This window comes from Coffea arabica, chromosome 8c (genome assembly GCF_036785885.1).
Source record: "Coffea arabica cultivar ET-39 chromosome 8c, Coffea Arabica ET-39 HiFi, whole genome shotgun sequence".
Lineage (NCBI taxonomy): Eukaryota > Viridiplantae > Streptophyta > Magnoliopsida > Gentianales > Rubiaceae > Coffea > Coffea arabica.
In genome coordinates this window covers 38,792,993-38,865,081 of record NC_092325.1, presented here as the reverse complement: position 1 = coordinate 38,865,081, position 72,089 = coordinate 38,792,993, and the positions used below count along the sequence as shown (strand labels likewise).

Below are 72,089 nucleotides of genomic sequence, written 5' to 3'. Positions count from 1 at the left end.
TAAGCAAGTAACTCATATAGTCAATAAAATACTTATTAAACTCATGATCATCTTTTTATTCTATTTAAAAAGGTATTTATTCATATAACATATCTAAATATTACTTAAGACGTGAAAGTGCCTTTCGATGCGAGGATCGACATTTTTAAATAAAGATCACCGGTTACTTAACATTTCACATGCTCAAATTGCTTTGCATACTCTTAATTCAAGTACCGTTTTACGCGAAAGTCGACATTTGTAAATGAAGACTCTCGGTTACTAAGTACAAGAATCATTGGAGTAGAACAAATCTTATTTTCTTTTTTCTTCTTTTTTATCATTTTTTCTTTTATTTTTTTTCTTTTTTTAACAGCGAAGATAATAAAAAATAATAATTTTCTCAAAAGAATAATCATGAGAAGAGTATTGCACTTATTGACCATATTTATCACTTAACTTATAAAATCAAATAAAGAGAAGAAATTTCATTAAATATGCAAAAAAAAAAATAGGCATAATTCTCTCCACTTTAAAAGATATACTTTCCTACAAATGCAAAATTATAATCACATAATAGTCATTTCCAAGTTAAAGGAGAAAAGAAGTTTCCAAATAACATATATTTATCTCAAATGTAGAAGGAATTTGAACTACTAATGGTATGGAACTTATTGTCCTTTGGATAAAATTGAAAAAACTTGAAATTTTTTGAGGCAATTTTGCAATTTTGGACAAGATTTTGAAAAAAATTTAGAATTTTAACACAAGTCCAATATTTGCAACCAATAAGTCAATCACATACAATGTATATAATCTCAATTCTCCCCCACACTTAATATGCACATTGTCCTCAATGTGTAAAAAGGGAAATCAAGACAAAGAAAGTAATACTCCCCTATTATTGTGATTGAAGTGTCACAGCATGAAGTTCAAGAGCTATTGATCCATTTATCTCCACACCCTTTCTAACGGATCCAAAACACCTTTAATGCAAATCGAGGGGTTGAGTTCCTTGATCAAAATTCGCCGTTTTCACCTCATTTGGTCACTTTTGCTTCTATTTCCGATACCTACAAGTGAAAAATACCAAAATAACTCAAACACATAATTTAAATATAAGATCATACCAAAATAACATAAATAACCAAAACATTGGGTTGCCTTCCAACAAGCGCTTTTATTTATAGTCGTTGGCTCGACTATTTTTGCCTTATTTCTCAAGGAGGCTTTGTCAATGAATAATTCACCAATTTAGAGCGTGGTGGATCATTAAAATGTGACTTTATAGAAAAAATCACATGTTTTAATGATGTGAGAGATGGAAGTGACTTACCTATCTCAAGTGTTTCATAGATATTACCTTGAATATGCACCACTTGAGAACTTACCAAAGGAGATGACATGAGAATATCTTGGGCAGCAATACCCTTAGAACCTATACTTTCAATGCACTCCTCAAGAGAGGTAAAAAATGAGTCATTAAAACTCACCTCTTGAGGTTCAAGATTAGTTCCAAAGATATTATCATGTGAAATGGACATTTGCTCATCGAAACACAATTGAGATTCATCATTTTCATCAACATGCAATCCATTTTCACATACAACATTTTCACCATTCATGCTAGGATCATTTTGCAAATTATTAGAAGAAATAACTCCATACAATGCATTCAATTGCTCATTTATTCTACCAAAGTGAGAAGTTAATTCATCTATTCTTTCATCAATCCTATCAAAACGGTCGGAAGTCACATTAGTTAATTTTTCTATAGCTAACTCCCAAGATGGTTTTGATTCATATTGGACATTTTCAGGTTAGTAATGATAAAAATATGAAGAATCACTACAAGTACCTTGATTATCCCAACCATAAGCATAAGAATTGCTCCAATTAGCACCATATTGATTAAAACAAAGATTGTAATGATCTAATTCATTATAGTAATTCACATTTTGTACTTGTCTACATGTATTAGTAGCATGATAACCTCCACACAAGTCACAAATCACATAATAAGAATTAAAATCATTAACATTCCTCTCTTGCTCGATTTCATGCATAATTACGTCCATCTGAACTTGTAACATAATTACATTAAATTTTGCCTTTAAGCACCTTAAACCATCTTCAAAAGACATACCTTCGATAATTTCTTAGTTACCTCTATTAAAGGAGTTTTGCACTTGGTAACCATCCCTTGCCAATCTTTCACTTCTCAAGCATTGTCCTCCAAATTAATCTACCTTTTTCATCACCTAAAATTGCTTTTAAACAATCTCAAAAGCAAAATTAGTAAGAAAAATAGGTAATAAAACACATACACATATAAAACACAAAAATAAAAGAAAATGACATTCAGGACTGATTCAACAAACTAGACACGATTAACACACACTAGATAACTAATAAAATGTCCAAACTAATAAAGTTGCTCTTCACGCAACGGCGCCAAAAACTTGACGGGCTTTTGATATACGTACAAGTTAAAAATTCGAATTACTCCCGTTTCATTGCAAATATACAGGTCAAATTAGTAGTTTAGGGCGTGTATCAGGTCGATTCCATGAGGAAGATTAAACAATTACCGGTGTTACTCAAGTTTCTCTATTATTTACACTATCAATGAAATATAAGAAATGAAACCTACTAAACTTATGCAAAATAACAAATGAAAGCACCTTAGATTATGGTATCCCTAACTACTCATGCAAATGCTATATTTGGATCATTGAATACTACTATCTAGGATAGTTATGATGTAATTTCCTTATGCATATAAATCCTACTTTCGTAGTAAATCAACTATACTTATAACTAATCCATACTTATTCTCATGGTTATGAAATTAGTTACAAGTTCATTCTTCAATGAAATTAATCACTAAAACCACACAGATACACCTCTACTCTCGTGAGTGTACTCCCTATGTTTAGCACTTTTTGAACTAGTATTAAATCTCAATTTTCATTGCAGAAACAACACCTTAGATAATCACAATTAATGGTACTAGATTAATTATGATTTAAAGAGTTAAAGTGCTAAATAACTTGCTCAAATAATAACATCAAATAACCAAATAATAAACACTAACAATCATAGAAAGTTCAACCAAACCCAAGGCATAAACTTTAAAAACACATAATAGACACAAAATCCAGAACTTGCATATTAACCATATTTAAGAATTCAATGCAAAAGATAAAGAGTTGGAAAAGAGATAACACATGTCACTTGAGTTTCAATTCCTCATTCTTCATCTCCATCTTCATCCTAATCTAGCCAATATACAAGAGTGGATGAGTTAACTAGCTAAAGTATCCTACACTAAGAAAATGGAAGAACTACATTTCCGCACTCCTCAAGCTTCTACAAAAATTGCTAGCTCAAGAGAATATGACCAGCCTCAGTTTTTATCCTCAAATTCTGATATTCTCCATTCACCTACCGTATTTTTCTTCTCCCCTTTAATTCTCTAAATCTGGTGTTAACCAAGTCAACAGAACAAAGTTCCAACCTCTTGATTCTACTGTATATTTTTGACTTGACAATAAGCTATTTTTCTTCCTTTGTGCATCAGAAACATATGCAGCCTACGTTTTCTCTCCAACTCTAGCTGGAAAGTAGTGTGAATATGAGAAAAATGGCTAAGTAAATTGCAGAAATTCGGTTGCCATACGCATTTTCACTTTTGACGTCATTTCAACTACAATTTTCTCTATTATAGCCATCGAACTGGCTGTTGTGTAAAACACAAAAGTTGTAACCCTTTGAATTAGCATTCCAATGCTTCAAGAATCATCTAATTTGGAGATCGGTGAATGGCGATATCGTCAAAATACCATAAACTGGTCAATTCTGGGCTTCAGCTTTCGACCATCCAGATAAGTTTATGTTTTTCGACTTTTTAACTAGGAAAATGGCTGAATTGGACTTTGATGTCTCATACCAAATGTAGATATATCTCTTAGCTTAAAAATGGTATCAAGATCACCTCGATCCGATCATTGTAGCTCGAGATATAGCCGAAATACCAAGATACTGTCGAAACTGTGTCGAGATATAGCTCGAGATGTGTCGAAACTGTCTTTACTTGAATTCCCTCAATTGAATGTTTTGTACTTCATGCCTTCTTTAAACCACTTCAATTCATCAATTATCATCCAATTTTCTTCTCAATTCACTGCAACTGATGATTGAGTCTTTAAACCTACAAAAATATGAAGTTCTTTCCGTTAAAATTTATATAAATGTAATTTTTGCCAATTAAACCGCAACATAGATATTTTGACCAAAACCCTAGTTAATTAACTATAAAACTATATAAAACACACCAAAACTAACTGGTAAAACATACTAAAAATACATAAAATATCCACTTATCAATTATTAAGAAGAAAGAGATTAACAATTTGATTTTTTTTCTTGATACTAAAAAGGAGAAGAGTTATTCTAAATTTTTTATTATTTTTATTATACAAAGAAAAGAGTACTTTCTTCTAGAATTCTTTAATTAGCTAAGTTGATTTAATGGTGCAATAAATTGGCTAAAAAATAACTATAGGGGGTAAATTGATAATGAGGGTATAGTTTATGAGGATAAAGTGATAATAATTTTAAGGGTTAAACGTATCTTTTCACTTTAATTAACAAAATCCGTTAAGTTTGACCATTAGTCTTGGGAGTAAAGTGACTAAAAGGTAACGTTAAGGGAGAAATTGATAGTGACACCGAATGTTAAGAGGTAAAGTGATAATACTATTAATAAATAACTAATGCATATTTCGATTCGGTAATGAATATGCAGCTTCATTGTTGTGTTTCATGTCACTAAATTTATTATCATTTTTTTGTTAAAAAAAGACAATGATAAAAAAATTTTGAGCTGCAATCAGATATCAAGATTGAATAGCTAAGAGTTAGAAGAGAAAAAAAAAACATACAAGCCATAATCATAGAATTATGCTCAAAACTGATAATATACGGGTGAAAGAGAAAGATTTTTAATGAAATTTCCTAAAATTTCCTAGGAGCTAAAAGAAAACTCTCAAAAACTTGGGGATGGCGGTTGCCCCTGCATACTATGCCGATTCTAAAGATCGGTGCATACCATGCATGAGAAGGCTAGCCATTAAATTGCTCAAATATTAAGTCTTAACAAAATGATGAAGCGCCTGACACATCACTGTGTTGGGGATCCCATACAATCTGAATGCCGATAAGAAGGCATGGACTTGGTCTTCATGATCACCTTTTCAATCATAGAATGGAACATTTGGGAATTTGAAGTTTGCTGGAAAAACTTCTTAGGTAATGTTAGGGGTGAAAGGACCATGTTATCTCCATAGAGGGCCGATCTGTATCTAGACCATTCACTTGTGTCCTTCCTCTTGAACGGGTTCTTGAGCAGTGCTCTCGAAAATGGAGGAAACTTTAGAATGCACTTTGCCTTTCAATTTAGAAAGGTCCTTTTCCTTTTTCCTCTTGGAGTGATGGTCATTCGAGTCACCCTCAAAAGAAGACAAAGAAGACTCTTCGGGCTATCTTTGAGAAGATTTGCCTCTATCCTAACCTTTCATATGCCTGACAATCTCTTCCAAAAACCCTAGACTGGAGGCCACAAACTCGGCCACTCGAGCTATGACCTCTCCATGAGGATGTGAATTCTCTGGTATGTCCTGATCTCTTGGATCGGCTATACGGCTCCCAAAAGTTAAGGGGTTCTGGTTTCCACGATTAGAGCAAGTCTTAGTCATGAGAGAGTAGAGCAATTGTATTCACTTCACTTCCCACAGACAGTGCCAATTGTAGAGTCACGATCGAAACTCCTGAGAAAACTGGAGATCGACAAACTCTAGTTCGGATTTCCTGTATGATATCAAAAGCACAGGTAGAGTATTCCCCCAATTTGGCTTCGATGCTTAAGTTAGCAAGAGTTAACAACTCAGACATAAGTTACCGAGTATGAGAGTTAAGAAACAGTTATCTCTAGGGTCTAAGAAAAGAGGGGTATTTATAGTGAAACATGAGAGGTGTCCTTGGGGTTCGGGCCGCATTGATGGGATAGGATACAGCTATAGGTAGGCTCTAGATCTGCTGGAGCAAGAGCATAGGCCTACAAAAGCTTGTAAGGTGTCGCGTCAATCACTTCTTGTTGTAAGTGTCCTCGGCTCACTGGACATCTAGACTACAAAGTGACTCCTCATATCAAAAATTGTCCGGGAGAGATGATCATCTCGAGGAAGATGATCCTGGGTACTACACTAAGCATATGATGAAAATGTCCTTTGGTATTTTGCACGCTGAGGTCGAATTCGTCCTAGTTCAGGATGATGGATGCAATCTTAAGAATGTAAAACTCTGTTCAGGACAAGTATATCCATGCTCCACCCCTTATCAAAGCCATTCTGTACAATGACGAAGTCAAGGTGGGCTGAGGGGGGTTTTGAAAATTTTAATTCATAATATGTAAATATATGTATAAGACAAAGTTGACCCCTCCTAATTTTTTACAATTTTAGTTTATATTATGAGAGTTTATATATATATATATATATATATATATATATATATATATATATATATATATATATATATGTATATATATATCCGTTTTTCTTCAAAAAAAATTTATTTATTTTTTATTGTGCTAATTATTTAACGTTCAAAAAATTAAACATATAATTTGATGATCCATAGTAAATTGACCCATTTCTATATATTATAATAAAAGACTCAATTCATAATTATCAATGGGTTAAAACAAAATAATTACTTTATTGGTCCATATACAAATATACAACTTAGCCTAATTGATAAAAAATTTAAAATTTGTGATCTATCGTCTTGTTAACCCATATACAAATATACTGAAGGTTTGGTGAAGACAAGAAATTGAGTGATCTATCCTGTTGTTGATATATTGATATATTTGTCCTCACTCTTCCCGTGTCAATTGCAACTATAGAACGGGTATTTTTAATTATGAATATAATCAAAACAGAGCCCCAAAACAAGATAAAAGATAATTTTTTGAATGATTGTCTAACACTATACATTAGAAAAACAGAAGTTGTTCAAAAATTTAGCACTGATTCAATTATAGTTGAATTTAGTTCTATAAAAGAACGTAAATCTCAATTTACTTTTAAAACAAAAGGTTGAAATTTCAAGGTATGCTAACATAACTTTTATCTTTTATTAATTAAAAATAGTTATATTTATATTGCATAGCTATATTTTTGTTTTTACACAAGTGACATATTGGAGCATCTTCTCATAATGTACAATTTGGGTAGTTTGTGATGTTATAAAATATTTAATCAAATGTTATTTCTTGTCTTAATTTTAGTTATAACTATGCTGCATATTTATGACATAGACATACCTTTATAATTAAAGTTAATATTTGATATTTTAAGATGTCATGTATTTAAATAGATGAAAATTATTTTGAACATAACATATTAATATAATTTTGTTCAGAAAAATTTTGGTCCCCCTCCAAAGGAAAAAATCCTGGCTTTGTTCTATAGTCTATAGGATAGACAATTTCAATTATGAAGATAATCAAAATAAAGCTCCAAAACAAGATAAAAGATAATTTCGTGAATGATTGCCTAACAATGTACATAAAAAAAGGAAGTTGTTCAAAAATTTAGCATTGATTCAATTATACAGGAATTTAGTTTTGTGAGAGAATGTAATGCTCAATTTACTTTCAATAAAAGAGGATGAGATTTCAAGGTATGTTAACATAACTTTTATCTTTTTTTAATTGAAAATAGTTATATTTATATTGCATAGTTATATTTTTGTCTTTGCACAAGTGACACATTAGAGCATCTTCTCATAATGTGCATTTTAGGTGGTTTGTGATGTTATAAAATATTTAATCAAATGTTATTTCTTGTCTTAATTTTAGTTATGACTATGCTACATATTTATGAAATAGACATACCTTTATAATTAAAGTTAATATTTGATATTTTAAGAAGTCATATATTTAAATAAATAAAAATTATTTTGAACATAACATATTAAGATAATTTTATTCGAAAAAATTTTGGCCCCCAAGGAAAAAATTCTGGCTGCGTCACTTGTTATGTAGGTAGTGACCGCTCTAATTTGGTATAATCAAAAGATTATTAAAACATTTTGGACTTTTTTTAGCGAGGGACAATGCAGTTTTGACCCTCAATCTTTGGCATTTGCGCGATTTTAATTTTTGAAGTTTAAAAAAAAAAAAAAACAAATTTAGCCCCAAATATTTGGTACATGCTCGATTTTAGTCCCTAAAATGCCGGCAAGAGTAAATCCAATCCACAATGTTATTAATTTGAAGTAAATTTAGGATAATTTATGAATTTTTAATTACCAACAAAATCTAGTCGCATTCACATATGTGTTCGTAAAATTATATTAAAAAAAAAAAGAAACAAAACTGGAGTTAAATTTAAACAATAAGAATTACTCACATGATAACACGTAAGTAACTAATTAAACAAAAAAATAAGGACAAGAAATTTGTTAAGCTATATGATTTCTTCAAGCTAGCGAACGAGTGCTCTAGCCGGCGTTGGAGCATCTGGAGGACTCATCTAATGAGGAATTATTTTAATAACCCTTGGTCCGTCATTCCATTTGCGGCGGCCCTTGTGTTGCTTTATCTCGCTTTTGTGCAACGTTTTTTTTTGAAAGTTAAGGACTGTCCTTAAATCCTACATGAAGTGGTGGCCCATCTTCTGACACCCTAAAACAGATAAATTCAAGGGATTTTTCCTACAAAAATGAAATCTTGATCTTGTGCCTGTTTCTATCTTGTTTAATCAGCTCTTTTTTTTTTTTTTTGGTACCAAGATGGACTTCGTGCCTATTTAAAACTCATAAAATGTGAATGCAAAGTGAAACTCATAAAAATGTTACAGGGGAGTTTTTGTGCATTTATTCTATGTGCGTAAGAATGTTTTGGTTGAGCTTGGACTAACCAAAGTCTAGCTCAAAAATCCCAGTTGACACAGCTAATCATGAAACCGTTCAAGTGCTATTGATTGTTAAAATTGACTTCATGCCTTAGTTCTGGTTTAATTTAACACTACTTTCGCGAGAGCAGAGACAAAAAGAAAAAGAAGAGAATAAATTTCTTTTCAAAAGTAAAATATTAAAAAAAATTTATTTTTCTACATAATTTCTTTAGAGTTTCTCAAAGTCTTTTCACTTCCTTTTGCGACTATATCGAGTTGAATTATTTAATTTTTTGCTCAACTCGACTACATAAAAAATGCAATCTGTTTTTTGTTTTAAAATATTTTAAGAGAGGAATGGTGAAATTTAAGAAATGAAGGAGAAAAAGATTTTCAACTTTAACTATTAGATAAAGATCTCATCAGCAACACAATTTGTCGTTACTTATAAGACATTTATTATTACTTTTAGTTATTTTCATTTCCTTTTCTTTTAGAGTACGGCGGCTGAGGTAGCACCGTCATGGTGGCAAATTGAAGCACGGCAGTGGCACCATCAACTATCCCACCAAATGCTGACCCCGGCCACCACCATCCGTCGCGATTACGCATTCAAAAAGAAAGAAAAAATTATATCACTTCATAAGCAGCCGTATAGCATGATGTTAAATGCATTACGGGCACTAGTACTCTACCATGTTCAATTTAAGCCACAAATAAAGAGGGGACCGATTGATAATCTTTCCTGATAACTGAAAGTTCCGCTTGGAGTTAATTCCATGCTGCATCATTTAATTATACTTAAATTCCGAGTTTGGCACCTAAACGAAATGGAAATCGGGTTTTCCGTTTTTGAAATATATTAATTTGGTTCCAATTCGGTAATGAATTTTTTGAATTCGAAATCAGAAATCGAATACCTATTTCGATTTCAAATTCATATGTTATTTATATATACATATATAGTATATGTAACATAAATTTTATATTATATAATAATACATTTAACTAATAATTATATTATATAACAACACGATAATAAGTCTTATTAAGTTAGTTGTATATTATCTTATAATTATAAACATATATTATACAAAAGTTAGCATTTAGTTTAGCAAAACTTATATATAATTATAATAAAAAAATTAGAAATACAAAACAAAACTCCAAAAAGTTCCTCATGAATTCGGTGAACCGAATTCCGAATTCAATTCGGATTCGATATTTGTGAAATCAAAATCGAAATTGGTTGAAATTCTTAATGTCCGAATTTCAAAAGATTCCGAATTCAAAATTTCAAATTACCGAATTCGATTTCGATGAACACCCCTATTTGTTATACGTTAGTATTTCCTACTTATGTAGAAAATTTTGTCTTACTTTCTTTCTTAAAATATAAAATATATCTCACTTAAGTGTAAAATATGTCCTATTTCCGACAATCATTTCACTTAAGTAGACAAAAAAAATTTTCTTAAGGACTAAAGGATCCCACTTTAGAACTTAGAAATTAAAGTGAAAATTCAAATATAGTTGAAGAGTGGGAATTGGAATTAACCGTTGCTCTAGTGATTTGAAATGTCTAGTCTTGACGTATCATAGTCAATTGATAGAAACCTTAAGCTATGCTCCCAACATAAGTCCGAATGATCAGTGTGCTAATACCCATTGCTCTAACCCATTCATCACATGTTGAAATTGTAAGAGATATCCCATAGGGGTTACTTTTTTTGCAAGATAATCATCTGCGCGCAGGGTCCTTACTGACGGTTTCTGGAACCTTGTAACAGATATTTGTTCCTATATTCACCTTCTAATTATACTTTTTTGTTATCCCAACTTCAACCCCAAATGCACATCAAGTTCATAACCAATGGAGCAATTAATATATGACATGAGAGCTATAGAATCCAAGAGACACACACTGGAAATCATGGGAACAAACTTCATTGTTTGTGACCTTACTATGAGTACGGTTATGGGAATAACTTCATTTCTTTGTTCGCCATTCCAAGGGAAGAAAATTCATCAGTTTTATTTTTCGTTTGATATGCATATCTACTAAAGAGATACTGTTAGTCTTGCATCCTAGAAGATTTGATGGGGGAGATGATGAAACAACTAAGAGGTAGAATTTGTCTCAAAAAGAAGGAAGGGGAGGAGAATCTTCTGGAGGACAAGGAGTTTTCAGATTGGGAGAGTTGCAGGAAGTGTCAGTGGAGGAACAAAGGAAAGGGATGAGAGTAATGGAGTTGGGTGGGATGGAAGAGGTAAGGAGGCGGTGTTCATAATGGTGGTGGTAATTGGATGGATTGAGGAGAGGAGACGGAGAGGTGTTAATTGCAATTTATTCGCTCAAGTATGCCTTGATTTTCACTTTACTATTTAACCTTTATTTTGTGTCATTTAACCCCCCGAAAGACAAAAGTATCCCTCAACTATGTAAGTTTTTTTTTTCATTTTTTCTCCCCATTTTTTTATTCCAAATTTGATTTCTTTTATCAAATTTTTACTTATAAGAAAATAATAAATTTCTCCAATAGAAAAAATTTAGGATGTCCATTCTCTAATTTACAAAAAAAAAAAAAAATACCAATCAATTTCATCTATTTTTCAATTTAAGAAATTAAGAAAAAATTTTTATTCTGTTTCCTTATAGTTACATTATTCAAAGTCAATTACCCATTTTTATACTCACACCTTCACATGTCAGCATTGGACATTTTTTTGTTGTTTTTCCTCTAATGAGTTTTTGCTTATTAGGATCCTTTTTTGTTTTTTTTTTAAATAATCATTATTAGTGTTTTCCCTAATATATGTACTCTTCTCATGCGAAACTTTATCATCACCATCAATTAGAGTAGTCAAAACCAAATCACAGGTTAAAGTTCAATGATTATAGGAAGTAGAAAATTTAAAAATAAAAACTTAGCATAATAGAGGGGTATTTTTGTCTCTTAGGGGTGAAATGACAGAAAATAAAGATTAATGGATAAAGTGAAAGTCAAGATATATTTTAAAGGGATAAATTGTCACTAACCCGGAAAACCTTGAAGCATCCTGTCATTGATAGATTTTATGAGGAAGAAAGAAGCTAAGAATGAAAAGAGAACGTGGCACATTATGGGTCATTCAGTCTACAAGTGGCGTTGTCGATCTTTGTCGACCCGAGTTTTTGCTAATCCTCAAAAAGCCACCATCACGTCAGCACAATTTTTTCAACTAATGTAGGCAATATTATGACTATTATATATGTATGAAGATGATGAAAGTAAGGGTCAATTTTGTAGGATATAAATTATTTTTATTGGGAAAAAAATTTCATTGGAAGTCATTTTCTAGGAAAAAAATTCTTGTCTTCTTTGAAATTTTCATGTGTTTGGTTAGTTCTGAAAAATACCTGTCCTGATGAATAATTAATTCAGTTTGTCGCCATAACAACCACTCTCTCCCCCAGCGTCCTCCACCTATTCCACCCCTACAATCATTCTCCAATCAAGAAGAGAATAAAGCAATAGGCACATGATTGATCTAAAATTATTGAGATCTAAAGATCTCATCATGGATTGAGATTTCCAAAGCAAAAGCATTGCTATTGCCGATTCATGTTGTTGGTGAATCCCGTCAGAACAATTTCCTATAGGCCTTCGACTTCTTACGTTGATAAAGGCCCCAGGGTGGAAAATAACTTGGGTAAGTTTGTAACTGAAATTATTTACACACACCTATGCAAGAGGTTTTATCAAGAGAAACCATTTTCTCGGGGTTAAATATGAACTAAAAAGCGCAAATTAAGGAAAATATATTTTTTTTTTGAAAAAATTTTCAATCCAAACAAACAGTCCCTAAACTGCTCAAGTATTCAGTCTTAACCATGTCAAAACTTTCCTTCTCAAATAGTTAGCAAGCCAAGGTGGCTCTTGCACTATAAATACTGCTGCTAAGGTACTTGATCTATCTCACCACAACATTTTAGGTTTAGTACTCTCTTTACTCAGCCTTACATAGCAGAATTCTATTGTGGCATAAGCATTTTGGACTTGCTCAAGCTCCTCCACTTTCTCACACTTGTTTCTGTGAGTATCTGATGCATTATTCCAAAGTTACAGGCTATCTTAATTTTTAACTTCGTGGTAATTTTGGGCAGTAGGGAAACTTAATTGCTGATAACTTCGATCTATAAGAAAGTCATTACTCTTTTCTAGAAAAGCTTGCCTATTTTTTTTAACAAAAATTAACACCGGACTAGAAAAAACAACACCTAATAAATGCTAAAAGGTGATCATGATCCTATGCAATTCTTTTTGCAACCGAGTCAAGCTCATTAATTAATTGAGAAATTTAGTGTCCTCATTAAACTTTTTTTTTTTTTTGGATAGATAAAGATACAGAGCTAAATTTAACAATTGTGTATAGAAGGAGACAATTCGTGAGTCTAAATTGAACAATTATGTATAAAGTTTACAACGAGCAAAAAGTCTAATTCTTTTTTTTTTTTTCAATGCAAACCCCGTACACGAGGATAGGATTTTGACTCAAATTTTATTAATAAAACAAAAGAGATTATAAGGATGGGGATATGAACCTTAACTCCAAGAAATTACACGAGTAACTGACTAAAAGAACAAAATTAAAAGAAAAAAAAAAACTAGCATTTCTTAAGCAATGATGGTAAGCCTAATCTATCAACTCTAACTTCTCCTCTAACCAAACGTGGAAGTTCTGCTTCAAAGGAATAAATCTTTGGCAGCCCTTTGGAACACCCAATATTAGAAAGCAAGTCCGCAGGTTTATTAGCCTCTCTTTTAACAATGATATATCCCAGCAAAATTAATGAGCTGCAACTGACTAACTTCATGATGTAGAGTCCATGGGCAAGTAAACAACGACACTACGTTTCTATCCAGATTTAAGTTCAATCTATAAGTTCCTAATACAAAGTTGTGGAACAAGCTGCTGCAACCCAGATTCAAGCCCCAGCAAACAGCTAAGTCTGCTAAGACACTAGAAGAAGACACCACGTTTCTTTCCAGTGTCTTCAGTCTCTAATGATACCCTAAGCCCGGTACTGCGCTACTCAGGGGTGTTTGGTAAGAAAAAAGGGTTTCAAACCCCTGTACAGGATACCCATATTTTGTATTTGAGTAATGCCTATTAAAATGAGTTAATGGGAATAATCACCTTATCCTATGGGTTGTTCAATTCCCCACTGCTTCAGCTCATCCAGCGTTACTATATATTAATTAGTGAGTGCCAACTAACCATCTTCCTTCAAAATTCTGCAAAATTAACCCGTCCTCTAGTTCCATCTCAACACTTTGATTGCCTCGTATGATGTCTTTGCTGAAGTTATTTTCATTTCGATTGTATATGCCTATGGCCATCTGCTATCAATTTAAACCACATATAATTAAAGGAGGATGGGACCAATGGATAAGAGATTGCTCTTTCCTATTCCAAGATTCATCTTGGAGCCCAAAATGAAAATTCCACAGGTGATGTGAAATGTCTACGTCTCTAGCTAGGGCGTAATAGCCGTTTTCAAGAAAGCATCAAGCGTCGTTCGCGACAAAATTCGAATGGTGTGATTAATGTCCATTGTTCTGACCTGTTCGTCATATATATCTTGAAATTATGAGATATTTTGAAGGTTCCTGCAATCAAAATCTAGTGCTCTGGACATCACATTAGCGCACATATATGGAAAAGATGAAGTTCATCCTTAGGAGCGCACATATATTGGAAGTACAGATTGCAATTCTTGTGCATACAATACAACTGATTAAAACAGCAGTATTTTATATAATCTTTGCTATATTAACCTAATTCTAATTATACTTTTATGTAGATGCACATCAAGTACGAAACTGATGGAGCAATCAATACATGAGAGGTATTATAGAATTCAGGAGAAAGATATTCAAATCATGAAAAGAACTTAACCCATTAGCATAGGGCACCTTAACTAACAATGCACCCAGCAAGAGTCCGAATGGGTATGCTAATGCCCATTGTTCTAATTACCTATTCACCACATCTTGAAATGATAAGAGATATCCCCTTGGGGGGGGGGGGGGTTACTCTTTTTTTTTTTGCAAGATAATCATTTTCAGGGTCCTTTCTGAGGGTTCCTGCAGACTTGTAACAGATATCTGTTCCTAGATATATTCACCTTCTAATTATGCTTTTATTCACGCAACTCCAAGCCCAATTGAGCATTAAGTACACAACCAATGGAGCAATTAACATATGAGAGCTATGGAATCCAAGAGAAACACATTGGAAATAACTTAACCCTTTGTGACCCTAATATGAGAAGGGTTATCTGATCATCCAGAAAACATATTGTGTCGGCAGACTTAGGCTCTGTTTGCATAAACTTGGCCCAGATTAAAAGACAAAGGTAGGAAATAAGAAAATATATATATTTCAATCAAATTTTTAGAACCTCCCATGATATCACCTGCCAATCATTCATTTATGAGTGGGGTCATGGACTATGTAGTCCTCAAAAAGCCACCATCGCGTCAGCAAAAATTTGTCCACTGACGTGGGGAAGATGCTGACTATTATATATGTTGATACTCCAGTCGTGCATACCAGGAAAATTGAACAGTACAGGGTCTTTTTTTTTTTCTCACTTAGAAGTATTTCAAATTTTCGATCAGACTAAGTTTTTAAGAGTTTTTTTTTAATTTCACTAAGGATCTATTTGGTACAATGTAAATAGTTATATCTGAGAAAACAATTTCATCGGAAGTCATTTTCTGGAAAAATAATTCTTGTTTCCTTTCTAATTTTCTTGTGTTTGCTTACTTCTAGGAAATAGCTGTCGTGGCGAGTAAAGAGTAATTTGATTCAGCTCATCACCATATCAACCATTCCTCTCCAGCCTCCATCACCTCACCACCCCCAGCCATCATTTTCCGACCGAGAAGAGAATAAAACCATAGCCACATGAATGATCAATATTAGCTTTCCAAATCAACCATAATCAGTCACAATAAGAAATTGTAGATGACAATGCAAGAAAACCGAGTCTCACAAGAATATTTTGCTGCCAAAATTATTTTAAAGATTTAAAAGATCTCATCCAAAGCAAAAGCTGGACATTATTATTGTTGATATATAGAATTGTTCATCTCCCTCCTCCACAACCAATCTAAAAACACTCTCCCTCCTTTAGCACAAGGTACCTCATCTCGCCCATGATAGGGTGACTTGCTGCAGCCATTTTGTTACCACCAAAAAAAAAAAAAAAAAGAGTATAAAAGCTACTATTGCTAATATCTTGAGTTAATATTTTTACTTACTAATCCTTGAGAAGAGACAATATTCATTGTATTGTTTAAATGTAGATTACATAGCATCAGAGAGAATTAATGAAGCAAAGAAGACATGATCTTATTCAAGTTATTAGCTTAAAAGATTAATGTCTTTAGACATGTTTCGGTTGTAAAATGTATAAATTTGTATAGATTGTTGTCATATAATTTCTTACTAGATTTATTAGTTAGTTGTGACTTATTTTTATGGAGAAACTTTCATTTTCCTGAGTTGTAATTAATTACCAGGATCAATAAGGATAATTTGATTTTTAATTTCAAATTGTTTTTTTACTTTTCTTAATTTTTTAGTGGCATTTCAAAGTGACAGGAAAGTTTTAATATAGTGGCATTTAAAGTTGTATCGAAACTCAAATTGAGGGCATTTGCAAGTATCATAAAATAATGATGCAGTGGCACCTTGTGATGACACGTATTCCTGATATAATGGAACGCTAAAATGTTATCATAATAACCCAGTGGCACTTAAGGATGACAATGGAGGCGGATGCCTGCGGGGCTAATGGGGCGGGGGTATTATAATAAATTAGTTATAAATTTTAATCTAATGGCGTTTCCCCTGAGGTTTTTTTGATATTTTGTTTGGTGTACAAGAAATTAGTTTTAATTCAACCCTCCTGACATCAAGTCATGAATACTTGTAAATTGTAATACGGACCTATGCTGAAGGACAATCTCACATTAGATGTGGCCCTCCAATAGGACCAAAATGCTGGTAAGGTTTTTGTTTGCTCTTTAATAATTGGCAACACAAATATTACACTCCCGAGCTAGAGGGAAGGCTCGTTTAGATTAGATTACAACCCCCCCCCCCCCCCCAACACACCCGTGTTATATATGGGGCTAGAGGGAAGGTCCCTTTAGATTAGAAGGGTGTAGTGGCACACACTAAGTTTTTTAAATTCAAAGGTATCAAGACCTTCGACTTACAAATTACAACTCAGAGAGAAATTTTATATCCCTTCAGGAGGTCCAAGTTGGTTCCAAGCTGTTAGTATGACAGTCCAACAATACTCAGTTATGACTTAACCTTTTTAAACTAGTAGACAATATCAAATTGAAAACCATTTGAACATATAATCCCCCTCTAAGTAGACAATACCAACTCAGTTATGGCTTGGGAGTTCGACTGATTATCTCCCCATAAATAAGTAATTCTTGTTTAGCCTCTTCTCTGCCAATGGTAGTATCAATTATGTCGGTGTAATATTTCCTCAAACGTAAAGGTACTCGATGAGTATTATTGATGGTTGATGTACAAATTATGTGTACTATTTTACGTTGTATGATAATTGCAAAGTAGATCCTATAACAAAATATACCAAACTTTTGGATGAATCTACAACACATATATCAACCTTCTGGACCGAACCTGACCTCTACCTGTATCCATGTTTTTAAAAAAACATTTTCATCATCAGGGGAGAGATACGACTTAAGAAGCGCGAGGGGTAGAGGAATTTAAACACAAAATTTCTAATTTTTAGAGTTTCAATTTTAACCACTAGACCAAGGCCTCCTTGGCATTCTGTATCCATGTTCTTATATAAACTTTTTCTTTCTTATGCAAGTTAATCTACCATAATAACAGAAATCTTCTAACGGGCGAGCTTTTACCTACTCTATTATTAGGCCAAGTTAATATGGAATCTACATAGTGATAATTGTATGTGTGTTTCATTCCAAATTGAACATTTTATTTCATTTTCCCAACCTTGCAGCAAAATTTACACTAGATTAAAGCATCTTCATTTGGATTGGAAGCATGCACAAATGTTCTTAAAGTTATAATTATTTTATTTTAATTTTTATTTATTCTTCAAATATGTAGTCTCCGTACTTCTTAGAGCCGTTCTTTAATGTTGGTGTATGATTGATGATGTAACTTCTGTCATTAGTGCAAATTTTAATAAAATTATGATGAATGTGTTTGGATAGGAGATTATTTGAAATAATTACTATAACATTTTTTATGATGTGATGTATGTAAGATAAAAAAAAATTATTAGGAACATACAATGTTGATTGAAAATTATAATTGTTATGCAAGTAAAATAGTATTTGATAAAAAGAATTGCTATCCAAACACACATTATTTTTATTGTGAGTTGAGCTTGGCTTGTCAAAGTCTTGCTCAAACTTCTCAATTGACACGCCCAATCATGGGACCATTTAAGTGCTATTGATTGCTGAAACTGACTTGATGCGATGCTGGTTTAATTTAACACTACCTCCTCGAGAACAGAGGAAAAAGAAGAAAAGAAAAAGAAGAAAGTAAATTTCTTTTCAACAGTAAAATATTAAAAAAAAAGTCTATTTTTGCAACATAATTTTTCCGTAGTTTCAAAAAGTCTCCTCACTTCTTTTTGCGAGTATATCGAGCTAAGCTATTTAGTTTTTTGTTCAATTCAACTACACAAAAAACACAATTTGCTTTTCTTTTTCCTCAAAATATTTTAGCCGGAGATGAATGGGATCTAAGAAATATGAAAGAAAAAGGAGGATCTCAACTTAATTATTAGACCAAGGTCTCGTCAGCAATACAATTTGTTATTACTCATTAGACATCTATTATTTTTTTTTAGCTATTTTCATTTCCTTTTCTTTTAGGGTAGGGTGGCTGAGATGGCATCGTCACGGCGGCAAATTGAAGCACGCCAGTGGCACTATCAACTATCCCACCAAATGCCAACCCCGGCCGCCACCATTCGTCCGTATTAGCCATGATGTTAAATGCATTATGGGCCAATTAAAGCCACCAATAAGGAGGGGACTGACTTATAAAAGATTCCTCTTTCCTGATGCCTAAAAATTCCTCTTGGAGTCAATTCTATGTTGCACCGTTTAACTATAGTTGAATCCCTAGTTTGATACCTAAATTTGAAAATGAGACACTTTTATATCTAAAATATAAAATCTATTGAATTTAAGTGAAATTTGTCACACTTTAGTTCTCTCTCTCTCTCTCTATATATATATATATATAAAAGAAGTATCCTACTTATGAATAAAATTTGTTCTACTTCAGTTCTTAAAACATATGTATCTCACTTAAATATAAAATGTGTCCTATTTCCGTCAACCATTTTACTTAAGCACACAAATTTTATTTTTTAAGGAATAAAGTATTCCACTTTAAAATTTAGAAATTAAAGTGAAAATACAAATATAGTTGAAGAGTGAAAATTGGAATTAACCGTTGCTCTTGTGATTTGAAGTGTCTAGTCTTCACGTATCATAATCAATTGATAGAAACCTTAAACAATGCTCCCAACATAAGTCCAAATGATCAGTGTGCTAATGCCCATTGGTCTAACCTTATCATCACATCTTGAAATTATAAGAGATATCCCATAGGGGCTACTTTTTTTTTTTTTGCAAGATAATCATCTGCAGGGTCCTTCTGACGGTTTCTGCAACCTTGTAACAGATATCTGTTCCTATATTCACCTTCTAATTATACTTTTATTCGCCCAACTTATACCCCAAATGAACATCAAGCACAAAACCAACGGAGCAATTAATATTTGTGAGAGATAGAATCCAAGAGAAACACATTGAAATCATGGAAATGACTTGAACTTTGTGACCCTAATATGAGAAGAAGGGTTTTCTGATTATCCAAACCCCATTTAAATGGTGAGTTTTTTTATTGTTTGTATAAAATTTTATTGTAACTTACTGTAAAATTTGTGAAAAAAACTTTTGTATAGTTAGGTATTTAAGAAATGTGTAAAAAAACTTTCTTTTTTTTTTTCTTTTCCTTTTCTTTCTCCCCGGCTCCCCTCAAAATTCTCCCTCCTTCCTCTTCCCTCCTCCCTTCCTCCCCACTACCACCACTCTACTCCCTCCACTGTCAACTACTACCACCACTCCACTCCCTCCACCGTTGGCACCATCCAACTCCATCCCCACCTCCTTTTTTTTTCTCTTCTCCTTCTTCCTCTCTCTCCCTCCCTTTCTTTCTCCCTCTTTCCTCCTCCTCCTTCCCTTCCTTCACCTACCACCCCCTCTCCCTTCAAGGGGAGGGGAGGGGAGGGGTCTGGTGAAGGGGATGGTAGCGGAAAGGAGGAGAAGAGAGGAGGCAAAGGGAGTGAGATAGAGAGAAAGGAAAGAAAGAAAGAAAGAAAGAAGAAGAGAGGGAGAGAGATAGAGGCCCTAGCGGTGATGGAGGTGCCTGTCAGCACGGGCCAATGGCAGAGATGGTGATGGGTCTAGGTGTGAAGAGGAAGAAAAAGAAAGAAAAGAAGGGAAAAATTTTTTTTGTCTGTGTTTAGTTATTTTGAGCTATATTTTTTAAAAACTTTGAAAAGTTTTTTAAGGTTCCTATATATCTAAAATTTTTTAAAAATTTGTAGAGAAAAAACTACTTTAAAAACCTAGGTGCCAAACAGGTCCCATATTATGTGGATGCACTTATGCTCTGTTTGGTTAAACTTGGCATAGAAAAAAAGTTAGAAATAAAAAAATAATATGTTTTTTAATCAACTTTTTAGAATGTTGCATAATATCTTCTGCCAATCATTCATTTATGAGATCATATCAGCAAAGCTTTTCAACTGATGTAGGCACGATGATGACTATTATGAAAATACTCCATTGTTGCATATCATGAAAATTGAAAGGTACAGTGACTAAGGATCTATTCGGTACCATATAAATTATTTTCTCTGGGAAACTAATTTCATTGGAAGTCATCTTTTGGAAAAATTTTTCTTCTTTTATTTCTAATTTTCATGTGTTTGGTTACTTCTAGAAAATACCCGTCCTGATGAATAATTAATTCAGTTCGTCAACATATCAACCACTCCTGTCCAGTCCTCCACCACCTACACCACTCGCGCTATTGTTCTCCGACCAAGAAGAGAATACAGCAATAGCCACATGAATGATCAATATTAGTTTTCCAAATTAGCCATTATCTGCCACAAGAAATTGAGGATGATAATGCAATAAAGTCAAGACTCGCAAGAATATTTTACTATCAAAATTCTTTTAAAGATCTAAAAGATTTCATCGTGGATTGAAATTTCCAAAGCAAAGGCTGGACATTGTTATTGGTATACAGAATTGCCGACTGATGTTGGTGAATCAGGCCACTGTACAATTTCCAATAAGCCTTTGACTTCTTGTGTTGATAAAGGTAACTAAAGCCAAAAGAGACGAGATACGAGGGTGGAAAATAACTTCAGTAAGTTTGTAACTGGAATTATTTACGCACACTCATGCAAAACATTTTACCAGGAGATATCATTTTCTGGGGTTTAAAATGAGCTAAAAAGCACAAATTGAGGAAACATTTTCTTAAAAAATTTTTCAATCGAAACAAACAAACCCTTAAATGCTCAACTGTGCAGCATTAATCATGTCACAACTTTTCCCCTCTCAAATATTTAGCAAGCCACTGTGGCTCTTGCACTTGTATAAATACTGCTGCCAAGGTTCTTGAGCTATCTCACATCAACATTTTGGTTTTAGTATCTCTTCACTCAGCCTTACATAGCCGAATTCTACTGTGGCATAAGTATTATGGACTTGCTCAAGCTCCTCTACTTTCTCACACTTGTTTCTGTGAGTGTGTGTGTATATATATTTCAAAGTTACAGGCTATCAATTTTTAACTTCGTGATAATTTTGGGCTGCCTGGAAACTTAATTGCTGATATATTGTTTTTGGGTATCGTGAAATTTATACCAGACAGGAGTTGGAGCAAAGCATGCAGATCTCGAAGTTTATTGGAAATCCAAGCTTCCAAACAGTCCGATGCCCAAAGCTCTCAGAGATATCGTACGCAATGGTTTGTCCGAGAACTGCTCCTTTCCAATCTTTATTATTTATTCCGCTTCTTCTATTGCTCGCCCAATTTCCTGTTTGTTTCCCCAAGATTTCAAGGGTTTTAATAGATACTAAACCAATTTCAAAAGCTAAAGAATTTTGAGAAAATTTACACCACAAATTTCTAGTTTCACTAAAGGGAAAACCAAAAAAAAATCACAAAATTATGCTCACAAACACAATAAATCTGGTCTTTATATTTCAATTGTCCCATTCAAGGACCAATAATGAAATGGGTAAAAGAGTTAAGGGTTTGTCCAACGAGAGTGGACATTCATTAAGATTGAGTTAATCTCTTAACTTTTTTAAAAAATAAAGTTAAGTGTAGGGATGGGTTTAAATGTAAAAGAGTATAATAATTGTTAGCATAATAAATGGAGTGCTGATTAGGTATCTGTTAGAAAAATCTAATATTTAATTATAAAAAAAGGGCAAATTACATTTTACTCTCCTATGGTTTAGCGTTTTTTTTACATAACCCTCCTATGGTTTTAAAAGGTATGCATAACTCTCTCATGGTTTGAATTAAAGTGTCAAAGTGACGGAAATAGTCATTCGTAACGGAATCTAAAAATGTCAAAATTACCCTTATAAATACATGACACATGAACCCCGTATGATTTTTATATTTTACCATGTAACCCCCTTACGGTTTAATATTTTACCATATAACATTCATATGGTTTTTAAAATATACACATAACCCCCCTTGGTTAATAAATAATTTTCAACTTTACATAAGAGTATTTTTGACATTTTAGGTGACTCCGTTGAGAATGATCATTCCCGTCACTTTGATATTTTAATCCAAACCATAAGAGGGTTATGTGAAAATGTTAAACTACAGGGAGATAAAGTGGAATTTGCCCTAAAAAAAGGGATTTGGCTAAATGTTTTATAATTATTTCATATTCATGCACTGTGTAAAAGCTTTTACCGACAAAATGAGTAAAATATCTTGAATTTTACATAATCATGTACACTACATTTAGTTCACAAGATCATACAAATATAGTGGTCCAGCAGAATCCCAGTTATCAAACCCAAAGAAAGTGTCACAACTCACAACCGTTCCCAATATTCGCTACAATTAGAGGTTCAGCAAGAGGGTCTAAGCTGTAAAAAAATTTAGATATATTTTCTATAAATTTAAACTCTTACCCCACAAAACTGTGAAGCTTTTCTATGTTGGATATTACTATTAGTTTAAATATGTTAAATTTGGTCCCTCAAATATTTGGTATTTCACCTTGTTGCTCATCAATTAACTACAGGAAAGCCCCCGGGAGTTGGCAGTTTCAGCGTAAGACCAGACAGAATCCCGTTGAAAATATATAAATACATTGCGCATTATAGTCCTACCGAAGACCAACTCCATTATCACCAAAAAGTAACAGCTTTCTTCTTGAAAAAGGACCTCCATCGCGGCTCAAGCGTGAATATGCAGTTTATTGAATCAGTGAATGATACTCCGGCCTTCTTACCCCGCCAGGTGGCTGATTCCACTCCCTTCTCATCCAAATCTGTTCCTGAAATTTTGAATAAATTCTCAGTGAACCCACATTCAGCACAAGCCGAAGCTATCAAGAAAACCATAGCAGAATGCGAGGAGCCTGCAATTGAAGGGGAAGATAAGTACTGTGCGACATCTCTCGAGTCGATGGTCGATTTCACTACTTCAAAGCTCGGCAAAAATATTCTAGCATTTTCAAATGAAGCACCAAAAAATGCAGGAAAAATCCAAAAATATGGTATTGTGGATGTTTCCAAGCTGAACAATGATAAAGCAATCGTTGATGATGAATTGGTTGCATGTCACAAGCAAAACTATGTCTACGCAGGTTTTTTACTGCCACAGCTTCCAGAACATCGATGCTTATATGGTTAACTTGGTTGGTTCTGATGGAGCAAAAGTCAAGGCTGTGGTTGTTTGTCACAAGGACACGTCTTCATGGGACCCCAGGCATTTGGCTTTTCAACTGCTCAAGGTGAAGCCTGGAACTGTTCCAATCTGCCATTTCCTTCCCGGGGATCACATTGTGTGGGTTCCAAAGCACTAAATATTCCGCAGCAGCAGCTTGTTGATATCGCACGAGTGATCAATATTTGTCGCTTTGATGTTTTGTGTGTGGTCTTCTGCAGCCTGGGACTTCTATTAATTATCTTCCCATAATTGAATAAATCCTTGTTTAGTCTCGTTTCTTCTGGTTGTATTAATTATCAATTATGTCAGTGTAATATTCTCCAAATGTAAAGGTACTAGGGGAATCGAGTATTTTTATTGGTTCAGTTGTATGCAATGTTTTTAAACCCGGACAGAGGAGTGAAACGAAAAATCTTTCGATTTACGGTTCAATCGGTTCGATTTCGGTTTAAAGGTTTAATAATTTTTTATTCATTTTAGTATTAAACATTTTGAATAAAACTAAAATATTTATTTTAAAAAATAAATACTTAATAAAATCGGTTAAACCTCCCCGGTTTTGACCGGTTCAATTAATTCTTTGAATTTTTAAGTAAATCGGACCGGAGACATGATCGGTTTGCAGTTCAATCGATCGAACCAACCGATCCAATCCAATTTTCAAAATATTGGTTGTATGTAGTTGATCTGTATATCTACTATTTTACGTTGTGTACGATCATCAACATATCAAACTTCTGATGAATCTACGTCAAATACATCAACTCTTCCAGACCAACCCTGAACTCACCTACCGGTTTTCAGATCATGTAAGTACCAGTCAGGTTGTGCTAAATTCATACTGGCAAGTGTATCTGTGTTTTTTTCAGGTGAACTTTTATCTTTTTGCAGAAAGTTGACTTACCTCGTATTAACGAAACTTACCACCGAACTAACAAAAACAAAACGCTTCAGAAGTGGTTCCCGACATGAATACTACAAGATGATCGTGAACCCATGAAATTCTTGTCAAGCTTATCATTGAGAAGTAAACAACGAGCAAAGAGTCCCATTCAATCTTGAAGTTCGTTATATTAAGTCGATGGAACCAGCTGCAACCTATGTTACTCAGGCTCTTCACTTTGCCCCGCCGTGCTCATGTCCGACGCCTTCATTTTGCACTAGAGTAGCTATGTCAATGGGACTCTATAACTGAGTCCGAATAAGATACTAAAAAGCACACCACAAATTTTTTTTTCCCGCGCGGGGCCGGGGGTGTTTAGGGTTTGAGAGGTTTGATTGATTGTATCGTAATTAAAAAAGAAATGAAAAGTGAATGAAGTTATCATGATATTATAAACATGTATATAAATTATGAAGATACAAAGAAGTATGAAAGAATATTGAAGAACCTGATTTCCCCATCATACTGAATCTTTTACTAGACCAATAATTGCTCGATTTATGTGAATAACTCGGATTGAATAATGACCTCATTCTCGATCAAACCGGTTGAACTATTCAATCAGCTCCAAATTAAAAAAACACTGACAGTAAGTATTCCCCGAAGTACAGCCATAATTGAAACCATAAACAATAAAATAATAGAGGGGACAAATAGACAAGAGATTATTCTTTCCTCACCTAAGATACAAATTGGAGACCACATGTGATTTGGGCCAATAGATGTAGACATTTGGAATGTCTGCGTCTTCACGGTATACTAGCCAATTTGACAAAGCCTTAAGGCTCTGTTTGGATTGAAGGAAAGGGGAGGGGAGGAAAGTAAAGGAGAGAATTCTAGTACAAAAGAAAAGGAGAGTGGAGAAAATCAAAATCCATTCATTTTGTATGGATTAAGAAAGGAAAGGAAAAGAAACTATCATGCATTAGTTACAATTTTATTCATAATTTAAAAGTCTAATTCATAAACACATAAAAGATTTTTTATAAAATTTTAAAATTTTAATTAATCTTGATAACCTTTAAGTTACTTAAACCATCTTTAAAAGGCATATCTTCGGATATCTTTTGATTACATCCATAGTTGTAATTTTGAAAATTGTAGTACATTTCTGAACTTTTTTTCTTTCAAAATTTTATCTACGTTTGTTTACTAAACAATCCTCCTTAGAACCTAAAAGTGCTTTCAAGCAATCTAAAAAGCAAAATTAGTCAAGAAGAATAATTTAAAAGACACAAACAAAAACAAGACATTAAACACAAAATAAAAGACTCAACAAGACACTAAGTACAACAAACAAAAAACTTGACACAATAAATACAAGAAAAACAAGTAAAAATATCTAAACTAATAAAATTGTTCTTAGTACCGATATTGAACCAAAGCTTTCCCGACAACGGTGTCAAAAACTTAGTGAGGTTCTACCATATACTAAATTTTAATAAAAGCTAAACACTTTATTTTCTATAAGTATACAGATCGTTTATCGAATATAGAGGATATTAAATGTCGATTTCATAGGGAAGATTGTGAATTACCAATAATTTTTAAATTTTTTATTATTTAGACTATCACAAATACAAGAAAATTAAATCTACACTACAAACATAAAATAACAGTCACAAAAATGACAATAGAAAGCTCTTAGGGTTGTAGAATTCTTTACTTTTCTTACAAGTGAAATTATCAATTAATTGAATATTATTATCTTGACTAGTTATGGCATAATTTCCTAATACATGTGAAATCTACTCTCATAGTAAATCAACTATACTTGTAGTTAATCCATATCTACTCTTGTGTTATGAAATTAATTACAATCTCCTTTCTTCTATAAAATTACATGGAACAAACCATCAAAATCACAAAAGTGTGCCCCTACTCCCGTGAGTGTATTCCCTAAGTATAACACTTTTTTGAACTAGTATTAAATTTCAATTCTCATTGCAAATTTAACACCTTGAAATTATCACAATTAATGGCTAGTTAATCATTGATTATAAAAGCAAAAGTGCTAAATAATTTATTCAAAATAACAGCATCAAATAACCTAGTACGACCCTACATATAAATTAGAAGTTCTAAATTGAAAAAAAAATGAAATTACATTAAAAAAAAAGAGAAAGAAAAGAAAAATAAAAATAAAGTTGCCGATGACGACCAGCGCTGGTCATGGCACACCAATCACCCTTGCAAGTTGATTTCCACGAAGTTTGGCGCCGGACATGCTCAGAAGTTTGTCCCTCCTGGCCTTGTCTTGTGATTCTTTGCACGCTCCATTTTGTCCATGAAACCTTGCGCAACCTGTTCTACATTAGGTATCATAGAATCCAAGAGAAAGACATTCAAATCATGAAAAGAACTTATTAGCATAATTTACCTCGTCTCACCCACGATAAGGTGACCTGCTATAGCTGTGACCATTTTATCACCACGAAAAGAAAAAAAAAAGAGTATATAAACACCGAAAATTAAGAAGACATGAGAGTATATTTGACCTTAAAAAATGGTCATTTTAAATTTGTCTTACACTCTTTTCCAATTTGTTCATACTCTAAAGGCAAACTGGTTTAAAATGGAATTTGTGAGGCCCCATGCCCAATTCGAGCATACCGGTAGACAATCCTATTTTTGAGGTGTTTTAGAAAAACAATTTTTATTAAACAGTCTAAAACTAAAGTAGCACATCTAGAAACAACCCACAAACACATTGAAAAACAGCCCACAGACAATTGAACCATTAATAATACTTACCCAGACACCATTCCATCTGGGTGATATTACATCGACATAGTACAACCATTAGAGACGAAACTAAACAAGGTTTCATTTAATCATGGGAAGAACATGCGACTGAAACAACCAAAAAAACAAAAAAAGGAGCATGTGATTGGAACTCCCACACTGCAGCAAATATAAATGCCATGTTAAATTGACAAATATTGATACACTCCCGGACAGGGGATGCCGGCAATATTGTTGCAGAATATTTATTACTTTGGAACCCAAATGATGTGATCCTCAGGAAGGAAATGGCAGATTGGAGCAGTTCCTGGCTTCACCTTTAGCAACTGAAAGGCCAAATGCTCTGAGTCCCATTGTGATGTATCCTTGTGGCAAACAGCCACAGCTTTAGCTTTAGCTTCATCTTCAGCAGCAGCCAAATTGGTCATATATGCATTACTCTGCGATGTGTGGCAGTAAAATACTGCGTACGGATACTTTTCCTTATGGCAAGAAACGACTTTATCAGCCGTGTTCAACTTGGCAACATCCTTAATAGTATATTTTCGGATTTTGGTATCTATTTTTTCTGCTTCAGTTGAAACTGCTCGAACATCTTTCCCCAGCTTGGAAGTAGTGAAATCAATCATTGACTCGAGTGAAGTCGCACAGTACTTGTCTTCCCCTTTTGTTCCAGGCATCTCGCACTCTGCAATTGTTTTCTTAATAGTTTCGGCTTCTTCTGATTGTGGCTTCAGTGAGAATTTGTTCAATATCTCAGGAACAGATTTGGAGGAAAAGGGAATGGAATCAGCAACTTGTCTTGGCAGGAATAGTGTAGTAATCTTTAGCGACTCAACAAACTCCAGATTCATGCTTGAGCCGCGGTGCAAATCCTTTCCAAGGAAGAATATTGTAATGTTTTTGTCATTGTAGAGTTGATCTTTAGTTGGATTTGTACCATGGCTATTCACCTGAGATTTCCTGTTATAAATTTGAAATTTTGAGTCTGGTAGGTTGCTGAAACTGATACCATGGCTGTTCAATTGAGATTTTCTATTATAAATTTGAAATTTTGAATCTGGTAATTTGCTGAAGCTGAAACCATGGCCGTTCACTTGTGATTTTCTATTATATATTTGAAACTTTGAATCTGGTAGTTGGCTGAAGCTGCTACCATGGCCGTTCACTTGTGATTTTCTATTATATATTTGAAACTTTGAATCTGGTAGTTTGCTGAAACTGCTACCATGGCCGTTCACTTGAGCTCTGGCATTATATATTTGAAATTTTGAATCTGGTAATTTGCTGAAACTGCCACTTCCAGAGGTTTTCCCTGTAGTTAATGCAATGGCAATGAGAAAATACCTTTTTAGCAGGGTCACAAACATAAAGTTTTAAGGAATGGAAGTCAGGTACTGATTTTCATTCAAGACAGTACCTGCTCATCAATGAAATAATTCCTTTGTTAAAACAAAAGGCATGCTAGATTAATTACTATATACATAACCTACTACTGCAAGCCATATAAGTATTGGCTCTTTTAGTTCTTTTCAGGCAATGTAAAAGTTTAATTAATTTTTGGTGAATTACAAAAAAATAAAATAAAATAAGTGGGCCATCATGGTGGATTGGATATAGCGCATACAATCACTTGTACATATTCTATCCTCGGAGGGCTCTAGTTGCATATCTGATATAAAGGACATAATATCATGCTTTAGGTAGGTGACAAAATATATTATGTTATACCCATATATCAAAATTTATAATATAAAAAACAAATTATAACCAATTTATTTTCTTCCATTTTTAGAAAAAAAAAATCTTTCTCCTATCATATCGTGTACCGCTAAAATTGTTGGCTGCATTTAGATTAGCATTTTTCATAAACTTTAACGTAAATTGAAAAAAAAATCTCTATAATATATGTTTTTAGAGTTCTCAAAATTATTAAAAATCATCATCATTTTCCTCTTCTATTATCCGCTAGCTAGTTGATAGGGTGCTAATTGTTAGTAATTTTATTAGTAATTTTCCCTTTTATCCCTGCCAAATATTGTGTTAATTGCGGATATTTACTTATATTTGGTTTGTGGACTTAATTTCAGAAAGGGAACAAAAAACTATCAAACCTGAGGGTCTTTTTGGAAATAATTGAGACTTCAAACGAGCCACAGGCCAGGCCACAGTGCTGAAAAGAACTGGACTCCTATTCCTTTATTTTTGTTGACTAAGAAGACTACAACCAGAGACTTCGGCAGAGAGAATTTCAAGGCTTGGACCTTTGACTTCGGCAGGGACCACAGAGGAAAGGAAAAGGGCATTAGTTAGTTGGCTCTTAAGAAGAAAGTAACGTACAGAGATGGGAAACAAGAAGCAATTCGGCAGAGTTCCCTTCTTGGACTTTGACTCTTAATTCGGCGGGATCCACGCACTAGGAGAGGCATTAGTCCTCTTTGGCTTTAAAAAGGAGCAGACGTATAGAGATCTGGAATGAATAGTTTTTTTATCATTAGTTCTTATCGAAGCTTTTAGCATAGTTTTAGTTTTCTTTTCTTTCTTGGCTCCTTTAATGGCCTGGACCTCAATTAAATTACTTGGAGATTTTCTCATGAGGCGTGGCTAAGTTTCTCATCTAGTCAAAGGTCAACTTGAAGGCGCGGTTCCAAATATCTGTGAGATCGAATAAATTTTATTTGTTTCTTTTATTCGTTGGTATTTGTACGTTTTCTGATTTAATTATTTATGCTTGTTATGTTATTTAAATGTCAAGGGCCCGATATTCAAATTAACCTAATGAACTAATGCCAAATTAATTGATCGAATCCGTAATTGTTTAATTGATTAATACCAGTGGCGACTAGCGTGATTGGTTTCATGTTAGGGAAACGTATGATCTAACTTAAACAAACTCTCGTAGCGTGTTTGTTGGTTAGGATTGAGTTTTTCTAATTATTAATGCAATCGAGTAATTAAATCCTATGGTCGTACCTAGGGTTATTTCTTGGTTAGAGAAATAGTTAACGGTCGTACCTTAACTATCGAGAAATTAAGAAAAGGCTGGTTGTTCATCGCGTGTATGACAACTATAACCAATCTGGTAATGAGTAATCGAATTATCTTTGCATCAATGATCAGTTGAATGGACGGTGTCTAAAAAGTTGCACCTTTGGCTAGAGTCATATTGGTTATTGATTAATTTCTATTTATTTCTACTAGTTGTTTTATTGGTTAGTTAATTAGTTATTTTATATTCTCCAAAAAAAGCCCCCATACTTCGGACTCTAAAAGAAATAAATTATCCCCAATCCCTGTGGATTCGACCCCCCATACTTTGGACTTTAAAAGAAACGAATTATCCCCAGTTCCTGTGGATTCGACCCTACTCACCGCTATATACAAAATTTGTAATTTTCTTGAGTAGGTAATTATTATTGCACAGGTTCGACACCCTGTCAATTTTTGGCGCTGTTGTTGGGGACTGGTGCCAGATTAATTTATTTCTTTTTGAGTTCATCTTGTTTTTATTTTTTTATTTATTTTTCTATTATTTTTTTATATATAGTTTATGGCTTCTAACACTCCGTATTTTGGTGATAGATTGGATTTTGTTTCCTGGGAAGGCAATGAGACTTGTTTTTTTGCTAAGTTTGCATATTCAGAGGCACTAAACTCTATTAGAGAAAGAATGGCTGCTGCAACCTGTAAAATTTGTTATGCCAGGGATCATTCAACCGGTATGTGCCCCGAATATCAAGATAATCTGAGTGTCCCACTCAATAATTATAGAGATTTTTCACCCTGGTCTCAAACGTGGTATAACCCTAATCCAAACGGGTATGATCAAGAATGGTAGGATAACTCCAATTATAATTATACAACAGGGCCAATGAATTTTCAGCAGTATGAGTCTCAAGAATCATCATCTATGTCAGGTATGTCTCTTGAAGAAATAGTTGAATCAATAGCTACTAATACATATCAATTCCAACAGGAGACACAAATGAGAAATGAGATGATGAAGGATGCAATGAGTAATCTGGAAGATCAAATATGTCTATTGACATCCAGAATAAATCGATTGGCTTCTCAATTTGAAGAATTGCCCTCGAAAACCATTGTTGATTTTGAAGAAAACAAGAGTGCAATTTGCTTGACTAGTGATGAGGAGATGCAAGAGTGTCAAAATGAGAAATCTACAGATGCAGTTGAAAAAGAAGCCGAAAAGGAAGAAATGGAACCCCAACCGCAACCCATTCAAGTGAAAGAATCCAGTGAAGAATCATCAAATGTGATGACACCACCTCCATTCCCTAACTCGCATTTTCTTAACTCTTACTCCATGATTTCTGTTAATGAGATTGATTTTGTTATACCGGAAGTTTTTGAGTCTCATGGCAGAAATAAGTTAAGAGTAGCTATGGTCAAATATCTTGAACCATTGAGTGCTCTTGATAGAGGAGTGGATGAAGAATTGAGATCACTGCTTGATTATTTGGCGCCATCTACTAGTTCACGGAAGATCGTAGCTCGTGTGCTGAAGGATTACTCTATTTACGAGGGCTATCAGGACTATATAGAGGATGAAACACTAAAACAAGCCACGAGATTTTATCCTCCGTGAATAAATATGGCAATGTCTAGCCAAAAACATAAAAGAAATGCGCTTTTTGGGAGGCAACCCAAATATTAATTTTATTGTTTTTCGTTGTTCATTACTTTCATTTTGTCGTTTCTCATTTGGGTGGTAGTCGGTCTTAATATTTTCCTCTACTGTGATCAGGAAGTGCAATCTTGGCATGCCCACGCGGTGTTTGTATCTCCTAAGGTCAGTGGACGTTTATCAATCTTGGCGTGCCCACGCGGTGTTTGACGACCCAAAAACTAAAAAATAAAAAATAAAAAATTCAAAATAAAAACATTTTCCGTTTTACACCTTCAGTTTTGGTTCTCACAATTCGAGTTTTGAAATTTGAGTGTGCAATAAAAAAAAAATTTCCCAAAAAAAAAAAACTATTTTTTTCTTTTTTTTTCCTTCTTCTTTCTTTCTTTCTTTTCTTTCTTTCTTTTTCTTCTTCTTCTTTCTTTCTCTTTTCTTTCTTCTTCGCCGCTGCCCTGTTCGCCCTTTCTTTCTTTCTTTTTCCTCTGTGCACGCCGCCATTCCTGCCAGCCATGCTCGTGCCAGTTGCCGCCGCTGCCTCCCAAAGCTACGGACGCACGCCATCCGCTGCCCGTTGCTCTGTCCAGCAGCCCCTTGCGCGCAACCCAGCTGCCACCGCTGCTGTTCACCACCAACTCTGCACTACCAGCTCGTCTCCACCTTCAGCAGCTCCAAAGGCCGCCGCTGCTCCCCTGCCCACGACCGTCCACCCACAGCTCGCTGAGCTCCTCCGTTCCAAGCTCCACCCGCCACCTCCACTCACCAGCGCCTTTGACCACCACCAGCTCTCCTTCTCACGCTGGTCGCCAGCTAGCTTTCCCTACCGCAATCTCGCACTCTCTTTCTCCTCGCATCACCATCACGCAGCTGCTCCACCTCGCGCAACCTGCTGCTACTGTCCGCCATCTCCTTGCCGCGCGTCACCACCTGTCAAGTTCTGACAGGTGGAGGTATTGAAATTTCTGCCTCGATTAGTATTTTTCGGGTCCTTAAATTGCTGGAATTTGAGCTTTTGTGTTTGGGTTTCTTGATGGATAAAAGAGGGTGTTGATTTGGACATTTTCTAGGGTAAATTTTGGACAGATTTGGGTTTAATTGCTACCATATGTGGGGATATTTTCAGATATTTATTGAATTGTTGACCGTTTGATTTAATTCCTTCCTGTGTATACACCAGTGATACTGGTTGCGGTGTTGCTTACAATTCTTAAATTTTCTCGAATTCTAATCGGTAGTTGCTGGAATTGCTTGTTTGCTGGGATTCTTAAAATTCTTAAGGCTTGGTATCTTGAAGTGGGTAATTGAATGTCCAATTTGTGACATTTGTTGAGTTTCACTTGCTCCAATTGGTTGAATTCATTGCTCTGTTGGGGTCCCTGTTGGTATCACTTGACTTCTGCTTTGTTAGTTTCTGTATCGTGCCCCTTGATCTTATTTTGACTGAATTGGAGACTCAGTGCATATTCATTCAATTTGCTGTGTTGTTGGGATATTTGTCTAGTCTTTGGGTGGCTAACTTGCACATGTTGTTGATTGGGTTGGCCGTTTGAGTTGTTTTATTTTTTGTGGAGTGCACCAGTGGTGTTGATTGGAGCATTCAGCCTACAGTTGTGGATTTTATTTGGTTGGCTGCCTGTTTGATTGCTAAATAACGAACCTTGTGATTCAGTTATTGTCCGACTTTTGAACTACTATTGCTGGCGTTGCCCATTTCTTGGGTCATTAGCTAATTTTAGTTATGTCTAATTGCTGAAATTTGTTGATTGTGTCCAATTGGGCACTATTTGGGTCTAATTACTGTGTTTGGGAGTCTTCTGGCAAGAGATTTCAATTACTTCGTTCATTGGAGCACTTGCTGCGATTCTGGGCTACATTGACCCTGCTTTTATCTAACATTGGAACCACCAAGACTGGAGACTCAAGTGGCCCACGTTGGCGTCAACTTGCATTACCTGGAGCAGAATTTGGCAGCACTTGTACACCATGCGGGTCTTGCTCTTCAATTCCTGCCTGACCCGCCCCTGTTTTGACGACTTCACGGAAGTACCGTTGCCCTTCTCCTTCCTTTTGCTGTTAGATTATCACATTGAGGACAATGTGTCATTTAGGTGTGAGGGGGAGATCAGTTTGGGTGCTAGTATTTTTGTTTTTAGTTTCTAAAGGCTTTTCCTTTGTTTTAGTTTGATATTTATCTCCTTTTTCGTTTATTTTCTTTTCTTTTTTTCTTTCTAGTGGTCAGTCTTCATATGAATACCAAGTTTGATGCTGGATTGTTATCTCTAATTCTGTTATTGCCAAGTTTATTAATAAAAAGGTATCAAGTTGATGTGGTTGAGTTCATGAACATCTCTCTGGTGAATATCGCTAATTGCTTGACTTTTTCAATTTTTGGTTAATTTTTCTAGACATAGGGAATGATCGTTGGCATTTTTCATGTGAATTGGTCCAATTAATAATTTTAGTTCTCCATGTTTGGAAATTTGAGGCTAGCTGCTGTTATTTTTTGTGTTATTTTTAGTTATTGTGCTATATGGTTATAAATAAGAGTTGATTGTACTCCGCTAGTGGTTACTACTGAGCAACCGGGGATCTTCACCTAAAGTGTCGATTCTCGCGTCAAAAGGTAATAATTGCTATAAGTGCGTGTCGCATAGCGATTGGAGCTAAGTAACCGGGCTCCTCCATCTGTCAAATGTTGGAGTTCGCGTCAAAAGACTCTAAGGGCTATAGACTAAGTCTTTTGTTACTCAAAAAAAAAAAGAAAAAAAGAAAAAGAAACAAAAACAAAACAAAAAGAAAAATAAAATAAAATAAAATAAAGATTGTGTTAGTATGTGAATAAGTCAGCTTGCCGGTTTGTGATCTTAATGTCGAGATTTTGGTTAGTAGTTGGACCATTTGCTGATAAATGTGAGCAACCATTCCTTTTTTTTAGATTAGTTTGCTTTAAATTGGAGGAGTTGGTGGTTGGGAAGCTAATTGAGGTGATTTTTCTTGGATCTTAACTTGTGAACCTTGATATATGTTTTTCTGGGTACCTTGGCAATACGGTAGTTGGAGCAATAGCCATTATTAAATTTCGGTGCTCAATTGTTGTTCTCATGCTTGAGGGCAAGCATGGTTCAGGTGTGGGGGGAATTGATAGGGTGCTAATTGTTAGTAATTTTATTAGTAATTTTCCCTTTTATCCCTGCCAAATATTGTGTTAATTGCGGATATCTACTTATATTTGGTTTGTGGACTTAATTTTAGAAAGGGAACAGAAAACTACCAAACCTGAGGGTTTTTTTGGAAATAATTGAGACTTCAAACGAGCCACAGGCCAGGCCACAGTGCTGAAAAGAACTGGACTCCTATTCCTTTATTTTTGTTGACTAAGAAGACTACAACCAGAGACTTCGGCAAAGAGAATTTCAAGGCTTGGACCTTTGACTTCGGCAGGGACCACAGAGGAAAGGAAAAGGGCATTAGTCAGTTGGCTCTTAAGAAGAAAGTAACGTACAGAGATGGGAAGCAAGAAGCAATTCGGCAGAGTTCCCTTCTTGGGCTTTGACTCTTAATTCGGCGGGATCCACGCACTAGGAGAGGCATTAGTCCTCTTTGGCTTTAAAAAGGAGCAGACGTATAGAGATCTGGAATGAATAGTTTTTTTATCATTAGTTCTTATCGAAGCTTTTAGCATAGTTTTAGTTTTCTTTTCTTTCTTGGCTCCTTTGATGGCCTGGACCTCAATTAAATTACTTGGAGATTTTCTCATGAGGCGTGGCTAAGTTTCTCATCTAGTCGAAGGTCAACTTGAAGGCGCGGTTCCAAATATCGGTGAGATCGAATAAATTTTATTTGTTTCTTTTATTCGTTGGTATTTGTACGTTTTCTGATTTAATTATTTATGCTTGTTATGTTATTTAAATGTCAAGGGCCCGATATTCAAATTAACCTAATGAACTAATGCCAAATTAATTGATCGAATCCGTAATTGTTTAATTGATTAATACCAGTGGCGACTAGCGTGATTGGCTTCATGTTAGGGAAACGTATGATCTAACTTAAACAAACCCTCGTAGCGTGTTTGTTGGTTAGGATTGGGCTTTTCTAATTATTAATGCAATCGAGTAATTAAATCCTAGGATTGGGCTTTTTATTTAGTGATTTCATAATTTAGATTTCATGAATGATACCATTCTTGATTTTTTAAATCCACGACATTATTTCCTTTTTGTTTTCTATTTAATTTTGCTCTTTTACTTAGGATTACTAAGTTAAAAGATAAAATATTATCATTTACTTTTTTACTTTTACTAAGTTTGGCAATGTTTTCTCTTTATTTACCTTCCCACTAATAAATTTCAAACCAAATTCTTATATAAGTGGAGCCACTTCTTATTTATTTAAATTAGAAAGGCATGGAAGCCACTTCTTACTTAGGAAACTGTTATTTGCACTCCATTTTCCGTCTAATTAATGAAAACTATATGATCAAAATGATTATTGAAGTGTGAATAACAAAAAATGGAATGTAAATAATCTTACTTATTTAAATTAATAAGAAAGTATGAAAGGATGTTATATCTTGTTATGGTCTTATAGAAGTTTTAATTGGAGTAGAATCATAAATAACGGAAGGCAATCGAAAACGTGATGGGTTGAAGGTCAAATAGGATAACATGCACATTAACCAACAATTTGAAATGAAATGATTTTAAAAAGTAACCAACAATTTCAAATGTGAAAAGTAGATGTGAAAGTTAAGAGGAATATATTTTATAAATTAAATTAAATGTGAAATGCTAGAAAAATAGAATTGGTAGTGGGAAGATGTGTGGAGGTTTGTTGCTAAAAATCACTTCTCAAATTTATATAGATATAGATGTCATTGGATCATAAGTTTTAGTGGCATTTTCTAAAAAAAATGAAAATAAAAACACAGTTTGCTAAGTGGATGAGATTTTGTTGCCTAATTGATGGGGTTTCCTTCCCTGATTTACTCCTTATCTTAACTGATAAGTATCAAAGTAAATCCCTCAAACATTGAAACTCATTAAAATTTTTTCAATCTTGCATTCTCTACAAATCTTTGTCCACAAACCCTATCATCTAGCATCTCAATTCCATTGTTGTCTACCATCAGAAGAAATCATTAAAGGTACTTTCTTTCCTGTCTAAATTCCATAGAACAAAACAATAGTTTATAGGTTTTTGTCTATTTTATCATTTTATATTTTGTGATTATGGGTACAATTCTAAGACAAGAAATATCAGTTATTTCAATTTTTTTCTTTCCTTTGAGTAGTTGTATTGATTACTCTAGTGTTAAAATCTTCTTTCTTTCACAATCATTGTATCATTGTACTTTCATAGTGTTAATAACAAGATCTCTTTTCTTTTTTTGGCCAAGCTAGGTTCAGAGATGCTTTTGGAAATTTGTATCAAGAAAGGGAAAGAATTGTATTACTTGACTAAGAGAGATAGTATGATGTTCTTCACATAAACCTTGAAAATGAAAAGAACAATCAGTATGCCAGGAAAAGAAAGCATATTACTTAGCATTTCAAAAACATAATTGTATGACTTTTGAAATTCATATAGTATAAAGTACCTTTGTTTACCATGTTCTAACAAAAATGTGTGCTAAATTGTAATGGTAGGTGTGATTAGACAACTAAGTATCAATTAGAATTCATTTACATTAAGTCATCCTATCACTACAAGAAATATATTTTTCAGTGACAAAAATTTATGTGACAACAAAAATCTTGTCACAGATAACCTAATTCAGTGACGACATTAGGTGTCATCACAGATGAGTACAGCACAAGCATAATCAGTGACAACATTGGAAGTTGTCATTCTCAACTCGTCACGAAATAGTTGGCGCGCATCTCATTTGATGCCGCGGGAAATGAATTTATGACAACTCAAGTAAAGTCGTCACAAACGCTCTCTCTACAGTGACAACATAACTTGTTGTCATTGAAAGTCTACCCGATTCCAATTTTGTGACAACTTTTTGCATCATTGTATACTACAGTATTTTCATCAACTTTCACTAATTCTACTATGACACCCTAATTTTATTTTTTAGCCCCCAATTCTTTTATATTAGCAAAAGCACCGAAGATATGACACCCTAATTTTATAATTTAACCCCTATTCATTACGTATTAGCAAAATGCAAATGATATAATAACAAACTATTTTTAGATATTTGTAATTTTTGCTAAGTTGACATAATAGACATGTCTGAGCATAAAAATGTTTTCACGAATTGTTTATTATTCCTTATAACAACCCCCAAAAATCAATAACTGAAATAATTTGAAAAAGTGTAATTGAATATAATTTGTAGTCTAATGTTAGCACTGTGAAAGATTAGTATAACGTGTAATACATCATAAGTAATAATTATTTTCATATGGAATGGGTATATACGAAATTAAAATTATTCAGTAAAATATCTGTCGTGCAATAAGATTGAGAGTTGTAACACATTTCAAATTAAATATTAGATTACATGTTTCTTTTAATTTATTATAAAAACTAAGTAATAGACAAAGAGTAAGATAAGCATGAGTAAGAAGTGCTATACTGTATATAAGCAATTCTATAGTATTTTGATCAAATTTCACTAATTCTACTATGGCACCCTAATTTTATTATTTAGCCCCCAATTCTTTTATATGAGCAAAAGCACCGAAGATATGACACCCTAATTTTATAATTTAGCCCCTATTCATTATGTATTAGCAAAATGCAAATGATATAATAACAAACTATTTTTAGATATTTGTAATTTTTGCTAAGTTGACATAATAGACATGTCTGAGCATAAAAATGTTTTCACGAATTGTTTATTATTCCTTATAACAACCCCCAAAAATCAATAACTGAAATAATTTGAAAAAGTGTAATTGAATATAATTTGTAGTCTAATGTTAGCACTGTGAAAGATTAGTATAACGTGTAATACATCATAAGTAATAATTATTTTCATATGGAATGGGTATATACGAAATTAAAATTATTCAGTAAAATATCTGTCGTGCAATAAGATTGAGAGTTGTAACACATTTCAAATTAAATATTAGATTACATGTTTCTTTTAATTTATTATAAAAACTAAGTAATAGACAAAGAGTAAGAAGTGCTATACTGTATATAAGCAATTCTATAGTATTTTGATCAAATTTCACTATTTCTACTATGGCACCCTAATTTTATTATTTAGCCCCCAATTCTTTTATATGAGCAAAAGCACCGAAGATATGACACCCTAATTTTATAATTTAGCCCCTATTCATTATGTATTAGCAAAATGCAAATGATATAATAACAAACTATTTTTAGATATTTGTAATTTTTGCTAAGTTGACATAATAGACATGTCTGAGCATAAAAATGTTTTCACGAATTGTTTATTATTCCTTATAACAACCCCCAAAAATCAATAACTGAAATAATTTGAAAAAGTGTAATTGAATATAATTTGTAGTCTAATGTTAGCACTGTGAAAGATTAGTATAACGTGTAATACATCATAAGTAATAATTATTTTCATATGGAATGGGTATATACGAAATTAAAATTATTCAGTAAAATATCTGTCGTGCAATAAGATTGAGAGTTGTAACACATTTCAAATTAAATATTAGATTACATGTTTCTTTTAATTTATTATAAAAACTAAGTAATAGACAAAGAGTAAGAAGTGCTATACTGTATATAAGCAATTCTATAGTATTTTGATCAAATTTCACTATTTCTACTATGGCACCCTAATTTTATTATTTAGCCCCCAATTCTTTTATATGAGCAAAAGCACCGAAGATATGACACCCTAATTTTATAATTTAGCCCCTATTCATTATGTATTAGCAAAATGCAAATGATATAATAACAAACTATTTTTAGATATTTGTAATTTTTGCTAAGTTGACATAATAGACATGTCTGAGCATAAAAATGTTTTCACGAATTGTTTATTATTCCTTATAACAACCCCCAAAAATCAATAACTGAAATAATTTGAAAAAGTGTAATTGAATATAATTTGTAGTCTAATGTTAGCACTGTGAAAGATTAGTATAACGTGTAATACATCATAAGTAATAATTATTTTCATATGGAATGGGTATATACGAAATTAAAATTATTCAGTAAAATATCTGTCGTGCAATAAGATTGAGAGTTGTAACACATTTAACAGAATATTTGATTACATGTTTCTTTTAATTTATTATAAAAACTAAGTAATAGACAAAGAGTAGGATAAGCATGAGTAAGAAGTGCTATACTGTATATAAGCGATTCTATGCATGTTAAATTTTTGAAACATGTTTTATTGTGTAAGTTTTTTTGTAAGGTAATTTCTTAAATAATTTGTATATTGAGTTGTCCAAATCCAAAAAGATGTATATAGACACAAACAAGCATACATATATATACATGCACAAAAAAGAAACCAATATCAAATAATTTATTTGATATTTATAGATGAGATTAAGGAAAAAAAAAGAGATTAAGTATGAAAAAAGAAACCTGAAAAAAAATTTGGCTAAAAAAAAAAAAGAAAAAAGATGTATGAAGCTAAAGGCGTGAATCCTGGAATCTCAAAGACGTGCTTAGATGTCAAAAAAAAAATAGCGCCAGTCTGAAATCTGAAAGAGGCGCGAGGCGGGTGGCTGAAATCTCTACAAAACGACGTCGTTTTGGTTGTTCACACACAAACAAAAGTCTCGCCGCTTCTCTCTTCCAACACTTAGACAAATTTCATTCTCAGTCTTTCCTTCCTATGGTGAACTAACCCTTCCTTCCCGTAGATTCGAAATGCCGCTCGCCACCGTTAGCCGCTGAAGTCCGCCGCAATCCACCACCATCAGCCGCTGAAGTCCGAGCTATCCAGCACCATAATTTATTCTTTAGCATTTCCTTCACCACTGACGATAGCCCTTTCTCCCCTCTATTGACCCGCAACCGCGTCGAGTTCTTTAGCACCAACTCAGGTGAAGGAAAATAGAGGAGGGCTTTGGCAGTAGAACAAAACAGAGGGAAAAGAACAAAACAAGAAAAAAAGAACAAAATAGAGGAGAAAAAAAGGGCGGCGCACAAGTGAGCAAGAAAAGCTGAGGGGGAAGCCTGAGAAAGGGCGGCTAGGTTTTAGAGGAGAAAAAGAGAAACAGAAGAGCAGAGAAGCAGCTAGGGTTCTTGGAAGGGAGGCCTTGAGCGTGAAAAGAAAAAAAACAGAGTGAAGGAAGAGTGGCGGCTGACGGGAAGATCAGGAGAGAAAGACGCGGCAACGGACAGAGGAGGAAGAACCAGGTCACCACCAGTCCGCGTCCGCTCTGCTGCTGTCTGCCATCGCCAACACCGCGCACAACCTCCTGGGCTGCTACCGTTCTCTGTAACACTAGATGAAGGCTCTCGGACGAAATCAGACCTAGTCATCTTCCAATTCCAACTCACCGTCTTCGGCTTCGTCATAATCGCCGTCGCCACCGCTCAAGTAAGAGCACTATAAGTCGCCCCTTTTTCTTTGAATTTCAGTTCCTTCCCAAGTCCTCTAAGCATGTCTGCCATGGCTTCGTTTATTGCAATTGCCCCGTTGATTGTTCAAATTTTAGCATGCGCATGTTATATCATGATTGAATTTGAAATCCCTTGTACTTCTGATGATTTTGGGGCCAACCGTGGCTTCATTTGAGCAAAGAATTGCTGGAATTTTTCATGTTCGTTTACTGTTTGTTGAAATGCCCAAGTGGTCTAACAGCAGGCCGTAACAGGGCATTCGTTCAATGCTCATTGCTGCATTTTATCTTTCCCTATCCCTGTCTCAAGTTTTGGTTGATGAACTTGTAAATCTGATTAGCATATCAGGACTGCCTCTGAATTTCATAGCTTTCTTTCTAATAACTACACATTGTGAGATTTTTTTTTCCCCCGAAGGGTATGACATGCTCTGCCCTACAAAATGGGAGAAAGTATCACAAGTACTGCTGCATGCATATCTGCAGCCATTGATGTGAACTATTACTTCTAGAAACAGGATTAGGACATGCCCAAATCCTGAAACTCTACCAATTTTTAGCAATTCATTTGCACACTGTAGTTCTTGAGTTTACATGCTTGATTCTAGAATATAGCATCAACAGCATAGGTGAGCCATAATGAAGAGATGAGATTCTTTGATAGGCACTATTAAAGGGAACAACTTTGTCTCTTTTTACAAAAGAATTGTTGCTTCATGGAAGAGCGGTTCATTGTATTAGTTAAACATATACCATTTTTTTCAGTCATGTCCCAAGCATTTGACTTCTAAATTTTAACCTGCCATTTGTTGGACAATATGATGAAAGTGTCACCTCTGCTTTGTAGCATAAAAACCAGGTGGTGAATGAGGAGCTATGGAACGAGGCGAAAACTTATGGTGACATCCAACTGATGCCATTTGTTGACTACTATAGCCTTATCACATGGAAGACTTTAGCTATATGCGTATTTGGGGTAATGTCCTGTCTCTTTAAAGCTCATGGAAAGTTTCGAGTGCCTCTTTGACTTAAATCTTTTGAACAGACACAGGTTGTTTCAGCAAAATTTGTCATGAAGACAGACGATGATGCATTTGTTCGGGTGGATGAAATTTTGGCCTCCTTGAATAGGATTAATGTGAGCCGTGGTTTGCTTTATGGGCTCATTAATTCTGATTCACATCCTCATCGAAGTCCTGATAGCAAGTGGTACATTAGTCCTGAAGTAAGTTTGTCCTGAATGCATCTCATTCTGTGGTTAGTTTATTGTTAGGGCCTAATCCTTTTATCACTGAAAATCTATATCTGAGATTAGATATGCACATAATACTTTCTCATTCTGAAGTGAACATGTTCTTGTTAATAGAGATTAAGGAGTTTTGATGTGCACATAATATCCAATGTAAACTAGAAAGTTCTCTTAGAACTCTTGAACGTGGTTCAGTTGTACTCCACCACATTGGAGCTTTCTTGAAACAAAAAATATGGCGGATTGGGCTAAATGAATATATGCATTTGCTTAGTTGATCCTTTCTTTTGGTGGCGTTTTTGGTGTTTTGTGTGTTTTTGGGGGAGGGGGCAATGTAGATTTACATAGTAAAGCAAAGCCTATACTAGATACAAGTAGATCAGCAAAAACACTTCTGGGACAGGTCCCATTCCAGAGCTAATTTCCAAGGTTACTGTGTTAGTGGAATCTTCCACCAAGCTACTACCACATGTTGTATCTCATCCACAATTAATGGACCTCATAATACTGACAGCTGAAGTTGCCTAAGCTCTGAAGAAAATATTTCAATAAATAATAAACTTTGCACCCCTAAATCAATTGTCATTCCATTTTTTAAGTGATCCACCCTAAAAAAAAAAGTTGGTTTTTTAGCTTCCTGTTTCATCTGTGATCAAGAATAGTTAAAAGTTTGAGGTTCGGACATGCTCTTCATGAAAATGCAGAATAATAATCACAACAATGTTGTTTGATTTATACTTTGGGTAACTTTCGAGATTTTATAGTTGTACAAAGTTTAATAGTGCCTTTATCAAGCTACGCTTTTATTCTTGGTCCACAAGAAAGATTCAATAGAGAAATAGATTAGTTGTATACTTTCGTAGTACGCAATTAACTGTCAATGGTTTGTTCTTGCTTACTATTCAATATATATAATTTCACTCTATTTTTGTGTTAAGCAATTTACTTAAATTGCTATAATTTCAAATTAGAGTGACATTAGTTTTTATAATATGGTGCCTATCTAGAAGTGTAGTTCCAGTTTTAACACCAGTGCTCATTGCTTCAATTTTGGTAACGTGTAGGTTCTAACACGATTCCCAAGAAGAAGAAGCCAGTCATTGCTGTGAAGATGGTTTTTGAATTGAAGACTACAAGGCCTATCGTGCTCATGTTTTGTTCTAGATGGGAATCGTGCTCATATTTTTGTATAGAACTTTACTACTCTCTATTGTGGATGGGAAATCACTAGTATTGTAACTGAATGGCTTATTTTGGATGGTGCATGGTTTATGACTCATTTGAGGCAACATTTATATATATATATATATATATATATATATATATATATATATGTACTTGGGTTGATCTTCTATTGGAAATGAATGTTGGTTTTCTTTTCGTATGTTGGCTTTTTTTTTCTCCTTGGTACTCAATGAACGTTTTGTGATTGTTGGCAGCTATGTTGCGTAATTAACATTAGCTTATTGCTTTTTACAAAAAATAAATGACAATAAAAAAGTTGTCACTGCCAACAAGTTTTACTAGTGACACTAGAAAGTCGTCACTTTTTATGGATGGAAAACAATGACAACAAAAGTCGTCACTGAACGGAAGCATAATGTGACAATTCCAAGGGTTGACTATGACAAGAATTTAGCCAGCTTAGTGACAATAAAAGTCGTCACAAAATGTACAACAATGAGTGACGACAAGAGTCATCACAAAAGCGAAATCGTTTGTGACGACTTTCAAAAGTCGTCACATGGACTCCCTTTTGTGACATAGAACTAGTGACAGCTCTGTGACAGCAGTAAAAGTCGTCACTGACTTTTTTTGTGACGACTTCTGAATTTTTAGTGACGACTTTCGCTTGTCACAGAAACGCAATTTTCTTGTAGTGTATTTTGGTGCAATGCCCCCAAAAAATAATGAAGGGTGCAGTGCATGTTGTTATCAGTTAATTATTATGTAGTGAAATGTGCCAACATCCCATTCACTTTGTAAGAGATATTGGTTTTGTGATGTATGATTTCTAGGCAGACCAAAAGGTGTGGTTGTAGGTTCAAATATGGTCAAGCATTAGGAAATACTAGATTATTTACTCTATTTCTCAAGTTTTAGGATTAAATCTAAATTGATTGGTACTATTTCCTTTTTTATTTTAGAAATATTGGCGAGTGTTGAGGTTTCTTTGTTGGAATGCCTTTAGTTTCTCTATGGCAAGTTCAAGGTGCCCCATTTTACTTCCCACTTTGATCATTGTTAATTTTTCAACCACTATTGCTAATATCTTGAGTTGAGTTAATATTTTTACTAACTAATCCTTGAGAAGAGGTAATATATTCATTGTAATGCAGATTACATAGCATTTGAGAGATTAATGAAGCAAAGAAGACATGATCTTTTCCAAGTTATCAGCTTAAAAGATTAATGTCTTTAGACATGTTTCATTTGTAAAATGCATGAATTTGTTTATATTGTTGTCATATAATTTCTTGCTAGATTTATTAGTTAGTGACTTGTTTAAATGGCGAAACTTTCATTTTCTTGAGTTGTAATTAATTACCCGGATCAATAAGAGTACTTTGATTTTTAATTTCAAATTATTTTTTTATTTTCTTAATTTTTTAGTGGCATTTCAAAGTGACAGGAAAGTTTTAAATAGTCGCATTTAAAGTTGTATCAAAACTTAAATTGTTGGCATTCGCAAACACCCAAAAAAAATGACATAGTGGCATCTTCTCATGACACATATCCCTAGTACAATGAAATGTTAAAATGTTATCATAGTAACTCTTTTGTGGCACTTTTCAAGTGTCACTAGACTATAGTGGCAGTGATATTGCCAACACTCGGGGGAAATGCTATTAGATTAAAAATTGTCACTAAAACATACAAAAAGAGGCATTTTTGAGTGTCATTAAATGGTAATTTTCTTGTAGTGATGAGTGATATTCGCATTCCTATGTTAGCCTTTCTAACATTAATCTATTCACTCAATGAAATGCCATCAGCGAATGCAAAAGAGTAATTTGGGAGTTCAAGTATCACTTTCGTATTCCTAATTACATGTATATAATGGTTTTATATGTTTAAGAAGATAACTTTTGAAAATATACGAACTTAATTAGTAGTTTCAACTTCATACATAAAAGATTATATATATTTTGACAGATAAAAATGAAATAATTCATCAAAAAATGTGCTCATTTGAAGACAGTAGCTAGGCTCAAGATAATGGACTCCTCGTTGGACTTGACTTCAGCAGACTCTGTGCGCCTGACAGAATAACAAACAAAATTGATAAACAAATGAGCCAGACTCAGAGACGCTGAAGGTGAAGAGTAACTGCTAAACTGGTGGTGGAGTGAGGAACTCAATGAAACTTTCTCCTTATAATTCCTTGGATTAACCCTTCACTGCACTGAACCTGCTGCGTACTCGAGTCAAGTCCACGAAGGGATCCATCGCCGTGAGCCTATTCAAGTTGTGTTGAGTACTGTGGCTTGAAATCATGCTGGTTAAACTACTTTCAGCAGAACGAAAAAGAAATAGATGGTAAATTTCCTTTGGTAATCTATTACTTAAGATTTTGCAATCTGTGTAGTTTCAAAATAGTCACTTTACTTTCTTCTAGTTTAGGTTAGAGCGAAGCTGCTTTCTGTCCAATTTGACTGCACAAGAGGTAAAGTTTCTTATTTGACATTTCTTAATATCTAAGTACTTTTAATTTCCTTTTCTTTTAAGGCAGGGCAGAAAAGTCGGCAGGCTGCAAATTAAAGTAGGTTGAGGTGATCCAGCCATCATTGCTGTGAATATCCCAAACAAAAAAAATTTACAGCACTTTAGAAAAGTCCAGGTAGTGCCAAGCCTTGGGTTCAAATCATCCCAATAAACTTTTTAGAAAATATGTTTTTTCGATATTTTGTTTGGTGTACAAGAAAGTAGTCTTTTTTTTAAGCATACAAGAAAGTAGTCTTAATTCAACCCTCTTGACATCAAGTCATGAATCCTTGTAAATTGTAGTATGGACCTATGCTTAAGGACAATCTCACATTAGATGTGGCCCTCACATAGGACCAAAATGCTGGTAAGGTTTTTGTTTGCTTTTTAATAATTGGGAGCACATATATTACCCCCAACTGTGTTATATATGGAGCCCGTTTAGATTAGAAGGGTGTAGTGGCACCCACTTCAAATTTTTTAAATTCAAATGTGTAAGATCAAGACCTTCAAGACTTACAAATTACAAGTTTACAACTCAGATAGAAATTTATATCCCTTCAGGTGGTTCCAAGTTAGTTCTAAGCTATTAGTATGACAGTCCAACAATACTTAGTTATGACTTAAACCTTTTTGTATACATGTTTTTATATAAAACTTTTTCTTTCTTATGCAAGTTAATCTACCATGCTAACAGAAATCTTCTAACGGGCGAACTTTTACCTACTCTATTATTAGGCCAAGTTAATATGGAATCTACATTGTGATAATTGTATGTGTGTTTCATTCCAAATTGAACATTTTATTTCATTTTCCCTACCTTGCAGCAAAATTTACACTAGATTAAAGCATCTTCATTTGGATTGGAAGCATGCACAAATGTTCTTAAAGTTACAATTATTTTATTTTAATTTTTATTTATTCTTCAAATATGTAGTCTCCGTACTTCTTAGATCTGTTCTTTAATGTTGGTGTATGATTGATGATGTAACTTCTATCATTAGTGCAAATTATAATAAAATTATGATGAGTGTGTTTGGATAGGAGATTATTTGAAATAATTACTATAACATTTTTTATAATGTGATATATGTAAGATAAAAAAAGTTATTAGGAACATACGGAGTTGATTGAAAATTATAATTGTTATGCAAGTAAAATAGTATTTTGATAAAAAAAAAAAAAATTGATATCCAAACACACATTATTTGTGAGTTGAGCTTGGGCTTACCAAAGTCTAGCTCAAAAATCTCAATTGACACGCCTAATCATGGGACCATTTAAGTGCTATTGATTGCTGAGACTGACTTGATGCTAGGGTTGCAAACGAGTCGAGTCGAGTCGAGTTTTGACCTAATCAAGTCGAGTCTTGACTTAATTTTATTGAACTCGAACTCGAGCTCGAGCTCGAGCTCGACGAGCTGACAATTTCAAGGTCGAGCTCGAGCTAGAAAAAAATAAAAAAAAATATTTTTATTTTTTTAAAAAATAAATAAAATAATATTTTTTCTTAATAAATAATAAAATATTAAGGATATATATTTGTTATTACTCATTAGACATCTATTATTATTTTTAGATTTTTTCATTTCCTTTTCTTTTAGAGTAGGGCAGCTGAGATGGCACTGTCATGGTGGCAAATTGAAGCACGCCAGTGGCACTGTCAACTGTCCCCCCAACTGCCAACCCCGGCCACCACAATCCGTCCGTATTAGCGATGATGACGTTAAATGCATTTTGGGCACTAGTAGCCTGCCGTGTTCAATTTAAGCCACCAATAAGGAGGGGACTGATTTATAAAATATTTCTCTTTCCAGATAACTAAAAAATTCCTCTTGGAGTTAATTCTATGTTGTGCCGTTTAACTATAGTTGAATCCCTAGTTTGGTGCCTAAACTTGAAAATGAGACACTTTTATATCTAAAACATAAAATCTATTGAATTTAAGTGAAATTTTTCACTGTTTAGTTCTAAATATATATATATATATATATATATATATATATATATATATATATATATATAATTTGTTCTACTTTAGTTCTTAAAGCATAAGATGTATCATACTCAATTGATGGAAGCCTTAAACAATGCTCCCAACGTATGTCCGAACGATCAGTGTGCTAATGCCCATTGCTCTAACCTTATCATCACATCTTGAAATTATAAGAGATATCCTCTAGGGGCTACCCTTTTTTGCAAGATTATCATCTGCAGGGTCCTTCTGAAGGTTTCTGCAACCTTGTAACAGATATCTGTTCCCATATTCACCTTCTAATTATACTTTTATTCGCCCAACTTATACCCAAAATGGACATCAAGTACAAAACCAACGCAGCAATTAATATATGTGAGATAGAATCCAAGAGAAACACATTGAAATCATGGAAATAACTTGAGCTTTGTGACCCTAGCTAATATAAGAAGAAGGGTTATCTGATTATCCAATACCCCATTTTTTTTTTTTTTGTCAAACCAATACCCCCATTTAAATGGTGAGTTTTTTGGTTTTTTGTATAAAATTTTGTTGTAATTTATTATAAAATTTGTGAAAAAACTTCTGTATAGTTAGGTATTTAAGAAATATGAAAAAAAAAACTTTCTTTTTTAAAAAATTTTTTTTTTCTTTTCTCCCCCCCCCCCCTCCCCCGGGCCCCAAACACATTGTCCCTCCTCCCTCCCTCCCCACAACCACCACTCTACTCCCTCCACTGTCGACCACTACCAGCACTCCACTCCAGACTCATAGGACGAAGAAAGTGAAGGGCAATTACTAAACTGTCTGAGAATTGTAGGATTCAATTTTAATCCTTAATAAATCTTCCTGGATACAACCTCTCAATAGTCTACTGTTTTCTGTCGTGAACCTGCTGCGTTTTTATAGCACTTTAGAAAAGTCCAAGTAGCACCAAACTTTAAGTTTAAATTATTTGAAAATTTTTAGTACGTTTTTTTTTTTTGTATTTTGTTTGGACTAAATGAAAGTAGTTTTTTTGATTTTTTTTTTAAAAAAAATAGTCTTTTAGTTCAAGCCTCTTGACATCAAGTCATCAATACTTCCAAATTGTCATATGGACCTACGCTAATGGACTATCTGACAATAAATATGGCCCTCACATGGGAACCAAATATTAGTAAATTTATAACTCTCTTGTGGTTTGAAAAAATTATATACAATCCTCCCATAATTTGGAATAAAGTGTCAAAATAACTATATTTGTATTTCATAATGAAATCAATTAAAATATCAAAAGTACTCATCTATAAAATCTAAAATTATTAATTAACCATAGGGGGTTATGTATTTTAAAAATCATATGAGGGTTATGTGGTATATCACTAAAATAATTGGGATTATGTAATAAAACACAAAACCATGACGGGTTAAAATGTGATGTACATTATATTTATTTATTTTGGTCACTTCAATCATTTTAGTTTTCAAATAAGAATATTCTTGACATATCCTTAGGAAGCCCATACCCTGTAAAATGCAAATACCTTTAACTAATATTAGTATATTCAATTTACATGACTTTTCTTATATTATTGTATATTTTCATCTAGGCTCTTCTTATATCATCAAACGTTATTCTGTTTATGTGCCTTGAAATATACGATATGGAAAATTCTATACTAAGTGATGTACAACTTAAGCGACAAAAACAAACTAATGACTAATGATAGCGCGCAATTTTATCATTTATTTTATTATTAATTTCCCCTATTGTCTGACTTGATGTGGATTAATTGCTGGATTCTACTCACTTTTCGTAATTTGCATATATTTCAGGGAGTAGAACGAAAATACCATAATAAGGACCAATTTGACAATTATCCGAAAAGAGTTCAAATAGCAGGCAATCAAGGGCATTCTTGGAACAAGGAGATGCAAGACTTTTTGAAAAAATTATATAATCCTCTCATAATTTGAACTAAAGTGTCAAAATGACTATATTTGTATTTCATAATGAAATCAATTAAAATATCTATAAAATCTAAAATTATTAATTAACCATAGGGGGTTATGTATTTTAAAAATCATATGAGGGTTATGTGGTATAGCACTAAAATAATTGGGATTATGTAATAAAACACAAAACCATGACGGGTTAAAATGTGATGCATATTATATTTATTTATTTTGGTCACTTCAATCATTTTAGTTGTCAAATAAGAATATTCTTGACATTTCCTTAGGAAGCCCATACCATGTAAAATGCAAATACCTTTAACTAATATTATTATATTCAATTTACATGACTTTTCTTATATTATTATATATTTTCATCTAAGCTCTTCTTATATCATCAAACATTATTATGTTTATGTGCTTTGAAATATACTACATGGAAAATTCTATACTAAGTGATGTACAACTTAAGCGACAAAAGCAAAACTAATGACTAATTTACCTCTTTAATTTTAACGATTTTCATGTTTGTATCTATTGTTTAAAAATATTATAATTTAGAGTTGCTGTTTATAGGTGGAATTATAATATGTGAATGCAATTCGGTGTGTATACCAAACTTATCTAAGTATGTTTTGCATAGCTTGATACTCAGCTAAAACTAAACGCAAGTTGATGCTAAGGAATCGAAGTTACAAGCTCATAACAATAACCATATGCTTTAATTGTAGAACGTAATAGTTTTAGGTACAAGTAAGACATAACAAAACTACTTAAATAGATAAGAGATTCCACATTTTGATTTATTTTGTTGCCTCCATGATAGAGCAATTATTGGGCACATTTTGCACTGTTATTTTGTCCTAATTTTGGTTACTTACTGTGCTAAGTATTAAGATTTTACTCATATTTGATATTTGTATGAATTGTAGGTGGTTGGTGTTAAAAGTAATCTCTTGAGGCAAATTTCCAGAAGACCCTTCATTTCAGAGCGTGCTCACGCCAGAAACTGAGGAGACTCACCTAAAGGCCGGACCAGCGGGCTTGGCAGCAACAAAAGTGGGCAATTAGAAGGTTGGGTTCACGTGAACCGCGAGAAGCATGGAATTAAAGCTCCAAAAGATTAGCTTTGGTTTCGTTAATTGGGTCAAACGTTTTCTTGGCTCCTGGCGGCGCTATAAAGGAGGAAAAAAGCCAGATTTACGGGAGGGGCATTTAGTCATTAGCTTAGCTTTTGCTTTTTAAGGTCAGACGTTAGCTTTCTCGGGGGCGGCGGCTACTGAAGATATAAAAGGGCCAGATTCACGTGTAATTGGGGGGCTCAGCTTTAGTTTCCTTTTCCCATCTGAAAACATTAGAAAGCTCCGATTGTTTTATTTCCGCACGGCTGGTTCTCCATTAATGGAGAACTAGCTTCTTAATTCATGGAGAACCAGCTTCTTAATTCTAGTCAAAGGACAACTGAAGATTTGGTTCGGCAATTACTGTGAGATCTAAATTATTTTAATTATTTCCTTCATTTATTGGTATTTATATGTTTTCTACTTTTAATTATTGGTATAGCTATCGTGTATGATTGAATAGGTGCGCAATATTTAATTATTCACGTAGGCTATTTGCTAATTGGGGGTAGTTGAATCCGTAATTGTTCGATTATCTCCATCCCAGTAGCAACTGGCATAATTGGGTTTATGTCAGGGGAACATACGATCTAGTTTAAACAAACCCTCGTAGCATATTTGTTAGTTAGGATTGGGCCTTTCTAATTATTAATGCAATCTAGAAATTAAATCCTACGGTCATACCTAGGGTTGTTTCCGGGTTAGAAAAATAGTTAACGGTAGTACCTTAACTATTGAGAAATTAAGGAAAGGTTGGTTGTTTATCGCGTGCATGACAATTATAACTAATCTATTAATAAATGTTGGAATTATCTGTGAATCGATGATCAGTGCATGAACCATTTCTGAAGTGTACCCTTGGCTAGAGTTTCTCTAATTATTTCTTTTAATTAATTATTTTTTACATTTAATTAGTTAGCATTTAATCCTGAAAACCCCCATACTTTGAATTTTAGAAGAAACGAATTATCCCCAATCCTTGTGGATTCGACCCTACTCACCACTATATGCAAAGTTTGTATTTCTCTCGAGTAGTGATTTATTATTGCACAGGTTCGGCACCTGTTAATTTTTGGCACCGTTGCCGAGGACTGGCGCTTGATTAATTTGTTTCTTTTTTAGTTCATCTTTTTTTTTATGGCTACTAATATTTTGTATTTTGGTGATAGAGTGGATTTTATTTCTAGATGGGGTTATGAGACTCATGCTTTTTCTAATGATCAATAGGCTGTTGCGAATTGTGGAACTTATTTTGCCTCAGGTCAATCAACTGACATATATCCCGCATTTCAAGATGGCCCAGGTGCTCCAATCGATAGTTTTGGAGATTTTTCACCTCAATATCAAACATGGTATGACCCTTATTCAAATGGGTATGATCAAGGATGGTGGAATGATTCCAATTTTAATTATGAACAAAGGTCAATAGGTTTTCAACAGCAAGAGTCTCAACAACCATCATCTATGTCAGGTATGTCTCTTGAAGAAATGATTGAATTATTAGCTACTAACACATATCAATTTCATCAGGAGACACAAGCGAGCATGCGTAACTTGGCAGATCAAATGGATCAAATGACATCTAGAATAACGCAATTGACTTCTCGAATGAGTGAAGAATTACCTTCACAGATGATTATCGATCATGATGACGATGAGAGTTGATAAGGATTTATTTTACGTATTTTTAAGTGCATTTTATTAGTTAATTTGGTTTGATTATTTAGTTTTATAATTAAAATAACTAAGGTTTTGGTAAAAATATACATTTTTGGTAAAAGTGGCTAATATTGCATTTCTATTGATTTTAATAGTAAAAACTTCATTTTTATGCAGGAATGATGATTCAACCACCAAAGGATGCCAATTGAAGTGAAAAATAGAGATTTGGTGATGAATTCAAAGTGGTAAAAAGAAAAATGAAGTGAAAAACGTTTAAGTAAGGAAATGCAAGTCAAGACAGTTTTGACACTCTTCAGTATTTCGACTATATCTGGAGCTACATTGATCAGATTGAGGTGATCTTTATACCAATTTAAAGCTAAGAAAGAGATCTAAATTTGGTATGAAAACATCAAAGTCCAATTCAGCCGTTTTCATAGCCCAAAAGTTGAAATACCGAAATTCAACTCAGCTGTCCAAAGTGGAAAACAGAGCTCTGACCAGTGTTTAGTATTGTGATCATATCTCAGGCTACAAAGCTCCGATTTGGATGATTCTTGAAGCATTGAAAAGATAACTCAAAGGGCTACACCTTTTGTGTTTTGTACAAAAGCCAGTTCGGCCTTTATGATAGAGAAAATCACAGATGAAGTAAGGCCAAAGTGAATACGCGAGTACACAAAACGTGACTTGTAACCGCGTTTTGTGTAGGCGCGTTTTCTGGCCGAAATTTTGCAATTTGTTCAGTCAATTCTCTTGTGTTCAGACTACTTTCCAGCTATAAGTTGCAAGTGAATTCGGTGCACATGCTTCAGAAGACAAAAAGAGCATACAATATGGCTTATTCCAAGTCAAAAGTCATTGTTTTTTACTTCCTTAACAAATGGAGAATTGAGAATCATTAGAGCAGAAATTTTGGGCTAGAGAGGAGATTTTCATCAGCTTATATGCAGAGACATTTGGGAAGACAAAAAAAAACATACGGGAGAGAGCTTGAAGTGCAGAAATGTAGTTCTTCCATTTCCTTAGTGTAGGATAGTGTAGTAAGTGTAGTTAATCCATTCTTGTATAATAGCTAGATTAGGATGAAGATGGAGATGAAGAAGGAGGAGTTGAAGCTCAAGTGACATGGGTTATCTCTACTCCAATTCTTTATCTTTTGTATTGGATTCTTAACTATGGTTATTATGCAAGTTCTGGATTTTATATTTAATATGTGTCTTTAAAGTTTATACCTTGAGTTTGGTTGAACTTTCTATGATTGTTAGTGTTTATTATTTGGCTAATTGACTGCCATAATTTGAGCAAGTTATTTAGCACTTTAGCTCTTTAAATCATGATTAATCTGGTACCATTAATTGTGATTATCTAAGGTGTTATTTCTGTAATGAAAATTGAGATTTAATATTAGTTCAATAAGTGCTAAACATGGGGAGTACACTCACGAGAGTAGAGGTGCACCTATGGGGTTTTGGTGATTAATTTTATGTAATTTTATTGAAGAAATGAACTTGTAACTAATTTCATAACCATGAGAATAGGTATGGATTAGTTATGAGTATAATTGATTCACTACGAAAGTAGGATTCAAATGCATAAGGAAATTATACCATAACTAGCTTAGATGTAGTACTCAATGATCAAAAAATAGCACTTGTATGAGTAGTTAGGGATACCACAATCTAAGGAGCTTTCATTTGTTATTTTCTTGCATAAGTTCAGTAGGTTTTACTTGTTATAATTTATTGATAGTCTAAATAATAGAGAAGCTTTAGTAATACCGGTAATTGTTCACTCTTCCCTGTGGGATCGACCCGATATATATCCTAAACTACTAGTTGATCTGTATACTTGCAGTGAACGGGTGCAATTCGGTATTTTTTAGCTTGCACGTATGTAAAATACCCGTCAAGTTTTTGGCACCGTTGCCGGGGATGATTTGGCAATATCGGTGTGAAGAGCAACTTTATTAGTTTAGACATAATATTAGTTATAATATGAATGTTATTTTCTGTTATTTTTGTATTTTATGTGTATGTGTTTCATTACCTATTTTTCTTACTAATTTTGCTTTTGAGGTTGTTTAAAAGCAATTTTAGGTAATGAGAAGGGTAGGTCAATTTGGAGGACAAAGTTTGAGAAGTGGAAGATTGGCAATGGATGGTTACCAAGTGCAAAGCTCCTTCAATAGAGGTAACCAAGAATTTACTGAATGTATGTCTTTTGAAGATGGTTTAAGGTGCTTAAAGGCTAAATTTGATGTTATGATGTTACAAGTTCAAATGGACACAATTATGCATGAAATTAAGCAAGGGAGGAATGCTAATGCTTTTAATTCTTATCATTGGATTTGTGACTTGTGTGGAGGTTATCATGCTTCTAATACATGTAGACAAGCACAAAATGTGGATTATTATGATGAATTAGAGCATTACAATCCCTATTTTGATCAATATAGTGCTAATTGGAGCAATTCTCCTGCTTATGGTTGGGATGATCAATGTACTTATAGTGATTATTCATGTTTTTATGATTACCAACCTGGAAGTGTCCAATATGAATCAAAACCATCTTGGGAGTTGGCAATAGAGAAGTTAGCTAATGCACCTCTGCCTTGGGAGTTAGAAAGTGAACCATTAGCTAATGATTCTAATGCATCTTGGGAGCTAGCTGTAGAAAATTTTTCTAATCAATTTGATTCAGCAATAGAAAAGCTAGCAAATGCAACTTTCGACCGTTTTGATAGGATTGAGGAAAGAATAGATGAATACGCTTCTCACTTTGGTAGAATACTTGAGCAATTGAATGCATTGTGTGAAGTTATTTCCTCTAATAATTTGCAAAATGATCCTAGCATGAATGGTGGGAATGTTGTATGTGAAAATGGGTTGCATTTTAATGAAAATGATGAATCTCAATTGTGTTTCAATGAGCAAATATCCATTTCACATGATAATATCTTTGGAACTAACTTTGAACCTCAAGAAGAGAGTTTTAACGACTCGTTTTTCACCCCTCTTGAGGAGTGCATTGAAAGTATAGGTTCTAAAGGTATTCCTGCCCAAGATACTCTCATGACATTTCCTTTGGTAAGTTCTCAAGTGGTGCATATTCAAGGTAATATCTATGAAACATTTGGAATATATAAGTCACTTCCATCTCTCAGATTATTAGATCATGTGACTTTTTCTATTAAGTCACCTTACAATGATCCACCAAGGCCAAAAATGGTGGATTATTCGTTAACTAAACCTCCTTGAAAAATGAGGTGAAATAGTCAAGCTATTGACTTTAAAGAAGCGCTTATTGGGAGGCAACCCAATATTTGTTTAAGTTCGTGTTACTTTGGAGTGATTTTATGTTTAAAGTATGAGTTTGAGTTATTTTGTTATTTTTCATTTGTAGGTTTTCGAAAAAGATGCAAAAGTGACCAAATGAGGTGAAAAATGCGAAGTTTGATCAAAGATCTCAACACCTCAAATTCAGTAATTATGGTTTTTGATGCATTAAAGAGGTTTAGAATGCATGTTTTGATCATTTTACATGTGCGTGCATTGATAATTTTGTCGAAATAATGATCTATGATGCATTTTGAGTAATTGGAGAAAGATGTGTAATTTTTCAAAGTTGGCATTTCTGCAAAAATTTGCAACAGAAAATGTGGCAGAAAACGCTCCATCGAGCCACGTTTTGAAAACGCTCCATCGAGCCACGTTTTATGCCACGTTTTGAAAACGTAAGCAACGTTTTCAATTCTGCCCCAGAATGAAGGAAACATGACATTCTTGCGCATTCTTTTTCTTTGCCTCATGTATTTTATTATACCTTGCATAGTTTATTGTGTATTTTATATAGGTACATCACCAAAACAAAGACTTGAAGTTACGGATCGCCATTTTGTTTTCTTAAGCCTTTGTTATCACTTTTGTTTCTCAATTTCCATTTTTAAGTTTATATCACTAATGGTTACCAAATGGAATTCATGAAGCGATGAAGACAGGTGAACAACGTACCTTGATACTTCATATTCAATCACATCATAGGGGAGTATTACTTTCTTTATCTTGATTTTCCTTTTTACACATTGAGGACAATGTGTATGTTAAGTGTGGGGGGAGAATTGAGATTATATACATTGTATGTGATTGACTTATTAGTTGCAAATATGAGACTTGTGTTAAAATTCACAATTTTTCTAAAATCTTGTCCGAAATTGCAAACTTGCCCCAAAAATGTTTAAAGTTTTTTCGATTTTATCCAAGGGGTAACAAGTTCCATACCATTAGTAGTTCAAATTCCTTCTACATTTGAAATAAATATATGTGATTTAAGCACTTCTTTTCTCATTTAACTTGGAAATGACTATTATGTGATTATAATTTTTGCATTTGTAAAAAAGTATATCTTTTAAAGTGGAGAAAATTATGCCTATATTTTTTTGCATATTTGATGAAATTTCTTCGCTTCATTTGATTTTATAAGTTAAGTGATAAATATGGTCAGTAATTGCAACACTCCTCTCATGATTAATCAATTGAGGGAATGTTTATTATTTTTACTAAAAAAAAAAAGAGAGAAAAATGAAAAATAATGAAAAGAAAAAATGAAAAAAGAAAAAAAAATGAATAAGATTTATTCTACTCCAATGATTCTCGTACTTAGTAACCGGGAGTCTTCATCTAAAAATGTCGACTTTCACGTAAAACGGTACTTGAATTAAGAGTATGCAAAACAACTTGAGTATGTGAAGTATTGAGTAACCGGTGATCTTCATCTAAAAATGTCGATCCTCGCGTAAAAAGATACTTTCACAACTTAAGTAATATTTAGCTATATTATATAAATAAATCCCTTTTTAAATTTGAATAAAAAAAAGATCATGAGTTTAGGAAGCATATTATTGACCATATGAGTTACTTGCGTATGAAATTAAGTAAGAATGAGAAATTGAATTAAACTTGTTATAATTACGGTATAATTGGCTCTCCTTTACTTGATATTATGAGTACTTGAACTTAATTGAATAATTGCATAATGGTTATTTACTTTGTTTTTAGGAAATGAAGTTGAAATGCTACATATGTTTATTTTCAAATTTTGGATCATTGTTGGTTTGTATTTTTTTTATTGCTTGAGGACAAGCAATGATTCAAGTGTGGGGGTATTTGATAAGGATTTATTTTACGTATTTTTAAGTGCATTTTATTAGTTAATTTGGTTTGATTATTTAGTTTTATAATTAAAATAACTAAGGTTTTGGTAAAAATATACATTTTTGGTAAAAGTGGCTAATATTGCATTTCTATTGATTTTAATAGTAAAAACTTCATTTTTATGCAGGAATGATGATTCAACCACCAAAGGATGCCAATTGAAGTGAAAAATAGAGATTTGGTGATGAATTCAAAGTGGTAAAAAGAAAAATGAAGTGAAAAACGTTTAAGTAAGGAAATGCAAGTCAAGACAGTTTTGACACTCTTCAGTATTTCGACTATATCTGGAGCTACATTGATCAGATTGAGGTGATCTTTATACCAATTTAAAGCTAAGAAAGAGATCTAAATTTGGTATGAAAACATCAAAGTCCAATTCAGCCGTTTTCATAGCCCAAAAGTTGAAATACCGAAATTCAACTCAGCTGTCCAAAGTGGAAAACAGAGCTCTGACCAGTGTTTAGTATTATGATCATATCTCAGGCTACAAAGCTCCGATTTGGATGATTCTTGAAGCATTGAAAAGCTAACTCAAAGGGCTACAACTTTTGTGTTTTGTACAAAAGCCAGTTAGGCCTTTATGATAGAGAAAATCACAGATGAAGTAAGGCCAAAGTGAATACGCGAGTACACAAAACGTGACTTGTAACCGCGTTTTGTGTAGGCGCGTTTTCTGGCCGAAATTCTGCAATTTGTTCAGTCAATTCTCTTGTGTTCAGACTACTTTCCAGCTATAAGTTGCAAGTGAATTCGGTGCACATGCTTCAGAAGACAAAAAGAGCATACAATATGGCTTATTCCAAGTCAAAAGTCATTGTTTTTGACTTCCTTAACAAATGGAGAATTGAGAATCATTAGAGCAGAAATTTTGGACTAGAGAGGAGATTTTCATCAGCTTATATGCAGAGACACTTGGGAAGACAAAAAAAAAACATACGGGAGAGAGCTTGAAGTGCAGAAATGTAGTTCTTCCATTTCCTTAGTGTAGGATATATAGTGTAGTAAGTGTAGTTAATCCATTCTTGTATAATAGGTAGATTAGGATGAAGATGGAGATGAAGAAGGAGGAGTTGAAGCTCAAGTGACATGGGTTATCTCTACTCCAATTCTTTATCTTTTGTATTGGATTCTTAACTATGGTTATTATGCAAGTTCTGGATTTTATATTTAATATGTGTCTTTAAAGTTTATACCTTGGGTTTGGTTGAACTTTCTATGATTGTTAGTATTTATTATTTGGCTAATTGACTGCCATAATTTGAGCAAGTTATTTAGCACTTTAGCTCTTTAAATCATGATTAATCTGGTACCATTAATTGTGATTATCTAAGGTGTTATTTCTGCAATGAAAATTGAGATTTAATATTAGTTCAATAAGTGCTAAACATGGGGAGTACACTCACGAGAGTAGAGGTGCACCTATGGGGTTTTGGTGATTAATTTTATGTAATTTCATTGAAGAAATGAACTTGTAACTAATTTCATAACCATGAGAATAGGTATGGATTAGTTATGAGTATAATTGATTCACTACGAAAGTAGGATTCAAATGCATAAGGAAATTACACCATAACTAGCTTAGATGTAGTACTCAATGATCAAAAAATAGCACTTGCATGAGTAGTTAGGGATACCACAACCTAAGGAGCTTTCATTTGTTATTTTCTTGCATAAGTTCAGTAGGTTTTACTTGTTATAATTTATTGATAGTCTAAATAATAGAGAAGCTTTAGCAATACCGGTAATTGTTCACTCTTCCCTGTGGAATCGACCCGATATATACCCTAAACTACTAGTTGATCTGTATACTTGCAGTGAACGGGTGTAATTCGGTATTTTTTAGCTTGCACGTATGTAAAATACCCGTCAAGAGTGCAATTATCCTGACAAATGACATAGAGCTGCAAGAGTCTCAAGAAGAAGAAGCAAAAGATGCAGTTGAGAAGAGAATTGAAGTGGAAGAAATAGGATCCCAATACCAAATTGTTCAAGTGAATGAATTCAGTGAACAATCCCTAAATGCGGTGACATTTCCTCCATTCCTTAGTCAATATTTTTCGAACTCTTATTCTTTAAATCCTGTTAGTGAAATAGATTTTATTATGCCAGATAATTTTGAGTTTCATGACAGGAATAAGTTAAGAGTTGCAATGGAAAAATATCTCGAACCATTAAGTGTTCGTAATGGAGGAGTAAGTGAAGAACTAAGATTCTTATCGACTTGTTTAGAGGCATCTACTAATCCATGGAAGACCATACCTCGTGTGCTCAAGAATTACTCTATTTACGAGGGATATCAAGGATACATAGAAGATGAAGTACTGAAACGAGCTACACGATTTTATCCTCCGTGAATAAACATGACGATGTCTAACCAAAGACATTAAAGAAAGGCGCTGCTTGGGAGGCAACCCAAGGCTTCTTTTGTTTTAGTTTTGTTATATTTTCGAAATTTTTGTTAAGTATTAGTGTCATTTAGTGGGTTGTTGTTTTGTGGCAGGAAGCTAGCAGTTAGACATGCCCACTTTAGTTGGTCACGCCTAAGGAATGAAGCTTTGGAATTGACGGTCAGAAGACTATAGCTTCCAAGGCGCGCCCACGCCTTCCAGCCTTTGCGCCAACAAAAGTCAAAGATTGACCAGGACCCTCTCTAATCCCACTTTCTACTTTTCTCTTTTCTTGTCTTGTATGGTTTTATCAATTTCCATTGTCTCAGCTTCTACTTTTCAATTTTCTTTGTTTTGTCTTAGTCCAAGGTTTCCCCCTTGTCCACTGCCGCTAGAAACTCTCTCTCTCCCCCTCGCGCCATCCATCGCACGCTGCTGCCCGTCCCACCATCACTATCTCTCTCATCAGACGGCTTTCTTTGCTCACATTGGATTCTAGCCACCCCACCCTTCTCCGCCTTAGTGTCTCGCTGCACCCTCTCGGTGGTCAGGGAAGTTTCTCTCATTTTCTCCTTATACTTCATTCATCTTTTCTACATTGAGAACAATGTAGGTATTAGGTGTGGGGGGATTGTCGCGCCCCACTTTTGAATGTGTGAATTGTGTGAGTGATGTGTGTGTGAAGTGTGGTGTGAACGTGTGCAAAATGAAAGGTAAAAAGGCCATGGGACTTTGGAAAGCGACGATTTGGCCAATTGAAATTTTAAAAAGGGTTTTTTAAATATGAAAACGGAGTCGCCACTTGGTATAGATTTGGGGTGTACCAAGTCACCCAAAAAGTGTTTTTTAAAGACAAAGTAGTAAAACCCTTTTTAAAACGACTCCTAGTCCACGTAAGCCAAAGAAAAAGGTTCGGGGGTCACGTTTGACAAAGGGGAAGGCAAGGATAGAATCCAAGGCACCCCTTTGACCTAGCCAAGGCTAGTTGCGCGACTTAACCTTACCTTTCCTAATTTTCTACCCAATATATGTTCGCACGTTGGATATGACTATATGAATGCAAAACGGAGAGAAAAATGCAATCCTAAATTCTACGATGTCTCTCGTGAGGCTTTTGATCCCAAACCACATGAATTGTGGCGGCCAACAAAGGAAAACCCCATAGAGGTCGATTAATGCAAATGAGACTCAAATGTGCAAGTGTGGAAGTGTATGAAAAGAAATTTAAAAATCCAAGTGTTTGTGTGCAAGTGTATGAAAAGGTGCACGTGTGCAATTGTATGAAAATTCCAAGTATTTGTGTGCAAGTGTATGAAATATAGTGATAAGTGCATATAGGTGTAATTAAATGCAATTTCGTGAAGTAGAAATCAAAATGAACAATAAGGAAAGGAAATGTGAATTGAAAAGAATGAGTGAGTGATAAATGAGAATGAATGAACCTAAGGGAATGCATCAGGTCGGGTATGGGAATGACTCCTAACTTGTCGACTTCGATTTTCCCTTTGATTAGAAGGCAAAACTAGTGTGCTAAGGCTATCGAGTAGCCACACTCGCTCGTTTCCCTTATCAGAAAGGGACCCTCAAGCAAATGGACCCTACAACTATCATGATATGCAAAAATCCTAAAATGAAGGGAAAGGGGGTTCGAGGAGCATGCCAAGTGATAAAACTAAGAAAAATGCATGATATGTGGTGAACAAGCAAATGATTATGCTAATGAGGGGAAATCCCTAAGGGTCTAGCGTTGGACTAGCCCATTCTATGAATTCCGACTAGCGTTGGACTAGTGGAAACGTACATTCATCCATTCCATTCATCTACACTACAGAAAGCTAGTAGACATGCCAAACGCCCATAAACACGTAGCACGTAACACTTAACATGCTCGACTAGATGCAAAACCTAATAAAGCAAGTAACACGTAACACAAAGGCATGCAACCAAACTAATGAACTTATTACATTCACTAATTAAAACAAAAGGGGAAGGGGAAAATGGACCAAATTGCTCGCCAAAGCTCTATCTATTACAAGCCAAGAGGTGTACACATACCCCATTAAAGAATAACTCACAACTAGTCAAGCTTTCACACGAAAATCTGGAAAATGTTTTCCTCCTCTCGGCTCACAAGCACGCGACAGGTTTTCTGTTTTGGGTTGGTGTGGCTGTGGTTGTCGGTGGAGATGGTGGTTGTTGCGGCTGGAAACTTGATTGCAGCTGGTAGAACAGAAGTGCAGAAGGGTGAAGCTCGCTCACAGCTTCTCTCTGTCTTACTTCAACTCACGGACGGAACCAGAAAAATTTTTGCCGCTCGCGGATCCTTTTCTTCCCTCTCGGATGCACGGTTGCCGCTCTCTCTCTCTCGCACTTTCTGTCGATGGTCCCAAGGCAGAGGCTGGAGAGGAAGTGTTTTGGAATGTTGGAGTTGCTCAAATGGGAAACAAGTCACGAATGAAGGGAAATGGGGTGTGAGTGGAGACTCAGATGTCATCCGGCAGAATTGGAGATGTTTTTGTTTTAAAGTTGGCCCAGGAAGCCTTGCTCACTCACGGCTGAAAAGCCATTGAAAAGAAATATATTGTGGTGGATGGTAGTTGATATACTAGTGTGTGATATAGTGGAGTGCATTAGTGGTTATAAGTCGGCATAGAGATGGAAGGTGCTGGAATGTAAAATGGAAATGGATTCGGCAGAAATAGAATTGTGATTTTTTGATTTTTTGATTTTTTTTTTGAAACAAACAAAATTGATAATAATAAAAAAAAATAACCAAAACAAAATAATTAACATTTGATGAAAAATAAACTAGAACAATAAAGTGCAATTTCCATTTCTTTTCCATTTCCTATTTTCATCGTTTTTCTCTTTTTTTTTCTTTTTTTTTTTTCAAAATAACTTAACAAAAATAAACAAAATGCCAAAAGATTGAATTTAGAAGACATAAAACATATTTTGTGGGCAATTTTCTTTTTTTTTCTTTTCTCTCCTCTTTTCTTTTCACTTTCTCATTTTCATTCATTTTCCAAGAGATTCTATGCTAACAGCTTAAAAATAAAAATAAAACTAGAAACTAAAACTAAAAATCGAATAAAACTAAAATGAAAAAATTAAAAATAAACAGCAAATGAAATTACACCAAAATTTGGTGTCTACAGGGATGACTTCCATTATTATCTCCTTTTGCTTTGCTTTTAAGAAAAAAAAAAAAGAAACACAAAAAAAAAAGAAAAAAATGAAGAGGAAAATGAAGAAAAAAAAGAAAAAAAGTGTAGTTAGTTGACTTCTCTAGTCCTACATTTGTTAACTGCTAGAGCATGTTGCTATGATGGATTGCACAATCAAGGTGCACGGATATGTGGTTATACATACTAGTTATACATTTTGTTTTTCCTTGACAATAGTGTTGAATATTGAATATGCTGGACTTGACTCATTCTTGAAACTTTTGGGAGCTTTTGGGCCTTGTATGAGCACATTATCCTTGTTCGCTCTATTCTTGTTTGATTGAGTGGGTATCACACATGGTATTGGCATTCTAGAACTTGCTATTTTGTACATGTCAAGACCACATTTTGTTGAACTGGATGCATTTCAAATGATAAGGGCATTTAGGATTTAACCTTCTTTAACTTTCTACAAACCATGCCCTTCATCTTGTCTCCCCGTAGTGAACCTATTTGAGCTTTTATCCTTCACTATTATTTGATTAGCCGTGTTTGATAACCCATGACCTTTTTAGACTTTCTTGTTTAACCTTGTGTCGTCAAGAAATGTCTGAATTCCGTTGTTTGTGCAAGGCAAATGAATCTAAGGTAGCGAGTGTTGTCGGAATAGAAGTTGTACGGTGCTCTGTGTATCTGAGATAAAAAGAAAAAAAGGGAAGGGGGAGAAGTCGGCAATGAGCTGGTGGGCAGAAGACTCCAGCCTACAAGGCGTGCCCACGCCTTGCAAGACATCTGCTCCGTTAAAAAAAAAAAAAGCTCGTGAGCAGAAGACTCCGGCCTACAAGACGTGCCCACGCCTTGTGAGCCGCTTGTTCAAAAAAAAAAAAAAAGAGAACAGGAGAAGAGTTTTGACACTTGCACAGTGGAAATGGCAAATGAAAATGCCTTGCTCGTGAAATTTCTCTGATGAAGCGTTGTGGTGATGTGGTGGATATCAGACATTCTCTTGACATATTATACCCTATTTTTACCTTCTTATCCCGCCTTTTACCTAAGCCCTATTACAACCCTATTAAAGTCCCTTTGATTTGTATATTTAGTTCACTTTTCAGTGGTGGAGATGTGATAAATGTGCAAGCCTATGGTAATGTCATTTCCTAATGTTGATTTGAGCGTTCCTAGTATTCATACATTTTCTTGAAGGTGACGAGTATTACTGCTTATATTCTTCGGATCACCACCTATCCAGTGTATTCTAATTTTGGCGGCATTGTCAAGAATGTGGGATGCTTGTGTTAGTGTAGATTACTGCAGGACCTATGTTTTCTTGATTGTATTTCTGAGCTTTGAAATGCTTGAGGGCAAGCATTGTCTAGGTGTGGAGGGATTTGATAGAGCAATTATTGGGCACATTTTGCACTGTTATTTTGTCCCAATTTTGGCTACTTACTGTGCTACGTATTGAGATTTTGCTCATATTTGATATTTGTGTGAATTGTAGGTGGTTGGTGTTAAAAGTAATCTCTTGAGGCAAATTTCCAGAAGACCCTTCATGTCAGAGCGTGCCCACGCCAGAAACTGAGGAGACTCACCTAAAGGCCGGACCCGCGGGCTTGGTAGCAACAAAAGTGGGCAATTAGAAGGTTGGGTCCACGTGAACCGCGAGAAGCATGGGATTAAAACTCCAAAAGATTAGCTTTGGTTTCGTTAATTGGGTCAAACGTTTTCTTGGCTCCTGGTGGCGCTATAAAGGAGGAAAAAAGCCAAATTTACGGGAGGGGCATTTAGTCATTAGCTTAGCTTTTGCTTTTTAAGGTCAGACGTTAGTTTTCTCGGGGGCGGCGGCTACTGAAGATATAAAAGGGCCAGATTCACGTGTAATTGGGGGGCTCAGCTTTAGTTTCCTTTTCCCATCTGAAAACATTAGAAAGCTCCGATTGTTTTATTTTCGCACGGCTGGTTCTCTATTAATGGAAAACTAGCTTCTTAATTCTAGTCAAAGGACAACTGAAGATTTGGTTCGGCAATTACTGTGAGATCTAAATTTTTTTAATTATTTCCTTCATTTATTGGTATTTATATGTTTTCTGCTTTTAATTGTTGGTATAGCTATCGTGTATGATTGAATAGGTGCGCAATATTTAATTATTCACGTAGGCTATTTGCTAATTAGAGGTAGTTAAATCCGTAATTGTTCGATTATCTCCATCCCAGTAGCAACTGGCGTAATTGGGTTTATGTCAGGGGAACATACGATCTAGTTTAAACAAACCCTCGTAGCGTGTTTGTTAGTTAGGATTGGACTTTTCTAATTATTAATGCAATCTAGAAATTAAATCCTACGGTCGTACCTAAGGTTGTTTCCGAGTTAGAGAAATAGTTAACGGTCGTACCTTAACTATCGAGAAATTAAGGAAAGGTTGGTTGTTTATCGCGTGCATGACAACTATAACTAATCTATTAATAAATATTGGAATTATCTGTGAATCGATGATCAGTACATGAACCATTTCTGAAGTGTATCCTTGGCTAGAGTTTCTCTAATTATTTCTTTTAATTAATTATTTTTGCATTTAATTAGTTAGCATTTAATCCTGAAAACCTCCATACTTTGAATTCTAAAAGAAACGAATTATCTCCAGTCCTTGTGGATTCGACCCTACTCGTCACTATATGCAAAATTTGTTTTTCTCTCGAGTAGTGATTTATTATTGCACAGGTTCGGCACCTGTCACTCCACATTAGCCCACAATTTCCTCATCCATGTATATCATGTACCCCACTTTTACATGTGGCATGATTATGCTGAATTTTGATGAGCTTTGGAGATATTAGTATTATGTTCTTAGGGTTCTCAAATGGAATTTTTTTTCTTTTTTAGGTATACTACTAGATACTCAATTCTCAATGTTATAAGTTGGTAGTATTTTCACCAATCGGATTTTTGGTAACAATAAAAGTACATATTACAGTTTTCTTGGTGACAATCAAGGTACAGATGACGGTTTTCTTAGTCACACATTTAATTGTAGGTGATGATTAAGTTCATTTATCTAAAATGCGGCCAATTTCCTGTGAAATCTCACTTATGTATTTTTGCCTTCAGTATTATCTTCACTGTCCCTCAAGAAGCCTACTCGTAGATAAGGTGCATGTTTAGAGTAACAATGTCAAAACTTGATTGGTGCCGTACAGCCACCATATCAAAACTGTCCCCCTCTCAAACAATTGGCAATCGCACTTGGCTCTTCCGCTTATAAATAAAGCTGCCCAGTTTCTTGTGCCATCTCGCTCAAATATATTGGCTTTTATTACTATCTTCACTCCGTCTTGCATACTAGCAGCCTACCGTGGCTCGTGCGCATAAACTATTATGGAATTTCTGAAGCTTCTCTACTTTCTCTCTTTTCTTTTTGTGAGTGTACATTACTGAAAAAGTTAAGCTACGTTAATTTTTAGATAGATAATTTGCTCGCACTTTGGATAGTGTGCAAACTGACTGCATAACTCTTTTTCCGTATCGTGAAATATATTTCAGCTAGGAGTTGGGGCAAACCATGCAGATCTTGAAGCCTACTGGAAATCCGAGCTTCCAAACACTCCTATGCCCAAAGCTGTTAGAGACCTGCTAAAAGATGGTTTGTCTCAGAAATGGTCCTTTCCTATATCTACCGTTTACTGTGCTTCTATTGCTCGAGTTGCGTCTTTGTTTGTTTCCCTTGGATTCTGGGGGAATTGAAAGACACTCATCAAGTTCAAAACCTTAAAAAAAAAAGGAGAAATTGTAATAGAAAACTTCTAGTTTCACTTAAAACAAAACAAAAAGAAAAAGTACTTCAATAATTACAGGGGTTTTCTTGTACCGTGTTAAAAAAAAAAAAAGAAAAGAAAAAGATCTAACATGCTTTTCTTTTAATAATTTTACTCTTCCATTAATCATGAGCAAGCATATGACAAGGATCTTAAAAAGGGGGATATTGCTGGAAGAATTTGCGCAGGGACATTGTAGTCCATTACCAGAAATAAAAGCTGGCCGGATTTATATGTTGTACTAATTTGTTGCTCATCCAATAAATACAGGGAAGTGGCCGGAAAGGGGCAATTTCAGGTTGAAAACATATGATGACAGCTGTAGTTTCAAACATTATTGTGGAAATCCTACTGAAGATGAGCTCCATATTGACCCAAAAGTGAAAGTCTTTTTCTTGAAAATGGACCTCAATCGCGGCTCAAGCATGAATATGAAGTTTGTTGAATCAGTGAAAAGTCCTACGGCTTTCCTGCCCCGCCAGGTTGCTAATTCGATTCCCTTCTCATCAAAATCTGTTCCTGAAATTTTGAACAAATACTCACTGAATCCACAATCACAAGATGCTAGAATTATTAAGGAAACGATAGCAGAATGCGAGGTGCCCGCAATGAAAGGAGAAGACAAGTATTGTGCGACTTCTCTCGAATCAATGGTTGATTTCACTACTTCAAAGCTGGGCAAAGATGTTCTAGCAATTTCTAACGAAGCACAGAAAACAGATCCAGAAGTCCAGAAATATGGTATTGTGTCTGTTTCCAAGTTGAACAACAACGATAAAGAAATAGTTTCTTGCCACAGGCAAAACTATTTCTACGCAGTTTTCTACTGCCACACCACACAGAATACAGATGCATATATGGTTAATTTAGTTGGTGCCGATGGAGCAAAAGTCAAAGCTGTAGCTGTTTGTCACCGGGATACGTCAGCATGGAACCCAAGGCATTTGGCTTTTCAGCTGCTGAAGGTGAAGCCAGGAACTGTTCCAATCTGCCATTTCCTTCCTGAGGATCACATTGTCTGGGTTCCGAAGCACTAAATATAGTACAGAAACATGTTAACGCTTCCCAAGTGATCTATGTTCGTTGCTCTGATGGTTTTTACGTATGTCTTCTGCAGCTTGGGAGTTCTATCCATTATGTTGCCATAATTAAATAAATCCTTGTTTAGTTTGTTCTCTACTTTGATATCAAATTATATATGTCAATCTACTATTACAAAGATGTAAGGTACCTGGTTTCATTTTTAAGTATTGTTAGTTTTCTTTTTTTTTTTTGGCGGATACGACAACTTTATATAACCTAATCTATCCTACACTAAGGGGGAGGGGGGCGAACCTAAGGAGGCCAAGAAATAATTCGGAAGGGACTGAACCATCACCGGATCAAACAGGTGCACAACACACCCACCTCACCAAGTTAGGTGGTGGCCACCAGCCCAAATGCTGGTGGTTTCCTTTTTAAGTATTGTTAGTGGTTCAGTTGTTTGGTTGATTTTTAGCTTTACTAGTTTAAATTGTACAATCATTCCTGCCTATACTACAGAACATTGTTCAATGCAGACAAAGAGGAGGGGACAGATGGATAAGAGATTCTTCTTTCCTATTCTAATAATAATAATTACAATAAATTCTTTGAATATTTGTCCCCATCAGTTTTATAGGATGTCACAGCAAAATAATCTTTCAGAATGCCAATCATTCGTTTTGAGCGGGGCAATAAACCATGCATGTGGCCAATTTTTCAGGGGCGTCGGGAAGCTGCGGGGACAGCCAAGTTTTTGATTGTTTTTAGTCCCTATGAAATTTCAAAAATTTTCATTGAAGATCTTTATTATGCTTCATTAGATTTAATGAAATTGAATTGTACACCTAACTTTTGTTTTATCAAAAATTTAAAGTTTTCCTCTTTAAATATTTTTGACCTTGCTATTTTGTTGTTAATCTGTGAAGTTCAACTTGTTATTAATTGCATTAGCATTACATGTTGATTTATTCAAAATTCTATTTACTATGCCAAGAAAATTTTTTTCAAAACTAAATACATGTGATCTATTCAATAATTAATTATTTCAATTTTTTATCTGCCAAATTTCAAATTTATGTACTTGGTCCTAAATACATGGGATCTTTTATATGTGAAGTTGAATCTAATAATTAATTTTGTATATATTCAAAAGTTTTCTCCTTAAACATATAAAACCAATACGTGCATCTAATTAGACACAAAAAAGTGATATTTCCACTCCCAAATTTGCCACTCACACTCATAGATGGCCTTTTATTCAGTAGGTGAATTTCAATATGAGAGGCTAATATAAGAGTGCAAATATCACACATCTTAGCAATAGTATGTATATGGGTATTTTCAATTTACATCCTGATCAAATATGATTGCTTTTCAGAGTTTGAGATTCGAGAATGGTCAACTTTTTCCCCTTAAGATTGTATGAATGAGAAGAATAGAGAAATGAGTAGTCATATTAATATGGGTTCACTATAAGAAATTTGGCCTTTTGTGACAACATTCTCTGCGACAAGAGAGAAAGTTGTCACAATTGAAACTTTAGTAATGACTTTTAATGTCGTCATTCTTGATCGTGGGTTCACCCATCAACAGTGACAACACGGGATAAGTCGTTACAATATGGAAGGCGCGCAACTATCCAGTGTGGCGGGAGATCACCATTGTCACAACTGGAAAACATGTTGTCACTGAAACTTGTCCTACAGTGACAACTTAAAATATCGTCACAATATGGTTGCCAGTTCTAAATTAGTGACAACAACTAGTCGTCACTGTCCAAAGCATTTATTCCCATCTCACTTTCACTAATTCTACTATGTCATCCTAATATTTTTAATATGGCCCATATGTTGTAAATAAGTTTTATTAATTCTACTATGACACCCTAACTTTTACATTTTGACCACATATACCACCTTAATTTTTTCAATATGACCCATGTGTTGTAAATAAATTTTATTAATTTTTCTATGACACCCTAACTTTTACATTTTAACCCCATATACCACCTTAATTTTTTCAATATGGCCCATGTGTTATAAATAAATTTTATTAATTCTACTATGACACCTAACTTTTACATTTTGACCCCATATACCACCTTAATTTTTTCAATATGGCCCATGTGTTGTAAATAAATTTTATTAATTCTATTATGACACCCTAACTTTTACATTTTAACTCCATATACCATCCTAATTTTTTCTATATGGCCCATACGCTACAAGTAAATTTAATTAATTATGTTATGACACCCAAACTTTTACACTTTAGCCCCTTATTTGGTAAACTAATCTCATTAACTCTACCATGACACCTTATCTTTTGCAATTTAGCCTCGTATGTGATAAAGAAAAGTTTTATTAATTCTATTATGGCACCCTATGCTTTTACACTTTAGGTTGTGTTTATCATTAGCAAAATGAGGAATGTATTGTAAAAAACAATGTTTACCTATTTTTTATTTATTCCAAACATAGCTAATACCTTGTTATAAAGTTAAAAAATATCATGAATTCTTTATTTAGTTCTCTTGACAACATATGGAAAATTACTGATTAACATAGTGTGAAAATAATGGAAGAGAATAATAAAATTTAATATGAAATTAAGTAAAAATCTTGACAATTCCATGACTGGAGTTTGTTATGTATTACAATTTACAATAATCAAATTGTTTATGGTTTATGAATCAGTACATGTATCAAATAGATTTAGTGTTTGATGCGTGTATTATTAAACTATTTTGGTTATTTGATCAACTAAACAAATTGTTTGGTGTTGTCAGACCACAATTCGTGCATAATTGATAAAATTATTAAATTGATACAAAAAATATTTGCATTGAAATATCTTTTTTTGAATCATAAACATATTTTTAAAGTGCTTGTTCCTAACTCACTTTCATTATTTCTACTATGCCACCCTAATTTTTTCA

The 72,089-nt window shown here is 34.2% G+C and overlaps 3 protein-coding genes and 1 pseudogene across 4 annotated transcripts; 3 read left to right on the top strand and 1 right to left on the bottom strand.

Annotated features, from left to right (window-relative positions):
* The first annotated feature begins 21,702 nt into the window (after positions 1 to 21,702).
* Positions 21,703 to 24,482, top strand: LOC113706762 (BURP domain protein RD22-like; annotated as a pseudogene). Its single transcript, XR_003452094.2, has 3 exons — positions 21,703 to 21,862; positions 21,989 to 22,088; positions 23,401 to 24,482. The product of XR_003452094.2 is annotated as a BURP domain protein RD22-like (transcript).
* A 3,223-nt stretch (positions 24,483 to 27,705) lies between these two features.
* LOC140013164 (BURP domain-containing protein 6-like) lies at positions 27,706 to 29,454 on the bottom strand. Its single transcript, XM_072062263.1, has one exon. The coding sequence runs from the start codon at positions 29,106 to 29,108 to the stop codon at positions 27,987 to 27,989; it is 1,122 nt and encodes a 373-aa protein (XP_071918364.1). The 5' UTR covers positions 29,109 to 29,454; the 3' UTR covers positions 27,706 to 27,986.
* Positions 29,455 to 41,401: 11,947 nt separating this feature from the next.
* LOC140013177 (beta-1,3-galactosyltransferase GALT1-like) lies at positions 41,402 to 44,415 on the top strand. Its single transcript, XM_072062277.1, has 4 exons — positions 41,402 to 41,879; positions 42,749 to 42,877; positions 42,947 to 43,126; positions 44,215 to 44,415. Exons 2-4 carry the CDS (start codon positions 42,815 to 42,817, stop codon positions 44,257 to 44,259), a joined length of 288 nt encoding a protein of 95 aa, XP_071918378.1. The 5' UTR covers positions 41,402 to 41,879; positions 42,749 to 42,814; the 3' UTR covers positions 44,260 to 44,415.
* Positions 44,416 to 67,575: 23,160 nt separating this feature from the next.
* On the top strand, positions 67,576 to 69,349 carry LOC113707401 (BURP domain protein RD22-like). The gene is made up of 3 exons (XM_027229709.2): positions 67,576 to 67,733; positions 67,857 to 67,956; positions 68,399 to 69,349. The coding sequence occupies exons 1-3, from the start codon at positions 67,692 to 67,694 to the stop codon at positions 69,163 to 69,165; spliced, it is 909 nt and encodes a 302-aa protein (XP_027085510.2). The 5' UTR covers positions 67,576 to 67,691; the 3' UTR covers positions 69,166 to 69,349.
* The last annotated feature ends 2,740 nt before the right edge of the window (positions 69,350 to 72,089 follow it).

Excerpts from the sequence above, each read along its gene's own strand:
- LOC140013164 (XM_072062263.1), bottom strand. The coding sequence starts at position 29,108 with ATGTTTGTGACCCTGCTAAAAAGGTATTTTCTCATTGCCATTGCATTA.
- LOC140013177 (XM_072062277.1), top strand. The coding sequence starts at position 42,815 with ATGCCATTTGTTGACTACTATAGCCTTATCACATGGAAGACTTTAGCT. Across the intron at positions 42,878-42,946 it reads TAGCTATATGCGTATTTGGG|ACACAGGTTGTTTCAGCAAA; the intron begins GTAATGTCCTGT and ends TCTTTTGAACAG. Across the intron at positions 43,127-44,214 it reads AGTGGTACATTAGTCCTGAA|GTTCTAACACGATTCCCAAG; the intron begins GTAAGTTTGTCC and ends GGTAACGTGTAG.
- LOC113707401 (XM_027229709.2), top strand. The coding sequence starts at position 67,692 with ATGGAATTTCTGAAGCTTCTCTACTTTCTCTCTTTTCTTTTT. Across the intron at positions 67,734-67,856 it reads ACTTTCTCTCTTTTCTTTTT|CTAGGAGTTGGGGCAAACCA; the intron begins GTGAGTGTACAT and ends AATATATTTCAG. Across the intron at positions 67,957-68,398 it reads TAGAGACCTGCTAAAAGATG|GGAAGTGGCCGGAAAGGGGC; the intron begins GTTTGTCTCAGA and ends CAATAAATACAG.